General features: G+C 48.6%; 1 protein-coding gene and 2 long non-coding RNA genes across 9 annotated transcripts; 2 read left to right on the top strand and 1 right to left on the bottom strand.

Annotated features, from left to right (window-relative positions):
* The first annotated feature begins 19,358 nt into the window (after positions 1–19,358).
* LOC107138823 lies at positions 19,359–28,069 on the top strand. Its single transcript, XR_001503051.2, has 3 exons — positions 19,359–19,439; positions 20,341–20,596; positions 24,835–28,069. It is a non-coding gene; the product is annotated as an uncharacterized LOC107138823 (long non-coding RNA).
* An 845-nt stretch (positions 28,070–28,914) lies between these two features.
* Spp2 (secreted phosphoprotein 2) lies at positions 28,915–51,525 on the bottom strand. 2 transcript variants are annotated; one of them, XM_015481609.2, is made up of 8 exons: positions 51,363–51,525; positions 51,157–51,281; positions 44,438–44,560; positions 43,211–43,318; positions 37,739–37,793; positions 36,944–36,994; positions 35,012–35,104; positions 28,915–29,024 (listed from the first exon to the last, which is right to left on the bottom strand). In XM_015481609.2, exons 1-7 carry the CDS (start codon positions 51,424–51,426, stop codon positions 35,022–35,024), a joined length of 609 nt encoding a protein of 202 aa, XP_015337095.1. In that variant the 5' UTR covers positions 51,427–51,525; the 3' UTR covers positions 28,915–29,024; positions 35,012–35,021. The 2 variants fall into 2 exon arrangements, with proteins under 2 accessions (XP_015337095.1, XP_015337096.1); XM_015481610.2 differs by lacking the exon at positions 28,915–29,024 and adding an exon at positions 33,264–33,732.
* Positions 34,336–51,763, top strand: LOC107138824. 6 transcript variants are annotated; one of them, XR_007349560.1, is made up of 5 exons: positions 34,336–34,474; positions 40,990–42,022; positions 45,681–45,968; positions 48,327–48,424; positions 48,525–51,763. It is a non-coding gene; the product is annotated as an uncharacterized LOC107138824 (long non-coding RNA). The 6 variants fall into 6 exon arrangements; XR_007349562.1 differs by having other exon boundaries at positions 48,327–48,607; positions 48,834–51,763; XR_007349561.1 differs by having other exon boundaries at positions 48,327–48,935; positions 49,694–51,763.
* Positions 51,764–67,761: the final 15,998 nt, after the last annotated feature.

The following is a 67,761-nucleotide window of genomic DNA, read 5'->3' as shown; positions in this document are numbered from 1 at the left end:
TCTCCCTCTCTCCCCCCTCTCCCCTCTCCCCCCTCCTCCCTCCCTCTCTCTCTCCCCTCCCCTCTCTCTCCCCCTCCCCACCCTCCCTTTCCTTTTAAGACCAGGCCAGTGGGAGACCAAGGCTGGTAGAACAGCTCCGTGGCCCTCAGGGGGCAGACCCCTCCTCTCTTTCTACCCTTCCAACCCGTGCGTTACCGTCAGGATGGGCACTAGAACCCCATTAGCCTGAACTGCAGATGGAAAGAGAGGAGGAGAAGGGAGAGAAGCAGAAGAGGATGTGCCTCTGCTGGAGCCAGGTGACCTAAGGAGCTCGAAGGCCCCCACATAACATTTTGGCTTCGGCCGTTCCATCAGGACCTGATCCACCTGCACCTTTTAGGAGACTGGAAAGGCCCTCTGTGCTCAGAGAGGCTAACGTTACCGTTATTGCTCTGATTCTCTACAGAAAGACAAGAGAATCAACGTTGTAAAGGAAATGGTGATCTCGACCACGACTGTCAGTTTTTATTAGATATTTATCTCCCCATCCAAAGTTGGATAATTGAATAGCATTGACTAAGCAAAATAAAGCTACCTAACATTCCCAAACATGTTGGGTAGATTGTCATCACAGTAGGAACTGAGTCGATTTTTAAATATTTGAGTTATTGGAAGTTTATGAAATAAATTAATTAAACAATTCTTCAGTGATAAAATTGGCCTGTGAATCCAGTAGTTTATAGATACTGGTGAAAATTAAAGTTATCATGTCTTTACCAAAAGTTGGTTGTTAAAGACTTTTAAAAATAGACTTCAAAGTAAAATGGAGGATTTTTTTTTCAAAAGAAAAAAAATCATCATCTGTATGATTGAAAGAAATGGTGAATTTCCAAAGGAACTTGGAAGGAGTTAGTAAAGAAGGCCAGAATCCACATCTGAAGGTTTTAGAGGAAAAAGAGGCTTCCCTTCAGAAGAAATGAAATATCCAGGTCGGGGTGACAGAAGGTGGTTGTGGCAACATGGTTAACGCAGGACAAGCGCAGGATGAAATCGTACCACATCTGAACACTACAAAACAAAACTTCAACATTTTTAGGTAACACCAAAAAATGAAAAAAAAAATAAAATTGCATTTAAGTGAAAGGAGTCATTCTATGTAGAATTAAAAACATCAAATATGTGTGACAATTTACAGATTTGTTTCAAGACTCAGTCCCAGGAATTCAGTGTACTTGAAGGTCCCAAATCACTGTGTGTTGCCATCAGCTGGGTAACATTGGTTGTTACGTGGTCTTCAAAAGGAAGGCCCTGGGCTGCCAGAACTCTGGTGTTGGGGTTGACCTAGCCTAGCAATGCACTGAGGGCAGGTGGCTCATTTTCAATTCTGATTTGCCTAAAAGCATACTTCAGCAAGTCCAGGGGGCAGAGCGTTGCCAAGGCCCAGCGCCTGACTCAGCTCCAGTCAGGCAGAAATGGTAACCAAACTCACAGAGCCCACAGGACTCACCGCTGGTACACAAAGCTTGGCTGCTAACCCTGTGAACGGGTAATGGCTTATTAACTTAATTATCCTGCGAGGATTTTACACTTCAGTTACGTGTCAGTTAGAAATGTGAGACACAATCCCGAGGTTGTTCCTGGGGTAATAATTGTGTCTCTTTCCTTCTTTCCGTGACATTAAGTTTTCAATATTAAAAGATTATTTTATGACAATGTTCTATTCTTTCCAAATCAAATAATGGCACACTCCTGCTTCTGGCCACGATGGAGTAGCAGCAGCCCTCCTGCCTTAAACAATTAATCAGTGTTGAATGTGTGAGTTAATGTGTTCTAGAAAGTGGGCAACTCAAAGGACAAAATCCCTGAGATAAGAGAAATAAAGAGTCGCCTCCGCTTAATGGCTGAAAGCATTTTGTAAGCTACAGCATAGGAAGAAGAATCCAAAGAGCTCCGTGGTCTCCCTGAGCTGAGGAAAAAGAGGTTGAAATCTGGGAAGGTCAAGGTGGCAAGAACTTTCAAGGCAAAAATACTAGAGAGAAAATAACTACAAAGAGAGAATGAGGGTTCTAGAGATTTCCAGAGAGGAGATCTTTGGCTAAGAGTTGATCTGTGACTATATGAGAGGCAACTCTCTATGTCCAGGAAAAGAACTACCGGAAAGCAGAACACAGAGCAGTTCCCCGAGCTCACACAGAACTGGAAATAGTGTGTGGTCCCACCATCCAGAACAGAAAGACTTTGTGATACCTGGGGCCATCCTCAGAAGACACTTGCTTTGATGGGAGCTACCACTCCAAACATTGCCCTAGACTAAAACTCTAGCAAAGCTTAAAAGCAAGCCTCAAAAATATGTAACTGATTTCAAGAAATTTAAGTGATAGAAGAAAATTCAACATTAGTAAAGAATAGAAAAAAACCTAGCACTCAGCAAGAAGAAAAGCTTACACAGTACTGGATCCAACAAAAGTCACCTTGCAAAGAAACATGACAAAAACTACACAGTAGAAATATCTAAAAATGTGAGAGGTGATTAAATAGCTGAAGAGAATAAATGATTGCTATAAATAGCCCACATATGTTCAAGAAGGTGTAGGAAAACATGAACATGATGTGAGAAATGTAACAATTGCAAAGATTCAAACAGAACTTCTAGAGGTGGAAAGTAAAATATCTGAAATGAAAAATGTAGTGGGTAAATTAGACACTGTGGAAGAGAAGATCAGTGGACGTGAGCACAGTGCGATAGGACTTACTCAGAAAAAGTAGAAAAATTATAGGGGGGAGACCAGAGGGTGATGAGGAGTGCCATGTAGTCTCACCTATATATATTTTTTTCAATGCTGTGAATTGAACCCAGGGTCTCAGGCAAGCTGGTCAAGAGATGAACCAAGGAGCTACTTCCCTAGCTCATAGCAAAAATATTGAAAACTGGTCACAAAGAAAATAATTTTAAAACCTGTCCCAAAAGGACACATGTTAAGCAGGGAAACAAAGATAAGAATAACAGAGACTCCTCAGGAGTTATGACCACTGAGAGATAAAGAAGCAACATTATTTAAAGAGCTGGAAGAAAAAAGATCTTACTAACTGAAAATCCCTCATTCAGTAAAATATTTTAATTGGAAATCCTGAGGAACCACTAGAAGGGAAAAATGAAGAGGAGCAACCATCATAAAAACTACATCAATTCAAAAGAATTCAGAGAAAAATATTACCAAGAAAATAGGAAACAAATATGAAGATGACTTTAGCCTCAACTCTATCAATAATTACTCTACATGTAAAGGGTCCCTCATGATCAGCCTCCCTGTGATGGGCTTCTGGTGTGTCCACTTGTCTGGGCTACAGTTTCATATTTCAATCCAACACGAATCGATGCTGCTGATAAGTTATTTTGTAGCTGTGATTAAATTGGGCAGCTTCAAGCAAGTGAGATACCTGGGTGATCCGGTGGGCCTTATTCAGTGGGCTGAAAGGCCAGTGGTTATATTGATGTCAAAGTAATTTTAGATTAAGCAAATTAAAGGGATATAGCAGATGCATTTTTAAATGATAAATGAGACAATTCCTCAAGAAGATAAAGCAGTCCACATATGTATGTATCCAATAGTGGAATCAAAATACATAAAGTAAAATTTACAGAAATTAAAAGAAATTGGCAAATCCACAATTACACTCTGAGATTTCAATTCTATTTTTTTTCAATAAAATATAGAGCAAATAGACCCAAATAGTAAACAGGCCAAAATAGTGAAGACATAGAAAACTTGAACAAGGGACCATGAGAGACCTTTTAAAGTACCTTTTATGACCTAGCCTCAGGAGACATGCATATCACTACTGTCATATTCTAGGGCACACAGATTCAGGTTGAGAGTCCTAGTCAAGGGTGTTAATACCAGAAGATGAGAATCACAGGAGGACATCTCAGAGGCTGGATATTGCAGGATAACAGAAGCTGCAAGGTCGTGGGTGGGACATATTTTCTCTGTTTATATAGTACTGCATGGTAATCTACTTTTTAGTGCAATGAAGGTAAAAGTGCTAATCTAATAGCTGACATTTACCATATACATCTTAAACAATGTTTTTCTTGTCTTTATTTTTATTTCCTTCAGAAATAAATAGCTAGAATCAATGTGCATGGGTTGTAAAAATATTCCTACAACAAATACAAATTGTCTTTGACAAAATGGCAGCATTGCCTGTAAGTGCTGCTATGGACAGGAAGCGAGCCACGCGCCTGGGGTGGGAGCTGGAGAACTTGTGGAGAATATGCAAATCACTATGTATGTTTCATCACTATCGTTATTTTTCCATGCATATTATTTCAGGTTTTTGTGCTGAGAAGCCCAACAGGAGCTAGGGAGGCAACCCAGAGGTTAGCAGTAACTGGACATTGACGTTGTCCCTAGAGAGAGAGGCAATGCCTACCTGGAGGCAATTCACCTGCACACCCTAATTATACAACTGGCAATATCGCCCCTGGTTTTGAGCTTGTAGAAATTGAATTGCTTTTACCATACCAAAATTTCAAACCTTACTTACTCTTTCCCTTCCAAAACTAGAAAGGCTTTTTCTATGTTGGCTTTGCCAAAAAAAGCAAAAGGCACAATCCCAAACATTATCATCTAAGACTTTTAAAAGCTTTAATCAAAATGATTAAAGGTTACCAAGAACACTGGTCCTTTTGGGAGAGGTGGGTCCCACTTGCCTGGACTCTGAGGTAAGAAGATGATGAATAGAGAGGTATGTGGGGCCCAGCAATGTCTTCCACCATTCCCAACCACAGCCCCCTCTGAAGCACTGTCCAGATATGCAATTCAGGGTGGGTTCCCCCAGGACAGAGCACAGAGAAAGGTATGCTGGAATGGCCACAGTTCCTTTGCATAGGTCAGTTTTACCATCCAGGCACAACTAAAGATCATATCCAAAGTGGTCCCTGGCAATTTATCCATTGCTCAGGACAAGCAGGTGAAGAGATTCAAGTGGAAACACACAGGGTGGTCCATTAATAGCTAGCCTTCAGGGAGCAGGGATACCCACAATTGTGACTCCCATTTGCATTATTCATTGATGCTGGAAGTGGCCATGAGGAGACAGATTGTAAGACTTCTAGAGAATCATAGGTGTTTGCCAGGTACTGGGCACAAGCCTGTAATCCCAGCAACTCAGAAGGCTGAGGCAGGAGGATCATGAGTTCAAAGTCAGCCTCAGCAAATTAGCAAGACCCTCATCAACTTAGCAAGATCCTGTCTCAAAATAAGAAAATAAAAAAGGGTTGAAATGTGGCTCAGTGGGTAAGTGCCCCTGTCTTCAATCCCCAGAACCAAGAAATAATTGTAGATATTTAAGAATATACTAGAATGTAAACTCCACAAGGGCAGAAGCTGTTAAAGGCTTGCTCACCACTGACTCCTCAGCACCTAGGACAGCACCTGGTACTTAGTGAGTAATGAAGTTTTCACTGAGTGAATATATTATTTAATTTCACTTAAAAATCCTTTAGCTGAGACATTACTCCCTAGTTCTTTGGACTAGGAATCTGGAAGCTTTACTCATTACTAATACCCATTCTTCCCTTCCCTAAATTACTTAAATGGAAAAGTTAAAACATACAGAAAAGTTGAAAAACATAATAAAATAAACATTCACATACTCATTATTTAGGTTCAATAATTATCAAAACTTTGTTGTATCTATTTCTTTCAATATTACATATATGCTTAGGTAAATTTCCATTCACATGTGTGCATAAGCATCCATCTATATATCACATGTGTAGATGTAAGGTGCGTATGTAAATATGTGCATATCTATCTCCTGGGTAGGCAGGAGTGTCCTTATGGCTCAGTGATAGAAGCAGAACTTCTGCACATCTGTGTATCTCAGGGTCTGGTGCTGGAGCTCCAGACTTGTCCTGGAGTCCACAGGACAAGATCAGGAAGATATCCATGTAAAATGGAGGTGAATGGAGGCTGGAGCCCACTCGTGTGGACAGACTGAGGGCTGGTCTTCAGAGGGCAGGGGAAGCTCATGATTGGCAGCCTGCTGTCATTCTCGTCACCTCCAGCTGTGATGGAGTGCATGTCCTTAGGGCTATTTTCTATGGACACACTCCTGGACAGGAGCAGGGAGACCTGAGGGGGTGGCTGGGGAAGGTACCGTGGCTGCAGCCTGCCGGGGAAGCAGGTCGGCTCCTCTGTGATGATGGGCAAGAGCCACCAGATGGCTGCTTCACCTTCCACCCTCAGAATTGCCCATGCGTGTCTCTGTGCCTTCCCTGACCAGGAACTGAGCTGGGAGGCACAGCTCCACCATGTTGACCACAGGAAGATGTTTCAAAGTAAATTCCAGAAACAGCCACTGCCCTTCTAAACACTTCGACCTTCACTGCCAAGGTCCACTCTTCAAGGGCAGAAGAGAACAGTCAAGGGGACCTTGCGGTGGCAAACGCTCAGCTCCCATGGGCAGCGCAGGTGGGAATACGTGGGCAAAGACACGCACTGCTGGACTCTGATCTTTCTCTCACTTAATATAATACCTTTTCTTCTAAAGGGTTTTGCTAAACTCATCTGACCTGGTCTGGCTTGATTTTCATTTTCCTCCATCAACTGAAGAGTAAAGTCATCAAGATCATTTTGGCAGATATTAAACTCTTTCTTTTCTTTGGGAAAAAACCAGCGAGCATCAGGTCTGTGGCGGGGAGCCTGCTTCCCAGTGAACAGCTTGGGCTTTACAAGGGTCTTGTGACAATTTTTTCCTCTCTCGTTCTCAAGCTGTTACGATAATATTTCCATCATGGAAAAACAAAAACACCCCAGATCTTTCTTCTCGAAGGTTGCAGCAGAGCGTTTGTGAAGTGCTGCTGCCTCCGTCTTGTTGTCTTTTCCTGGCACTCCTTGAAGAGCTATCGCCAAAGGAAAGACGAAGACTATTTAAAAATTAATGTATTATCTTTCCTTAGAGTCAGAATCTCCCTGTAGCTGCTGAAACTTGAGCAGAATTAGGAACAACAGATGAGGAATTGGTAGCCAAGCTAGGCTCCATGGCAACAAGTCATTAAAGTTGATTATAATTGTACGACATTTACTCAGGATTTAAAAAAAAAATCCCTCAGAAAATCAACATGAAAGAACATGTCTCAGCGTTTCAAGGCACATAAACTGACAATAAGTAAGAATCACTCGGGTGAGATTCAGTCATTCAAAAAGTGGGAGCAGACTTTGAGAAAGACCTTGGCTTCCACAGGTCCGACAGGCAGCCCTCTCTAATTAAGCCCAGGTGGAATTCTGCGGGGATGCAGGCAGCAACCATGAGTGGACGCTCCCTCAAGGGCAACTTCATCCCTGGTGGTTGATTTCCAGGCTAGTCCTCAAAAACTTGTCTAATCCGCATGCACTCAAATGTCAGCTCTAATGATACTATTTCGGGGGCATCTAGCTGCACGGGTCTGCCATGCACATCATCCCTGAAGCCCGGAGCCAGAAGAGGTAACTGCAGTGGGATTTAATTTTACTTACCAAAGTGTCACTCTGGGTGAGCCTTCACCAAAGTATCCCTCAGGGAGCATCTCAAAAAGGTCTGGGGAGTCTCTGATCCCATTACCTCAGGATGCACAGCACACACTCTCTGCCTGAGGATTGTTCAGGTGACATGGGTCAGCTCCCCTCAAGTCCCACAGCAAAGGCAGCTGCTGGACTTTCTTTTAATCAACCCAGTGTTTCCCAAGGATATCTGACTATGGAACCTTTTATCTAAGTATCTGTTTTGATTTAGCACCTGGCCTCGGTCAGGTTGTAAGGGGCTGGTGTTCCGTGGACTGCCCCATGTGAAATGCTGCCCCATTACGGTCCCTGGCTGGAGTGCGTGACATCGTTGGTTCTCAGACCTCTCTGGACACTGTTTGAGATGCTTTAACACCCAGCTCCTGGCCCTCAGGTTGGTTTCCTGGGCGTGGCTGTCCTGGGCAGCAGGACTCTGACGCTGGGGGCTGCGGCCCTGGGCCGCCTGGGGACAGAGGTGAGGTGGGAGTGGCCCTATGTTCCTCTGGTCCAGGGAAGCTGACTCAGAGCCGGGCTGGCCCTAGGTCTGTCCTGCCAGCTGCAAGCTGAGCAGGGACAACACACTGCACATTATCATGTGCAAAATCAACTCTTTAATTATCAAAGAGAAAAAAATTCCAGAAAAGGGTCGCGGCTTTGTGTCCCATGGCGCCCTCACCGATCCACGGCCATTATGAGGTGAGCAGGACTGCATCGCGGCTTTCACAGGCTCTGGGTATCTTTTGCCTTTGTTGCGCCCACCTCCACAGAAAATAGGAAAAATTCTAGTTTACATGGGGATAAAGACAAAGATAACCCAGGCCAATTAAAAAGCGAAGCATTTTTCAACTATTAAAGTTCTTTTATTCTTATTTTTTTTAATTATTGTCCTGGTCCTCTCAAAGTGCCCTGTGCCCTGTACCTCCCATGCAATGGAGAGCCAGCTCAGGGTGTGACCTCACTGAAGGTTTAGGGACCAAACGCTCAGGAAAGCCAGTGCTAGTCGGCTGTGGCAGAGTGCTGACTCCTAGTACTCCTCATTGAGTTCGAGTCCACAGACTCAAAGCCACTTGCTATCTAAGTTGTTGTCTCATCGATTACCCCAAAGAGAGGCAGGTTCTCTGGAGCAGGAAGAATTGTTGTTTTAAATACTGAGGGGCAGGGGCCATAGTGTGTTCCGTTTAAACTCTTCATTCTTGCTCCCATCAATGACAGTGACATGGTATGGATTCCCTGCCACTCAAAGCCTGGATTAGGTTGGAGGAGCACCCGATGTCATCTTTCCAGAGCTGGCTAGATGGTCAGCATCTTGGGTCCGACCCCACATCCAATGAACTAGAATTTACATTTTAGTAAGAACCTTAGGTAATTCGTATGCACATTAAAATTCAAGATGCAGTCCCACGAGTCACTTATTTAAATGACCAGGCATAAGACTCAGGGATGCTTTGTTCCAGTGGAGGCCAGGGAAAGAGGGGAGAGGTTTCAGAGCTTGCAGGAAACCTGCCCCTCCTAGTCACAGGTTGCCAAGTAAACTTGGTTCCCAGCGGAGCTTCTGGTAGACGTGTCGGTCAGCTTTCCATCCCTGTAATGAAATGCAGGAGATAATCAGCTTATAAAAAGAAAAAGATTCATTTTGGCTCAAAAATGTGAGAGCCACATGGAGGTTTCTGTCCATGATGGATGGGCCCATTGCTGTGGGAAGCATCCTGTCATGGAGGGAGTTCATGGTGGAACAAGACCGCTCCCCAGGGAGCAAAATGGAGGAAGGAGAGGAGATCGAGGACCCTAATCCCCTTTCAAGGGCATGCCCCCAGTAACCTAAGTACACCCCACCTCTCAAAGGTCCTCCCACTTCCCAACACGGCTACTGTGGAGCAAGTAGCCTCGTCCCCCTTTGAGGGACATTCCAGATCCCAGCTACAGCAACGGTCTGCACAACTTGACCTTGGCCATCACTAAGAATCACCCAAGCCTGACAGGAGAAGTACTCTGAGATGTCCTGAACTAAGCTACAGAGCAAGGAGGGAGAAAAGAGAGAAGTTTAATTAGAAGTAAAATCAGCAAGATAAAGAAAAAACAGCTCCATGTTCCTTTCCCAAGTGCTGAAATTAGCCACTCAAGCCACATCCTGTCCTGCTTTTAGACCCAACCAACCAAGAAGCACCAGGAGCTTCTCTTCTGGATGGACCTCGGATTGCAAGACTCTGCCTGCTTCAGGTCCTGTTCACTGACCTACGCAGGTTTCACGTGGGCAATTTGCGTTTCACCCACGTTTTCTCCTGAGGTCGCCTGCACATTGCCCCAGCTGCTGGCTGGCCATGCTGCTGGCTCAGGGACTGTCTCAGGGCTGGCCTTTCATTTTTGGTTAGCATCTGCACTAGCTCAATGAGCCTTTCATTTCAGAGACCTCTTGGCATCGAGAGTCTGGGATAACAAACCTCCTGCCAAAATAGCATTTGACAATGCAAAGACGGTGAAGGGGTCCCACTGAAGAGGCTTTGACTCAGTGGAGGGAGAGGCCAGACTGGGTATTATAGGGTCTTGGCTGCCAGGTGGGACTCGAGGAACAGCTACCATCCTTTGAGGGAGGACTTGGAAGGAGCCAGGCAGGAAAACAAAGCAAGGCAGAAGCCCAGGCCAGGAAACTGAGGCCCGCAGAGACCCTGCGCTGTGACGTGGGAGACGGCCGGCTCTGAGGATGGAGAGGTCTCCGCCCTGGGCTGTCACTCCTCAGCTGCTGAGGCTGGTGCTGTCTGAACCACACTGGAACCACCCAGGAGAAGGGAGGGGAGTCGGCAGGGCTCTGGGATGGCAAGAGCCGCTGTCGATAGCCCCTGGAGGTACAGACCCGCCTCCAGCACCTCGCCCTCCCCCAGGCACAGCAAGGACAAGGCGTGCTGGTGCGAGGATCATCGGTGAGGTCATGCCCAAGGAAACGCCCAGGCGCTCAGCCAACCCAACACAGGATGCTGCCTTGCCTTCACTCTCTTCTCTCAAGCTTCTCTTTTGTTCTTTTTCCTTTGCTGATTCTATGAGTGAATACTTCTCTCTACCTCCACTGCGTGTGGTGGAGAGAATACAGAACTGTCCTTCATCTTCGGGTCTCTCATTAATACAATAGTAATGCTTAAAATGTCGGCCCCTGACTCTCATGTTATTTTAAAATGCAGTTTTGGGGGGAATAGATAATAAACGTATGTAGGACAAGATTCAGATAATGGCAAGTGCTGTATCGTGAAGCACACCTGCCGCTTTACTTGCTCCAGGGACACGGTTCCCTGGTCAGTCTTCTGGTCTTCGTTAGTGACAGACTTTCCACACTCCTATAACCAAGGTGCCTCAGTCCTAGCCCTATGCTGTAATGGATCCAGGGCTCACTGATGGGGTGTGTGTGTGTGTGTGTGTGTGTGTGTGCGCGCGCGCGTGCACGTGTGTTTCCATTAACCTTTCAATCGGCTGACTTTCATCTTCTGGAAGTTTCTTCAAAAGCTGCTCATGGAACCATGTTGCCTAAGCGCTCGCGAGTCCAAAGGTGCTTTTCTGCTTCCGTATTGGCCACACCTGGTCCAGAGGCTCCGACACACCTTCTCTATCTGGACTCGCTGCGGACCTCAGCTACTGACTTCAGGTTTACCGTGACTCTGGAGTCAGATCGGCAAGTCCCCTGGAGAGGTGATCCCATCTCTTGCCCTAGCTGTCCAAGGGATGCTTTCACTCCCTCTGCCGTTCAGTCTGTCAGATGAGTCCCCACACTGAGGGTTCTGTTTAAATATTTTCCTCTAGGGCATATGTTGTGATTTTTCACAATAAACAGTCAAGTCTTCTTTTTTATTTCTGGGAATTATAGTTAAATTACATGTTTATTTTCTATTTATTTTTAGTAGGAATTGTTCTTCTAGTTGGCAGGTAGGACTGTGTACATTTACTGTGCACCACCTATTATTTTAGGTGTACGCATCGTGGGAAGACGAACACCAGCTCTTCAGGCTGCAGGACCTCTCGTAGCTACTATTTTTATAGCAGGGGCGTTTTGCATTCACTCTTAGCATTTTCCACGAATATAATCTGTTGATAGCTACAGCTGCCCTGGGGCACAATAGATCTCTTGAACTCATTCTTCCAGGTATGAAATTTTGCGTCCTTGGCCACCATCCCCCCAACCTCTCCAGCCATCTCCAAATACTGTTTCTTCTACGGTTTTGCTACCTTCTTTGGAGGCTTCCGTTACACATGTGTTGGGTCTCCTTCGTCTCGCTTCCCACTCGAGGCTCCCGTGGACTGCACTCTTCCCTTCTGTCTCGGTCCTGCCACCCCTGACCTGGGGGACTTTCCACATCAGCCCCCCACCCTCTGCACGGCTTCTGGTTGGGTGTCTCTCCGGTGATTCTTTATTTCTTGCCCACTCCTCTCAAGAACTCCCTCAGACGGTGTTCTGCCTCCTTCCTTTATCTGACCATGTCATCCCTGGACTCTTATCGGGAGCTCTGGTTTATGAAGACTCAATTTTTAAATAAAGATCTCCATTCCTTCATTAAGATGTCTTTTTAATTCTTGGAGTAAGTTTGCTCATAACACTCCTGTGGCCTCCAGCAGATGCTAGTGTGAGGTCTGCTTCTCTGCTATATTCACTTCCCACTCTCTTACCGGTTTTATGTATAGCCTTTGTGGAGATTCTGTTTTGTTTGCTTCTTTTTAACACTTATCTGTCAACGAATGAAGCCCCCAGGAAAACTTATGGAAGAGGCTTGTGAGACCTGGGGACGGGGTGTTGTCCCTGGCTGGAGGAGTTTGTCTTGGTGACGGGGACAGTTACTCACGCCATGGCTTAGGTGTGTGCGTTCTGTTTTAGCTACAGGTTTCCGATCTCCACAGTCAGCAGAGACCAGCAGTCAGAGGTGGGCAGAAGTTTGGGATTTGAGCTCTTAAGTGGTTTCAGTAATGGGGACAGAGGGGGAAAGGGAGGCCGTCCTTAAAACCAGGGCTAAAGGCAGGAGCCACAGGTTTTCTCACGGATGGGTTGGTCAGTTCAGTTATTGTTCTTTTCCCTTGAACTATTAGAGCAGCTACCCTGGACTTCATTTCTCCCTCTCCGTCTCTCCCTGTCTTTATGTTTCTTCCCCCTCTCTCCACTGTGATTCCTCCTGGCCATTCAGAACGCTTCTCCAAACCCTACAGCCAATTCATTGGGAAAATACGGGGAAGAGGGAGGAAAGAGAAGAGTGGCCCTCTCTATACCGAGCCCCAGGAGGGAGCCAGCAATAAAGGGAGCCACGGTCCCAGCCCCAGGTGAGAGCCACTGGCGAGGCACTTGTGAAATATGTACCACTGCCCATGCCCCAAGAAAGGAATGGGAAGATCATTGTTTGGGTAGAGGAAGTCCCTCCACTCTCTCCCTGAGATGCCCAGGCCCTGATCACCTGTGCTGTGAACACATTCCCATAAGTGGCACAGGAGCTTTGCAGGTGTGGTCAACTCAAGGTAGGGAGAGGGTCCCTGGACGCCAGCGAGAGAGAGAGCTGGTGCCTGTATCGCTTATTACCAAAATAAAAAATGTCACCTTTTTGAGCACCTTTTCAGAAATTCTTCCCTGGGACCCTCTCAAAGACCCTGTGAAGAAACTAAGGTTTAGAAAAGTCAAATCATTTGCTCAGAAAAATTCAGCTGAAACGTATCTAAAGTAGATTGGAATTCAAGTGAACATCTGTCTGACTCCAGGTCTCTGCTTGTAACTCAGCCAGCCATTCCTGGTCAGCGGCCACTGACAGAAAGAAACCACCTGAAATGTCCTCTCCTTCGCACAGCAGCTCAGCCTGCACAAGGCTCACCGCCTTCCTCTCACTACCAAGGCCTGTTGCCTTGAGGACCTGAGGGTCATGAAGAACCACTGGGGGTATCTGGGCATTCCCGCCTGTGATCTTCCAGCTCCGGGTTGTCTGTGGACTCAGGGACACCCTGGCCCCCTCCCTTCCCACGCCACCCCTGAACAGTTGTGGAAGATTCCACAGTGCAAGGAAGCGAGACGAAGGAGACCCAACACATGTGTAACGGAAGCCTCCAAAGAAGGTAGCAAAACCGTAGAAGAAACAGTATTTGGAGATGGCTGGAGAGGTTGGGGGGATGGTGGCCAAGGACGCAAAATTTCATACCTGGAAGAATGAGTTCAAGAGATCTATTGTGCCCCAGGGCAGCTGNGGGGGGGGGGGGGGAGCCACATGGCTGCGTACCCTCTGCACACCACGTGCCACAGAGGGCTCATTCTCAGCCCTCCCAACCCTCTGCAGGGAGTACTAACGGCTCAACCTAAAGGCCAGCCAGCAGAGGGACAGTGGGGAAGAATAGCCTGCCTGCAGTCAGGGGCCCTTCAGTGGTTAAATCCCATTCAGCTCTGGGTCTCCCCGGGCGATATGTTTGCCTCTGAGAGGCTAAGAATCGTCCCGCAGTGACCAAGGGAAAGACCCACGCCTCAAAAATGCCTCCCATTTCTGATGAGGTTCTGACCAGAAGCCGAATCTAGGACAGGCACCTTGTGAGCTGTGTCCTCCTGCTCCTTGGAGAGCAAAAGGGAAGAGTCCCACCCCTTCCTGTGCCTGTCTCTGTGTCTGTCCATGTCTCCTTCTGTGTACCTCTCTGTGTCTCTGTCTTGTCATCCCTTATTACCCCCGCCCACCCCCAGACCACAGGGCTGACCCTTGCCGCCCAGGCAGAAACACTCTCCAGGTCCAGGGACTGCACTGTAATTTGGTGCACAAGTAGGAAAACAGTTCTGGACTCAGGATCAGACTACGGCTTCTAATCTATCAGCTGCAAAGCAGGAGATTCATTGGTAACTGATGCTCGGATTTCTAAGTCACGCCCTTCAGAGGTCTGAGGACAGTGGCTTTGATTATTTATCCCCTTTAAACCTCAACCAAATAACTTGTCTCGTTATCTACCATGCCTCCAAGCCAAGCACACCATCTGGCGTACAGTAGCCGTTCCGTGTAGTTAAATAGTGCCTGTGCGTCCTGATAGGCCTCCCTGCAGAGGAGCCGGGTCTGTACACACCAGAGCACCGCAGTGCTGCCCGTCACATGCCGGGGCCAGCTCTCAGCCACACTGCTCTTGTCCTGCTTTCCCCCTTCAGTCCCAACATCTGAGAGGACCCAAGTCTCATCTCAGATTTCCCTAAAATATCAGGAAAAGAGAATGATAATATAGCTTAACCCCACCTATCTATCCCTTTTAGATGTCACATCTCCCTAAATATAAAAACTCTGCCAGAGAAGCGGTAATAGGTGACGACTGACCTTTATTAAATACATGCTTGTTGTTTGTCTCTAAAGGAGTTAACTCTTCAGCCCAAGATGAGCTCTCCCCTTGCTGCCCAAGTGGACGAGCCTGCACTGCTACCTTGCCGCCTGCTGGGCTTCCACGGTCACCTGCAGGCCCCACTGCTGGGGCACAGCCGCATCCGTTCCCCTGGGTCCTTCCCAGTCAAGCCTTCAGGTGAGACAGCAGCCCTGGCCAACTGGACTGCGCCGGTGAGAGACCCAAAGCAGAAGCTCCAGCGAAACCTTGCTCAGGTTTCTGAGCCACAGGAATCGTGAAATAATCAAGATGTCGTTTTAAGCTGCCGAGTTTGCGGTAACCAAGTTGTGCACCAGGGGATAACTTCACCTTTGGAAAACCAGACTTTCACTGTGTTTGCTTCCGAGGGCTTCCATAACAAAGGACCCCAACTGGCTGTCCTAGAAATTTCTTGTCTCACAGACATGAAGGCCAAAAGCCCAAGATCTATGTGTGGACAGAGCCCCAGTCACTCTGAAAAGGTCACAGAGAGGTGGCTGGGGCTGCCGAGCATCGGGGGCGGGAATGGCGCTTGGTGGAATCACTGCCCCACAAGCAGATGAGCAAGGGCGTTCCCAGTTGCAAAGACAGGTCATCTGTCCAGTTGGTGCCTAGCCCACTTTCCCTTTCTCCTACGACCCAGAGAAATCATGAGAACAAAAGTGCATTTGTGAGGGAGGGGTCAGAGGAAGGGTAGTACAAGCCACCAAGTGGGGAACAGGACAGCAGATTCACACTATCTGACAAAGGCCAGGGCACAGGAGGGGTCCGCCCTTTCCTGGGAGGCTCAGGCCAGGGCAGGAGTGAGTGAGTGTGTCAAGTGGCTCAGGAACGTGAAGCCCCTGGTGAGCCCACAACAGCAACAGGCGGGTGGAAGACAGGAGCAGCAAGTACTCAAACCCTAAGGTGTTGTTGGCAGACACGCACCTGCGGCTTGAGGAAGCTCAAGAAGGACCTCGGCCCCTTGGGTTGTGAAGAGGCGGTCCCCAAACAAACACTGCTTCCTGATTTCATCTACTTTTCTGAGCACCGAAGACCCTCAGAGACTCTGGCAGCACATTTGGAGAGGCCTGGGAAGACCTGCCAGGCTCCTGAGGCTGTGAGGTGGACAGCGCTTTGGCCATCAGACACTGGGTCCTGTTTTTGACCTTGCACGAAGGAGCCCATGACCTGGGACAGCCCTTCAGCCCTGTGGGATGGACTCTGGTTTCTTGAGCAAGGCGAGACGTGTTGAAGGTGACAGTCCCACACTGACACCCCTGCACTACCCGGCAGCTCCACGGGACTTAAGCAATAAAGACTGCAGCAGCCCAGAAGTGCAGGCGAGGCCTGAGGCTAAGGGTGTCCAGTGCCTCTGGTTCCACGACTCTGGTCCTCCCAGCCCTGCCCTCTGCCATGGTCAACTTTATTTCCAGCCTTGTAGAGGAAGGAGAGGCCTAAGAGCAGGACGATTACGCAGCCGCCTCCGGCAGCTCTTCCTTGCTTGCCCTGGCCTGAAGGAGTCGGGCCATTTCTGAACCAGTCATGGTCTTCCCACCAATGCCCGAGAGCACGAGAAAGGAGTGTGGAGAGACATCGTCCTCGGCTGCAGAAAGCTCGAGAGGCTCATCCAACTGCGAGACTCCACAGGCTTTATGAAGTGAAAAACAAATTAAATCTTGGGCATATTAAGGAAACCAAGATTGAAGCACTTTTTAAAGACAAATAATTTCAGGTAATTAAGCTAATTGTTTCTGGATCTTCTAGATCCCAGGTAAAACTCCAAGACCAGTGTCTATTGCCTCTTCCCAAACTTCAAAGGAATGTTCTATGAGAACTCTCACCTTTCCCAGGGAATCTCCCTAGGACAGGCCTCCCCTCCACGTGGTACAGGGAGACCCCAGGATAGAGGTGCAAAGACAGGCAAGTGGAGAGCTGCTCTGCATCTGTCTTGTGTTCTTTAGTGTGTTGCACGGGTGCTTGTGTACATACATATGTGTGTGTGCATTTAACTCAGAATCCAAGATTACCAGTCAATAGTCCCTGGCCAAAGTAACAATGAATCTTTAACGACGGTGCTAATCAACTTCTTTCTAGATGAAACTCTGTAAGTCATTTCTAGACTGTGTCAGTATTGCACAGATTCTTAATTTAAGTTCATGACAGGCCGTGATCACATTTGTGCCTCAGCACAATGGCTGGTTAAGTCATAATTGTATGATTTCTTTCATTGTTTTTAATTATAACCTTGTGTATCAAAATAGAAGTTTGTATAATGATCAAGTGTTTTATGCAAATGGAAAAAGATGGGCAGGCCCCAGCCGTACTTGTATCTGCTGTATGTAATTATTATCTTCGTGGTGATTATTTTGGCAAGGTCGTCACTTAAGATACCATCTTGGAGCAAAGTACTTTGCAGGACTTGTCCAGATGATGTGGTTCAGTTGCACTTGCTTCAGTACTTAGACATGGGAGGGCAGATGGCCTCCAAATGGGCCATTTGAACAGTTACAGGAGGATAGGATCTCAGAAATGTTGGGCTTTATCCCACTATCCTTGTTGCCCAGAATATGTCATCAACTTTAAGTGACACTCAAACATTCCCAAGGAGCAAATAATTAGACGTTATGGAGCACGAGTTGAGGCCCAGACGCTCTAACTCTAAGGAACAGAGTTCACTGACCTTTCTCTGCTGCCTTCTCCAAGGTACTCAGACTTCCCGGGGCCCCAGGATGGCCAGCAGCCACAGCCTTGACTTACTAAGCATCAAAAAAGGAGCAAAGTGACCCAAACCACTTCTGGTCCAAGTGCTTCAGGATGATTTGCTCTATCTCAGAATTTACTTTCAAAGTTGAGACCAATAAAAGAAAAATCAGAGAGAAACACATTTGAATACATGGCTGGCACCCAAATTGAGGGATGTGACCTAGTTACCATTAAAATATATCCAAGTGTGACCCAGACGGCCTAAGTACCTGTTTGCACCTGGAACCAGGTAGAATACCTGTTCTCGGAACCAGGTAGAATACCTGTAATCACCGTTGTGTAAGTGAGTCACAGAGTTATTATGTCTTGTACCAGCTAGTATAAAATAATAGTTACAGAAATTACAGGTTTCGAGCGATACGTTTCCTGCACACGTACCTTTGTCATATCCTGCGCCAAAATGAAGGGTGTGTCCTTTGTCCCAGTCATTCTGCCTCTAGGAAACCTTCCCAAGCAAATTATTAGACAGACACTCAAGATGTATGTTCAAGTGCACTCGACTCCTTATTATTTATCATAGCTCAATTTGAAAACGTTTACAAGAGAGGAGTGTGAGGCTTCCTTCTAGGGCACGGGGTGTGCTGCCATGAGGAGAATGCCCTAATATCATTGAGGTATTAGTCTCCTAGTGCCTGGGGGACAGTCCTATCTCAATGGTGTCAAACAGAATGGGACTGCAGAACAAGATAGAGCGTGAAGACCCTGCTGCTGCCTTCTCTGCAGAATTCTCGGAGGAAACGAAGCAGAGCCTGTGGCCGAGGCACGGACTTCTTGGCATGACAGTGAACTTGCCAAGTGTCAGAGGGAGGAAGGCTTCGGGGAGGAGGGGGCGAAGAGAGCTCCTTGGAGGGAGGAGCCCACCCCTGGGAAAGGGCAGGAGGGGCTGGTGCCCGGTAGAAAGGTCCGGGGGACACCTGATACTGAGGACTCGTGTCTGCTCTGAGGAGGAAAAGCACAGAGCCCGGGGCCAACTGCCTCCAGGAGATGGAGAAGACAGAGCAGAGCTGTCCAAGGGCCTTGGGGCAGGGACAGGAGAGGGCTGCTCTGGGGGACGGGCCTGCTCAGAACTTCTGGGGACAAAAGACACATGGGTGTTTTCTGGGACTCCACAAGGTCGGCAGGGAGCAAGCCAGTGTATTCACCTGCTAGGGCCACCATGGGGAGGGACCACAAACAGGCCCTGATAGGACAGGTGGATTTTCTTTCACAGTTCTTGAGGCCAAAAGTGTGGAGTCAGGTGTGGACAGGGTTGCGTCCCTCCTGGTCCCTGGTGACTCCAGCAGCCCTGGGCCTTCCTTGACTTGGGGACCTGTAACTGTGACCTCTGCCTCCAGCATCACAGCCCTCTCCCCGCTGTGCACATGCAGAGCAGAAGCTCAGACCCTTGCCCCCTGCAGGCAGGCTCAACCCCCATGTGCCTGAGACAGGAGAGGAGAGGGCCGCGACCCAGGGCTTGGGGTGCCACCTGTGTGGGGGACTTGTGCTAGTATGCATATGTTGGTGTGCACTACACATGTGTCTAAGCACAGTATCATCCTAATTAAAGTCCTGAGTCTATGGGGTGACCCTGGCCAGAGAGCTTGTTATTATCTGAGAGTGACCATGGCCAGCCAACATTGTCACTCTGGGTCAGAGGAAGATTTCCACATGAGATTTTAAAGGAAACACAAGAGACAGATACATGTGGTGAGATCTCGGTTAATCTTGTTTACTTATTGGTTTTAATTTAACGCTTTCTCTAACAGTGTGTTTTCCTGAAACTCAGTCCCGCCCTCCTGGAAGCCACCGTCTACAGGGTTGAGAGTGGAAGGCTTCTGACAGACGCATGGGCGAGAATGTGAGGTATGACCTCCAGTGTCCTCTGAAGCCCAATGGTGTCGAACTGCAGGATGCCCCCAGGAAACGGGAGGAGGAATGGGGTGGCCAAGGAAAGAAAGGAGGGCAGCCAGAGCCGGCAGGGCGGGCAGGTGGTCTCTGCACCGCAGCCACCACGCAGAGCCCTGCTCCTGCCCACAGAACAGCACCCACTTTCCAGCTGAACCGTGACCTAGTTAGCGGGATCCGGCACAAATGCCCAGCCTGCTCTTCTCTCCACAAGCCCAGGCCCTGGTAGCAACCTGAGCTGTGCTTAGCGAACGCTGCCACCTAGCGACCCTGGCCCGGCCAGGGGCCTGCTGGCCACTCGGGAGCTACTCTTGCAAAGCAGCTCTGTTTTCCCTCCCTCCTCCCCAGGGCACCCACAAAGCCTCTCCTCTGCAGCACCTAAGGCTCAGATGTCCTGTTGTTCATGAGGTTTGTTTTTCCTTCTGAGGGAGGTTTTATTTGGCTTTTAGGGAGGCCAATTTTCTGTTGAATGGGAGCCAAGGGAGTGTCTATTTGGATATCAAATAAAGAATGCCAGGGCCATGGGCAAAGGAGAACTTAAAGTACCCCAGCACCAGTCTGTGCCAGAGCTGAAAACCCCAGATCCTTCCTCCATTTAGAGAAGTCAAAGCAGACGGGCAAGACTGGGTGTTGGACAGGGTCCATCCCCCTGCAGAGTCCCGTGTGCACTCAGAGACCCAGGTTGCTGGACTGGCTTAGGGAGCCACCTAAGGCATGTTCTGTGGGGCAGGAGGAGCGTGGCATGGGCTGGCAGCTGCTCTGTGAGAAGCAGACCCTGAGGACCCTCAGGCCCACAGTGCAGCTTCACCCCCTTGGCTTCCTCTCTGCGGCTCCATGGATTGTTTCTTTTCTTCTTTAGGGAGGACAGGATTGGAGAGCTGAGGGCGGGGAGCCCTGATTTATCTCTCACTAGTGATAAGACAAGGTTATCTGGGAGCCATGCTCATTGGTCAGCCACTACCCAACAAGTCAGATGGTATGATACAGGTAAAGTGCCCGCGTGGCCCACGGCATCAGTAACTGGCAGCTATTTGGATGACTTGACTGTGGTGGTTGGGGTAGGCTGAATAATGCTCTCCCAAGCCCCAGGATGTCCACCTCCCCACCTATGATGTGTGAGTATTTACTGTATTAGTTTCCTACAGCTGCTGTAACAAAATACCACAGACTGAGTGGCTTCACAACAGTTGTGGAGGCTGGGGTCCAAGATCAAGGTGTCAGCAGGTGAGGATTCTTCTGGGACCAACCTCCTCAGCTTATAGATGGTGTCTTCTCCCTGCATCTGCATGAGGGCTCTCCTCTGTGTTTCTGGGTCCTGATCTCCTTGTCTTTTTTTTTTTTTAATACTTTTTAGCTATAGATAGACACAATACCTTTATTTTATTTTTTTTTTATGTGGTGCTGAGAATTGAATCCATTGCCTTACACATGCTAGGCAAGTGCTCTACCACTTGCCTAGCAACAACCCCAGGCCCAACCTCCTCATCTTTTAAGCAGGATAGTTCACATTGGGGCTCACTCTTAATGTTGTATGCTATGGGTTTGGAAAAAAATATATGGCACTAAGTAACCACAATTGTAGTGTTATTCAGAAGAGCTTCCCTGCCTGTTCTCTCTGTATTAGTGTGGAGAGTTAGGGCGGATTGTGTTATTTAAGGAACTGACCCATAGATTTGTTCACAGTCTTCCTTTATTATCTCTCTAATGTCCAGGGTTCTGCAGTTATGGTCCCTTCTTCCATTTCTGATATTAGTAGTTTGGGTCATCTAACTGATGTTCTTCATTAGCCCATAAGATCATCAATTTTATTGATCTTTTCTAAGAATCACCTTTTGGTTTTATTGATTTTTCTCTGTTAATTTCCTGTCTTCAATTTTATTGATTTTAGCTCTAACCTTTATTATTTCTCTTCTGCTTACTTTGGATTTAGTTTCAAAAGAAAACAAGAAAAATGTATTAATTTCAGTCGAAGCAGATTTTGGAGCAAGGGAAGTTGTCAGGGATGAAGAGGGAAGTTACAAAATGATAAAGTGGTCAATTCTCCAGAGAAGAATTGAGCCACAACCCCAGGCCCAAACTCTTTCTAGTTTGGGAAGGTCTAAGCTTAGATTATTGATTCTAGGTCTTTCTTCTTCTCCTGTGTAAATATGTTCAATGCCATATTCATATAGTTCCCTATAAGCCCTCTTTCACTGTATCCCAAAACTGTGATAAGTTGTATTTTCATCTTTATTTAACTAAAAATATATTTTTTAAAAAATTACTCTTGAGATTTTTTTCTTTAGCCCAGGTGCTGTTTAGAAGTATGTTGTTTAAACTCCAAGTATTTGGGGGATTTTCCAGCCATCTTCCTTCTGTTATAATTTACAGTTTAATTCCTCTCTGTTCTGAGAGCGGTACTGTATGACTTCTACTCTTTTGAATTTGCTAAGGTGTGTGTTATAGCCCAGAATGTGGTCCATCTTGGCAAAATCTCCATGTGGACTGAGAAGAATGTGGACTGTGCTGTGTTGGATGGAGCTGGCTGTAGACGTCAATCACATCCTGTTGATTGAAGGTGCTGTTGAGTTTAACCATGCACTTAGACTGATCTTCTACCTGCCATGGGTTAAAGTTTCAAACTATAATAGTGGATCCATATAATTCTGGTTCTATCCCTTCTTCCTCTCATCGTCTTTTGCTTATTGTTCAGTGCATACCCACTAAAGGTTGTTGCGTCCTCTGGAGAATTGACCTCTTTACCATTTTGTAACTTCCTTCTTCATCCCTGACAGCTTCCCTTGCTCCAAAATCTGCTTCGACTGAAATTAAGACATTTCTCTTGTCTTCTTTTGATAGTGTTAGCATGGTGCATCTTTCTCCACATCTTTACTTTTAATCTCTATGCCTTTACATTTAAAGAGGCTTTTTTTTTTAGATAAGATAGAACTAGGTCTGGTTTTCCCATCACTCTGGTAATCTTGGTCTTTATTTGGTGTATCCAGACAGCTGATGTTTAAAGTGATCACTGATAAAGCTGGGCTAATATCTATCATATTTGCTATTGTTTTTATTTCTTATCCTTGTTCTTTGTCCCTATTTTGTCTTCACACTTTTTCTTCCCTTTGGGGATTTTGATTGGGCATTTTGTGTAATTCTATTTGCTACTTACCTTAAGGCCAGAAAGCAAAAGATAGGGAAGGGAAGGGCCTAAGGTTCCATTCTCCCCTTCAAGGACACACTCCCAGTGACCCAAGACCTCCCTGAAGGTCCACTCCTCAAGGTCCCACCACCTTGCAATAGCACTACCTGCTGGACACGGAGTCTGTGACACCTGGCTTTTGGTGGACGTTCCACGTTGAAACCAGAGCGACCTTTCGTTTTCTGAAGTGTGACTATGACATGCCTCGGTGGATTTGTTTGGGGTATTTCTCCCACATGGTGTTCTCTGAGCTTCCTGGAACTGTGATTTGGTGACATTAACTTTGGGATTCATTGTTGCTTCAAATATTGCTTTTGCTCCTGACTCTCTTTTCCCTCTAGAGTTCTCACTGCACATGTGACACCTTCATAGTTATCCTACAGCATGCTTCTCTTTGGTTCTCCATTTGGGAAATTTACATTAATATACCTTAAGTTCAGAGATTTTCCTCCGTAGTTTTCAGTCTATTAGTGCCCCCATCGAGGGCATTTTTCTTTCTTTTACAACATTTTTATCTCTAACACTTCTTTTTGATTTTTCCATCTTTCTGATTGCATTACCCATCTGTTCTTGCATTTTATTTTTTTCCAGTTAAGCCTTTAGCATATTAATAATAATCTTGAAATATTATTTGCTATCACTTGAAAGTCCCTCCAAAATTCATACTGAAATTTAATTGTCATTGTGATGAGGAGATGAGACCTCTAAACGGTTGTTAGGTCATGAAAATATCAACCTTATAAATAAGACAAAGCTGTTATCACAGAAGTTGAGTTAGTTATAAAAGAGGCATTTGGCCTGATCTCTTGCCATGTGTTGCCTTCTATCATGTTATGATACATCAGAAAGGTCCTCACCAGATGCCATCTCTCAATCTTGGACTTACTGGCTTCAGAACCATAAGCCAAAAATTTTTTTTTCTTATAATTTGTCCAGTCTGTGCATTCTGTTACAGTGGCAGAAAAAAAGACTAAACCACTAAAACTTAAATCTGATAATTCTAATATCCCTGCAATATCTGACTCTGATTCTGAAGTTTTTTTCACTCTATTCAAAGTGTGTGTGTGTGTGTGTGTGTGTGTGTGCCTCTTTTTCCGCTTGGTGTACTTTGACATTAAATGATAGACATGATGTTGTAGGGAGGGGTGTTCACTGTGCAGGCCTGGTAGAGGTTAGAGGTTTGGAGATAAAGCTCACAAGTAGTGTGGGGGTACACCTGTGCCTATGAGGGGTCCCTGGAGTTTTTGATCCTCAAACTTCACCATCCTAAGCCTCCAGCAATTTGTCAATTACAGTTCAGTTTTTCCTAAGCATGTGGATTCCTGCTATGTTGAGTCAGGACTCTTTGTACCCACTGGTCTCTCTCTCCTTTGAGGAACATAAGTCTGCCTGTGACCTAATTTTTCTAATAGATTTAAGAGTTGATTTTTAGTCGTTCCACTTTTTTTTTTTTTTTTTTTTTTTTTTTTTACTTTTTGCTGAGAAGAGTGGCAATTTCTAAGCTGCTTACATGTTGGACCAGAAAATCTGAGCTCTTATTTTAAAAAGGAATTCCTCCTGGTCAGCAGTCCAGGGTTCAGCCAGGGTGAGCCTATTGGCAAGTCAAGTATCGATTGAAAACCTGACCATTAACTCTATTAGCATAGCCACATTCAAACAGTACTTCAGAAGTGAGTAGAGAGCATTTGAAATAAACTAGACTTGCATAACAAACAGCACCAAAGGAGAGCAGAGGGAAGATTCAGCTCATTTTAATACTGGCAAAAGAGATAGTAAAAAATAAGTGTTGGATGTTTTGTGAATTTGGTTCACCGAAGGATAATAACTGAAGCAATCTGCTGCCAGGATGTAAAGGAAGGAAACCAAACACAAACATTAGCACCCAAACCACTTTCCAGATCGTGAGGTGCCAGGAGGCCCTGCAAAGTGGACCTGAAGGTGGAGTCAAATGAGGGGAAGGTGTGGGCTGGGGGTAAACATGCAAACCCAAGCATTTGAGAAGTTTGGGGGTCAAGGACCTGAGGCTTCTCCCATGACCTATCACTGTTCTGTACAAATCAATACGGTTGGCAAATCAGCCACAACAAGCAGGTTCCGGTGACTTCTCTCTTTTGGCCTGTTGACATCTCCCAAAAGACTGGACCTTACCCTGGGGAACCCATTCTTTTGCAGGGTGAGCTGAGGAGAGAAGTGAGGACGGCAGCCACTGGAGGACCCACGGTGGACAGGACACTCCTGCTCTTCTAGGGAGGAAACAGCACAGGACAGGGACTGTGGGGTGGAAGCTGTTTACAGTATGTCTGTGACCCTGTCTCATGGGGTTCCTGGGTGGAGGGTACAACTTCTCTGTCTCCAGTGTCTCATGAGCACCTGTTTTGAGCTTAATGTTTGTGTCACAAAATTCACATGTTGAAGTTCTAATTACTAATTTGCAGGTGGGACTTTGGGGAGGTAAATGGGCTCAGTAAAGTTATGAGGGTGGGGCCCCCATGATGGGATTAGTGGCTTTATAAGAAGAGGAACCAGGACTTGCTCTCTCCATTGTGTCTTCACACAGTAAAAAGGCAGCCACCTGCCACCAGGAAGAGAGCTCTCACCAGGGATCCTAGACTTCCCAGACTCCAGAACTGTGAGAAACACTTGTCTGTGGTTCAGGCTGCACATCTATGGTATTTTGTTACAGCAGCAGAAGCTGTAACAAGCGGACTAAACATCAGTTTTGTTCTGTCTTTGGGAGCCCCCTGGAGTTCATGTCAATATGAGTCTTCGACTCTGTGAGCTGCTTGGATGGGTGGCTGCAGCTGCTACCATAGCAACTGTGTCTGGGCCTCTGACCACGCAACGCCACCTACAGACTGTGTTTCGATTCAACCTCGGCCTCCTCCACCAGATGCCTAGGAGCACGGCTTCCTCACTCCGATTCTCCTTCTCTGCAAGCAGTCGGATATGGCAGGGTGTTGAGGAAATAGAGTAGGAAAGGAAGCAGAAGTCTGGAAAACTCAGAGTTGACCCATCTGTTCATTTGCAAATGAACAGATTTTGAATCTAGCTTGGTTTTAAAAGTCTAGAACTTGGCGACTCTGCAGAGGAAATATTCTATAGGGTCAGTCTAGCTTGCCTCGTCCACTTCCCTTACACACGTTCTGCACACCACTAACACCCCGTGGCTGCTAAGATATGAGAAAACACTCTCTGAAATCATTCTTGTGATCAAAATTAAACGTCTTGTTGCAATCTGGAGAGGAAAGTAACAGAGTGGAGTCAGCCCCTGTGAGAACTGACCGTCCAGCCCTTCCCACACACGGTGACCTGGGTCGGGGAGGAACAACGTGACATGTGACACGTTGGCAACAGACCTACTGAGACACTCCAGGGATGGAAACCAAAGAAGAACATTAAATATTTGAATTCTGGGCAATTTTTAATCCCCAGCTGTGAAGGGACAGGAGAGCAAACACTGTCTATAGAACCAAGGGCACATTCCTGGGGGCCCCAAGAATGCCACACGGTTCTTCTGGTTGCTGCTGATTCGCAGCGGAAGCCTCTCCCACAGGTGGCTCCAGTCACACCTGCCTCTGGAGAGGGGCCATAAAGAGGCCAACATTTTTCTGCTGTAAGCCTCGCAGTCACACAATGACACTTTTATGGAGATGTCTGTCACTGTGTTTATCTTATACTGTGACTTCTATCAAGATGAGAGCCAAAAGGGAATCCTAGCATTCCTCGAGCCCACAATTGAGAGCAGGTGTGTACCACTCCAAAAAAAAAAAAAAAGAAAGAAAGAAAGAAAGAAAAAAATAAATTCCACAAGTTCACTTTGTTTTACAAAAAAATTACTCACCTAAGTTCTGACCTGAAGGAGTTAGGTCATGTTTGTTCTTGGAGACAGCGTCAGTGGAGGGTACAGAGCACCTGGGTCCCATGGCCTCAATGCATCTTCATGAGGTCTCTGTTGCTGGCAACAGCTTCATGTGGCCATGTCCCCACCCAGTTCCATAAGGAGGCCGGGGGTGTCTGCTGTGCCCTGAGCTGTACTCAGTGGTGGTGTTGGCTCTCACAATCCCAACACACACATTTCAGAACACTTCCAACAATCCTGTCACCAGGCATTCCTGACACAGCCCAGCATTCTCTTAGGTCAACAATCACTGCTAAGCAAGAAGTGACTGTCTCATGCCTTGGGTGCATTTGCTACTATTGTTTTCAGAAGAAAATGCAGGAAATGTGCTAGCAAAATTGGGAAAGACTGGCAATTTAAAAGGTTAGAAAATTACAAAAATATGTAAATTAATATATATGAATTACTTTATATACAGTTAATAAAAGCAATCACACCTGCCTCCAAGGATATCTAAGGGTAAGGTCTTTCATTAGACGAGTGTTGGGGACCAGTGGGGCAGGAGAAGGTGTTGAAGAGAAACTGCACAGACAGGCAGAAGAGATTCTACAATACTGATACAAAATCCAGGCAAAGTAGCACAAAAAATAAATTACCCATTTATCTCATTAATGAAAGTTGATGCAAACATTCTGAATGAAACAATGGAACTTTTAAAGAACATCGAACCATAACTAGGTAGGGCTGTTGCAAGAATCCAAAGACGGTTCAATCCCAATGATTCTCTGCATAATTCATTCTATCTTGTTACCAAAGAAGAAATAATAAGAAATAATAATACATCTGACAAAGTTTAATCCATGTTTATATCATAAACACTTAACAGTAGAAGAATACAGTCTTCTGATTAGAAATATAGCTACTTGCACACTAAACCAGAAGGCAGCATTGTACTTAACAATGAAGCTCTCAAATGCTGCTTAGAATGCTGTTGAAGCAAGGGATGAGAGAAGGATGTTTTTCATCCCAGTATTAGTTGGGCCTGTTGGAATGTGTTCACCAAAAAATAATGGGAAAAAGAAAAAGGTGACATTTCAAAAATGGAAAGTCTGAACCAATATTATTTCAAAAGTTATGATGAAGTGAATGGATCATTCAAGAGTATTTTCTGAAAAACTAGTGGCAACATTATGAACTTTCAGCAGGAAACCAGGCCCAAAACCTAAAATGGGTTAGTCAGTCTCTATCATAAAGCATAATAATGAAAGATTCCATCAATAATAACAACCAAAACAATAATCCCAAGAAACAATTTTAAAAAGAAATATGCAGAACACATCTAAGAAAATTCTTAAACTTTATTAGGAGATGTAAGAGTCCAATAATTGGAAATGTTATGTCTTAGTCTTGCAGAACAAAACTCAAAAAACTAACAATATCAATGTCATAAAAATCAACTATAAATTTGATGTAATTAACTAGATTTAAAATGTCAAGATAACTTTTCATAAGTTGACAATCTGATCTTAAAGTTGAAATAAAATAAGTGCATGAGAATACTCAGGAAAACCCTGGGGTGGAAAATAGAAGAGTTGGAGGGACAAGCCTCGTCAGCCACTGTGAAGTGTGAAGCCCTTCCCACTGGGCAGCAATGAAGAGTGCCCTTTGTGTCCAGGCACAGGGTCCTGGTGGCGACATGGCTCGTCATGGTCCAGAAAGTGCCATCTTCAGTCCAAGCCCTGGGAACGGATGTGGTGTCAGTCCCAGTAGGGACCCCAATGAGCCTGGGATTCTCACACTCTCAGACTCTCGCATTACCCTTCGGCCCCTCACGAATGTTCCTACTTCGGGGTGCATTTCTAAACAGGTGACTTGCAGCACACAGACCTCATTCCCGTGGGACCCTCCTAGCAATACCTACATTGATGAAAAAATCACTTCCCTATTGATTTCCTAGACCAAGAAAATTGAAGGGAAGAGTAATGACAGTATTTCGTGGGGACAGTGATCGACTGTAACACTTCTTACTCCTTAGCCTCCCAATGAATTTTTTATTACTAAACTTTATTTTTAGAACAGTTTTAGTTTTACAAGAAAATTGAGCAGAAAGGATGCAGAGTTGGCATCTCCCCTCTCTCCCACCCCATGCCCTGCCCCACCTGAATTCCTCTATTACTAACATCTTGAATTATTGGGGTATGTGGATGATCTTTTCAACATTAAAGCTAGACATGGAGGGAGGCACCATCTCTTCTGACACAGAGCCGCCTGGGACTGCTTACACAGTCTCCTCGTGAGTCTTCAACTCCTCAAATCCTTAGCTAATAATAATATTCTCATGTATTTAGTTGTTCATCTAAAAGTCTAATAGTTTATAATATTATTTTTTATATCTAGCAATAAAAGAAAGAGTCTCATGGGGAAAGGAAAGCGTTTATTACAGACCACACTGATCAGGAGGAAAGTCATGCGATTTGTAGCGTCTTTCTTGTCTGCAACCTCTCTTCCCTCTGTGCATGTTTTGCTGTGAAGAGAGGAGGAAGGGAGCGTTAGACAGAAATGGTGAGCAGCCACATTCCTGTGCGGGGTGCCCAGGACCCAGGACTCCCAGGACCGCCCAGGAGCAGATCCGAGAGATGGGAGCAACTGTGCAAAGCAGCCAGCTCCTTGACCGACCACCAACAGGGAGCAAGAGACACTGTGGGAAGAAGAGGTAATGGAGTCAGGGGACAGAGACTTCCCTCCAGAAAGGAAGCTCTTCTCCTAAAGAGAGACACCTGGAGCGAGGTGCTGGCCCGTGTCTCAAGGAGGTGCTTGTGGCATGAGTCTGGGAAGGAAGGCCCTGGTCCAACCATAAAGGAGCGGCTGGCTGGCGCTGTGGGCATCTGCAGACCCAGGGCTGCAGAAGGGAATGCTGGTCCATCCTCTCACCCATTCTGTAAACGCCCAAGCACGAAGCGTTTATTGGGCATTACAAGGATCAAAAAGGCATAGCTACACCTAAAAAAACATCATGAGCTAGTGGAGAAGAAGACCCAGTCAGAGCACAGAGTGGTGGATGCAATTCCAGAGAGGCCCGCGTGCAGGTCATCCCAAGGACAGGGAAAGACAAGAAAGCTGCCCTTAGGGCGAGCTGGGGCGGGAGTACTGAGGGCCAGCAGCTGGGCCAGGAGCTGGACGAGACTCTTCATGCAAACCGGAGGCAGAGCCAGGGACCCAGACAGGGACCACACTGCTTCAGGGAGGTGCTCAGGCACCACAGCATCCAGGAGCTGAGACTTCATCCTGCAGGTGAGCAGGGCCCTCGAGCTGGCGAGGACTTGTGTCAGAACTCGTGACAGAGCCTTTGAGGGAACAAGATGACTCTGTGGGGAGACACCAAGCCCAGCAGGCTGAGCTGAGCAGACCACGCAGGGACAGGGCAGAGCCAGGAACGTGTCAGAGGAAGGACGAGCAGAACTGGGTCACGGGAGGAAGGGGAGGAGGTCTAGATGGATCTGCTTCAGGCCGGGTACCTGGAGGATGAGTGGACACAGGAGGGGTATGTTCCCAAGGGAAAACCCCGTTCTGAGCTTTATAAGGAACATTCTGGTGGGGGTGTCTAGCAAGCAGTGGTTCACTCTAGCCTGGGATTCCAGTGGAGCAACCAGGCCACCAGGTGAGGGGCGTCACCTGGGGGTGTCTGGGGCAGGATAAGAAGTCAATGAGCAGAAGAGCAAGGTCAGACCTTGGTGATTGTCACCACTGGGGGACAGTAGGAAGGTGAGGGACCTGAGAAGAGCAGGAAGAAGGCTTGGCCAGAGAGGAGAGCTAGTGGAGGGGACAAAATCCCAGAGGCCAGAGGATGTCAGGAAAGGAGTGGTCACCAGCATCCCACGGGGCCAGGAGGCTCAGCAGAGGAAGGGGGATGCAGGCTGGGGAGGCGTCCAGGAGGAGGTCACCACGCGGGGAGAGGTTGGTGTGTAGCAGAGGAGTGACGAGGGCCTGGTGCAGCAAATGGGGACAGCTTTTCTTAAAAGACAGGAAGAAGGGAACACAGAGACTAAGGGAACGCTAGGGACAAGCTCATGCAGGGGGGACATTGTCCAGGCAGTGCCCACAGTTCCCGGACTCTGTCCTTGGAATGCTCCTACTCACTGGCCTTCACTGTGTCTCCCGAAGCTGCTCATGCCGCTTTCCCTTCGTTCTTGGACACAGTGTGGTCCCACCCACCTGTTCCCAGCTAAGGTCACCCAAGGCAGCAGTGGGCTTTCTTGTTCCAGTCCTCATGCTATAAACAGAGCCCTCTTCCTGGTCTATTTAGTGCTGGTTTAGGCATGTCTGTGGCCTTGTGGATGCTGTTACTGTTTAAAATGGCCCAAGTGTAGTTCTGCCTAGTGCTGCCAGGCAGGGAAGTTGCCTTATGGAGAATGTGCCTTATGGAGAAACGCACGTGTTGATAACCTCCTTTCAGCCCATGAGTTCAATGTTAATGAGTCAAGAAAATATGCTACCTGAGGCATCTAGGCAGAAACACACATACAAGGTCACATACTCAACTGCTGAGGAACAGGTGACCAGAGGCTCAACAGCACCTAAACCCATATTGCCCATAGGAGCAATAACTCAGCGTTTGCTAATTCAGTGTTCACAACAGCTGTAGACAGTAACTCCAGTGGATGGTGAGAATCGCCTGCACCTGGTGAAGTAGTTGGTGGGAGTGTGCAGCCATCGACTGTCAGAGCAGAGCATAGGAGGAGTGGCCCATGGCCAGCTTCCGCCTCTGGATCCTGGGCTGGATCTTCCCCATCTTCTTGAGGCACCTGGCTCCCTTCAGTGGGTGGGCTCCCAGGTGAGATCATGGGAGGACGTGCTCACTGATGAGTCTGATCCCTGAATATTGAAATCACTCATCAAGCCACGGGTGGCCCAGCCTTTAGGGGCCAGCCCCCCTATGTGGCTGATGGTGGGCAGGCAAGTTGCCAACTCTGCCCGTCACAGCTCTGCCTTCTAGTTGGCAAAGACACATCTGGTTCCACCCAACACAAAACAGATGTACCTTAAACAAGCAGTCCTTGACGTTCTGCCCTTGTATGCCATTCTAAACATGGAGGCAGATAATTACAGGAAGGAAGAACGGATTTGGAGACCAGCCTGGGAAGCCGGATCCCCATCCCAGCACCTGAGCAGGGTGCCTAAGTGCTCTGCTTCCTCATCTGTAACGTGGGGTGGCAAAATAAGCCTCCTCTGCAGTGCTGCCCGGCGTGTACAGCAGGCAGCGTGTGAGGACCCCACACAGACCTGGTACACCCGAGGGCGCAGCACTGGGCGCAGGCGTGCATGTGATGAGCACTCACTGTGTAAATGGATGAACGGGGCTGATTCTGTGCCCCACGCACTCTGACCATGGCCTCACAGAGCTGCTGCTTTGCAGCACCTGGGCATTGTGCGGGTCCCCACCACAGCCGGGGGGAAGGTGTGCCAGCCACATGTCACCACCTGGTACTGAGGGTCTCTGGCCACAGCGTTACTGATAAATCAGAACAGTTCCAGCTACAGACCCCAAGAAAGTGCAGCACTCTCAAATAGATCCCTTCAACAGGAGAGCTGGGGCCTGGTTTTCCATATTTCCTACTGTTGAGTTCAAATTTTAAAATTTCTGAACTATTTTATTAAATACTGCATTTCACCATCTATTTATGTATTAAATCATTTTTAGCTACCTGAAAGAATACTAGAATAGTTTATTAAATTACAGAAACACTCAGCTCCTGTTTTAATCCAGGGACTGGGTCAGGCTCTGGGGATTTCATGATAAATGAGCCATTTCTCAGGCCCCAGAGAGTTCCCCAGAGGAAAAACTTTACTGGCAATTTGAAAATAGCAATCTTGTTTTCGGTCAGGTGTTCCTTCATTCCTTCCGCTCACCCTGACCAATTATGATACTCTGTTCTTAGCATCGTGACACTGACACAGCTACTGTCAATAATTTTATGTGGACAATGTAGTATTTCTACTTGCTCTTAAACTAAAATAACTAATGAAGGTAACAAGGTAATGCATCCTCAAGGGTTTCAAGGTCTAGTGGAAACAAAAATGAACAAAGCATGGTAACAAACATTTGAAGAAACCTGAGAGGTCACGGGTCAGCGGCTGGGTGGTGGCTGTGGGAGGAGAGACTCAGAACCAGGCCCAGGTTCCACCTGCCTCTGGATTGGCCTCGTCACTGGATCCCCTGTGCTGGCCTTACTAGCCTCATTTTAGGATTCTAGGGGACCCAGAGCAGTGTAGACACCTGCCCTGCAGAAAGTCATGACCTCCTGTACAGGGACATAACTGGGACTCCAGCCAAGGTCAAGGGCCAGGCCAGGACTGCCACATTTGGTCTTCAGTCTGTGTTACCTCTAAAGACATGTTTCTTTGCCAAAATCGGATGGTGCATTTATGTTGCTATACATGTATGTGTATATCCACCAGCATAATTATATCCTTCATTACTAACTCATAATCATGTTACTAATATACCACGTAGCCAGTCCATTGAAAATCCTACCCTCCCTTGCTCCACAAGGCAAAAAAAAACCCCAGCAATTTGCATCTATAAAAAAGAAATATGATGAAACTTTTTCTTCATAGTGAATAGTTTCTTGATCTCAGTATGAAGCTGGTTTTTATTTTTAGCATGTGCCATAGATGAAAAAGAAAATCTACCACTTGCATCCTTATCTAAGACGGCCTTGCTGGTGAGTATTCCTGCTATTTTTGTAAAATGTCATTTGACTTCTTTTAAATTCTGGTGGTTAAAAATTAATTATGCTGTGCTTGACTCAAAGACATAGACTTTTTTTTTTTCAAAAAACTCTCAAGAACCCGAAGTGAAGCTTGCCAACATCCACTTATAAAATATTTGCTGACGCTGATGTACTGAGTGTCCCAGGCTGGGTGCAGGGCCCTGAGGGATGAGGGCAGGGGAAGGTCCTGAGCCCTGCTCTCGGGGAGTCTGGTGGAGCCTGAAGGGCAGAGGAGACAAGCTACTGCAACGTCCTGCAATGAGGGCTATGGAAACCCCAGGAAGGACATCATCCTCTTGGCTTTGGTGGTTTGTGGCATCATGAAGTGGGAGCTGAGCCGAGGCCCGAACACAGGGGCAGAGCTGGTGATCTGGGGACTGCAGCAGCAGGAGGTGTGGGGATTCAGTAATGCTGGAGCTTACGGGCCACTGAGGGCCATGCCAGGGCATCTGGACCTCATGCCTGAAAGCACGCAGTGTTATATAAACTGTCCAGTATGTGTTCAGAGAGAGAGAGAGAGAGAGAGAGAGAGAGAGAGAGAGTGCTGGGAAGCATAACTACACACTGAATCAACATCTGTAATTGCATCTTGAGATTCCTTTCAAATGTGCCATTCGTGATGTCCCTTTAATACTTGGAAATCTTTAAAAAGCACCTAGCTCTGTTGGCTCTGATCCCTAGACACTGGGAACTTAGGTCCCGGTGAGACTCTGGTGTGACACAGCAGGGCCCTGTCTGCAGCTCCCCACAGCCCCGGGGGAATGTGGAGGCCGTCCTCTGCTGGGCTCCCGTCTGGCTTCCTCACACCTCCGCTTTCTTCCACAAGAGAAGCTAGCATCAGAGTGTAGGTGGAGAAGGGCCCGGGTCTCCTCTGTGTTCAAGACAGGGGCAGCACACAAGGCGTGGGATCAGGACCCCAGGCGAGAAGCAATCAGGGGTTCAGGGGTGGTGTGCAGAAGTGAGGGCCAGCAGCAGAGAAAACGCAGGGTGAGATGGACAGTGCTGGACCCTGTGGATGCTGGGAGGAGGAGACGCAGGATGAAGAAGCTCAGTGAGGCCCTCAGCCAATTTAGGTGGCTGCTGAGGCCATCAGTCAAGAAAGGAAGCTTGGCAGGAAGCTGAGTCTCAGGAGGCCACGGAGATTCCCTGCACCTGCACCTATCGGCCTCGGTGACATCGGGCCTGGGTTTCTGTACAGAGTGAGGTAAGAGACACACGTCTGAAAACACATCACTGTCGGTTAAAGTCAAGCAAGAGGAAGAGATGACAATCCAAAGAACAGGGAAGCACTGGGTAAGGAGCTCATTCAAATGTCGCCAGTATTGATTACAGATCGAGAAAGGGAAACCTGATCAGATTTCAGATTTGAAGGATTAAAATCTGGGTTGCAAAGAAGCAGAGAAGGGAGGAGACTGGGGCGGCGGCAGCCACAGGCCACATGGTGCTGAGGAGCGTGGGGCGGTCAGGGAGGAGGGCAGCAGGTGGGGGGTGAGACAGGTCAGAGGAGGGGGCTGTCTTCTCTGTTCCTTGTCTGTTTGCTCTTGGAGTGGGGGAGCTTGGAAGGCGAGGGAGGGTGCATGGGACTCAGGACACCATTGCTCTGCAGTAACCAGAGGAGGTAAAAGGAGGAGGAAGGGCAGGTGGCGAGCGCCGCACACCGCAGGGGCCGGGAGGCGGCCAGCTTCAGGCGTTCACTCCGAGTCCCCTCTGCTTCTACAGGCAAACTTCACTGTACCCTCACCTCAGGGCCGTTACTCAAAGCCAGTGTTTGCTCTTGGTCTGTGCTGGTAGCGTGGGCTCCTTCCATTTCCAGGAGGAAAGCTCCTTCTCAGGTCTAAAGATAGAAAAGAAAGCACAGGCCCATCAGTCACGTGATGATGACACAGAGTAGGTGACTGTAAATTAATGACAAGGATCGTGCCCAGCATCCCCACCTCACTGCCAAGAGGACCCGGAGGCCCCGTCACTTGTCTTCCTCATCAAGTTCCCCGGCTCCCTGTGGCCTTGGGCTAGAGCGGAGCCCAGAGTGATTCTCCTTGACCTGCATCACCTCCTGGGATCTGTCTCAGTCATCCCTGTGAGCACCCGAGGGCAGGGACTGTCACCTTTCTCTTTCAGTCCTCTGTGGGATCTGCCCTGTCCTGTCAGACACATGTGTTGAACTGAACTGAATTGAATTGTCCAGTTCACAGTTGCCTCTGAGATGGCTCAAAGTCTGCATCCGTGATGCTCCCAAGGCCCAAGAGTGGTTAGAATTTGGCGTAGAGGTCCCATCTGAGATATATAACAGGATTGGTCACATTAATCTAATCCATAAAATATTTTTCATCTTCAAATGGCATCTACAGGGGTCCTCCTCCAACACCTCCTGGTGTCTTGCTTCCTGTCAGCACCCTCCCCCAGGCCAGGGTTGTCTTCGTGAGTAGTGAAGATCTATCACTGGCCACTGGCAATTTCCCTGGGGAAATGCCGCCATCTTTGCAGGACATTCACACAGCCTCACTGAAATGCCCGTATGGTGAGAAACTGTAGCTCTCAGGCCAAAGCCCGTGGAGAACTGAGACCTTCCTACAAGCTCGAGCATGACTGGCAGGTGGATCTCCCACCCCCAGTCAAGCTTCGGCTGAGATCACAGTCCCCGTTGATAGCGTGTCTCAACCTTGTTGTAACCCCCAAGCCATAACCCCCCAGCTAGGTTGCCCCTGGGCTCTTGATCCCCAGGAACTGGGAGATTGAGTTTGTTATTTTAAGCTGCTAAATTTGGGGAAATTTTGACACACAGCAATAGACAGTCTGAAGATAATTCCCGAATGACTGCTAAAAGAACATTTTCAGCAGTGGTCACAGTTAAAGTAACTTCATATTTTCCCAAAGTGACAGGCATTTTTCAAAAATAAGCTTCAGGTTTAAGTCCTAGCACTCAAATAAATCATCATAAGCCTAATCTTCAGACACTGAGCTCATCAGAATATTAGCATGTGTTAAGCACTTTAGTGGGAGACTCTGAACTTAGGAGACTCTGAACTTCATCAGGCTTCTGGAAAATAAATAGGACACAGGTTTAGACAGACCTGTTCAAAGCCTTGTTTGCCATGAGCAGCCTGGATGGAAGTCCTACTCTGGCGGTGTGTCCTTGAGCAAGTTAGGATGCACCGCCTTAGTCTGTTCACCTACAAAAAGTGTTAACAGAGCTGCTGCGCGTGGGGTGGGGAACGGGGTGAGCCATTTGTAGGGTAAGCTTCTGCATTTGCCAGTCCGTGCCCTGAGTTACCTCTCATGCCCTTGCCTGTGCAAACAGGGGGCATAGCTGGTTTGCAGAGCTATTGCAAAGATTCAGTGGGAAAGCAGGTGCTATGGGAAGGGACCAGTTAGCTTCACCACTTTTGAGGAGGTGGGTTGTGTCTGGCGAACAGATTATCAGTGTGGACTGCTCAGAGACTGCTCTGGGGTGGCACAGGAACATTTCAATTCTTGATAACTTTCAAATGAGCTGGTGCCTCGATGTTACCTTTCCACTGATTTGCCAGGCAGCCTCCTGCGTCACTACTCTTTTCATTTTCAGTTAAAATATTTTGTATGTTGGTGTCTGACGCCTATGGAATGGCTTTAGCACAGGCTGGGTTGATCAGAAAAGAGTCTGATGGTGTCGAACAGAAGGAAATAAACCACTCACCAAGCGACGGATCATAATATTGCTCATTTCTGGGTTCCTCAGGAATGAGACCTGTAACACAGTAAGAGCCATAAGATGAGGCTCCTCTGCCCACTTCCAGAATGTTCTAGTATTGTGTAAATGATATCACAAAAATGCCTCTTAAACAAAGAAGCTTCAGTCACCAAAGAATTTTGCACCATTAGCACCAACAGGAAAAAGCATCAGAGACATAAAGATGGCTCCTAAGTCACAGAACACTAGCCAACCCCATTTCAAATTAGAGGCCAGAAGAGAAGACCCTTCTTCCCCCAACCAGGAGACTCAGAGATGTCAGCTCAAGTTGCAAAGTGGGGACTACAGAGGTCAACCCCCATCTGTCAGATGTGGGTGAGTCCTGATCCCCCCAGCTACACATCAGTGCCCACCCGGGCCCTGCAACCCAGAGAGTGCACCAGGGGGAACAAGGGTGTTCAAATGACGGCACCCTCACGAGGGGCGATCAGCTTTGGCCTCATCTGTTTGCAGAGATGTGGGGTCACCACATGGACTTGGATATGGAAAAGCTATGAAAAAATATAGAGAAATACCTACAGGAATAATTGTATTATTATTATTATTATTATTATTATTATTATTACTACTACTACTACTACTTAGTGACAAGAAAGGAGCAAAGTGAAAAGAAATGCTTATTTTCTGCAGCTAGTGCAATTGATCAAAGGCTGTACCTAGGTGTTTCTACTTTCAAATGACTCACAAAGAAAGGTGATATGCGATTGTTTCAGGGGGAAAAAAGAACAGTTCTCAACTTACCAAGTAGATCATTGTTTCTCCACCTATAGGACCTCATCATGTCCCCAAAAATCATCTGAAGAAATGTAAGCAATATCAGTAGGTGTCGGCACATGAAAAAGAAAATATATGGTTAAAAAAATCCTAAATATTATCCAGAGGACTCTGAGCTATAATGTTTTTTAATGCAATGAGAATGCATATTGTATGAAGTGATTCCATGCAACACCCAACCCCTGTTCCAGAAAGCACGCAAGGAAGAGCAACGGGGTGAAGTCTACACTGACTCTAAAGCCGTCAGTGACTTGGAACATACTTCCAAACGTTGCAGACTAAAAATGGAATTTCGTTTTATCAACTTGCAAACAGACTAAATATGAGTCAGATTCTGGAGTTTTCTCTCTGTGACAGTCCCACAATTTCTTCAGTAGAACAAGGTGTTAACATCTACAAGTAGCTCTCATGAAACCACTGAAAGTCCACACAGGTGTCAAGAAGCCACCTTCCTGCCCGCCTGCTGCCTGCTCCTTCCTGCATAGCATGGGGAGTGCCCTGGCCCCACATGGTGGGTGGCCCTGGGCAGGGGCACATGCCAGGACAATTCGGTGGAGGAAGAATGGTCTTTTCAACATTAATGCTGGTACAACTGGAAACAACGAGAAAAAGTCAACGTCATTGGACCCCTCTCCTCACATGACATACAAAAACCAGGTCAAAATAGATCAGACTTAAATGTAAGACTCACACAGACAACAAAAGAGAAACAATGGACTTAACAAACAGTATCATCAAGAAGGTGAAAAGACACACAAAGTAAGATAAAATATTTGTGAATAACTTAACAATAAAATGATAAACAGCCCAATTAAAACATGGGGAGAAGATTTGAATAGACATTTCTCCAAAGAAGATATACAAATGGCTGATCATTAGTCACTAGGAAAATGAAAATTAAACCATATTGAGATTCTACTTAACACCCACCAGAATGGCTAAAGTAAGAGACAGTCCATAACAAGTGTTGGCAAGAATATGTAGAAATTAGAACCCTCATGGACCACTTTTAGGGATGTAAAACGGTGCAGTTGCTACCAGAAATAGTTTGGCAGTTCCTCAAAAGTTAATTAAAGAGCTACTATGTGATCCAGCAGTTCAATTCTCAGTAGAGCTAAAGTCACATACCCTCATAAAGATGTGACTTGACTATTCAGAACATTATACACAATAATTAAAAAGTAGAAACAACCCACATGTTGATCAATTAATGAACAAATAAATCAAGTGTAGCACATCCATACAATGGGAAATTATTCAACAATAAAAAGAAATAAAGTACCTTTTATCCCTTTGTAAAGGTTACATATGAACATGTTCATACATTCTACAACATGTATAAACCCTCAAAACATGGTAAGTTAAACCAGTCAGTCACAAAGGGTCATGTATGTTTCCACCTACAGAAAACAGCCAGAATGGAAAGATTCACCCACAAAAATCAGATCAGTGACTGATGATAGGGCTGGGGAATAGTGAGGAATAGAGAATGACTCAGTCCAGAAGTCTCTTTTCAGAGAAATGGAAGTGTTCTGAATTTAGACCGTGCTGGCAGTGCGACAGCCTGTGAATCTCCTGAAAACCACCAAACTATGCACATGAAAGACATGAATAGTGTGGCATGGGAATCACCTCTTGAGAAAGGTGTTATTTGAGGGCTACATTAGGGTCTGGAGATGTGGCTCAGGCGTGGAGCACCTGCCCGGGTTGTGCAAGGCCCTGGGTTCAATTCTCACCTTCCAAAAAAGAACCATCACGTTGCACATCAGAAATAAACTCAATCAATAAATAAACAGTAAATTTATGTGTACAAAGTAGGGGACACGTGACCCACGCCAGGCCAGTGTGAGGGAGGCCAGGAGAGTCCTCCAACCTGAGATAACAGATGCTCAGGTGGGGAACCTGGAGGCACCATGTGCTTGCCTCCAGACTCAAGGAGAAAGCTCTTCTGTGAGGAGGAGGAGGAGGGATGGGGAAGGAAAGGGGAAGGAGGGCCGGCACCTAGGTGAGTCAGTTGTGAGGCCAACTCCTCCCTCCCTTTCTGGGAATGGGATCCAGGGAATCATCCCTTCCTGGCTTAGCCTATTTCTGTCTTCTTGGATTTGCACTAGTGTTTGAATTTCTATCTTTTGAAATGGAAAGCAGCAAATCAATCACTCCTTCCCTGAGCCAAGGGCTGCTGCTGTGACTCTGCCTCGGGGCCCCTCTCTTCTGGATGGTTGGGGGTCTCTTGGCTGAAGCTCTGCCAAACTCACCCGCCCCCCTTCCAAGTCAGAGGCGTGTCTATGGTCAGGCTGGCTTCCAGGAGGCCAGAGAGGAGAAGGAGCGCCCACCTGGCAGGGCCCGCAGCGCAGGCCAGATGGCTGCCACCAGGGTGTGGCTGAGTGGGTGCTCCTCTCCCACCTGCGCTACAGACTCCACTAAAAAAAAAAAAAAAAAAAAGACAGAAACTACCCTCAATTCACAGCCTGTTTGTTAAGGAGAGGAGGAGAGTGTCTACAAATTTAGAAGCTTCTTTTCTCAATTCCTTTCCGGTTACCGTTCTTTTTAAAACCAGGGGAAAGGTCAGACTTTTCATTTTCAGGACCGTTTCTCTTATTGTATTCTCACCAGACAGTTTCCCCTTGGTTTCAGTCTTTATCAGTCATCATTTGGGGCTTGGGGACTCTTTTTCATGGCTTTCCTTTTTCCTGATGTTATAGTCCTCACTCTGGAAATTCTTCTGTATTCTACGCATGTTTGTCAAATGATCTTTATTTTCCGTATTCTGGGGCTTCTTATTGAGTTTTATTTCTTCCATTTTTTACCTTTAACAGTGATTTTGCTGTTCTGTGACTGAATTCATCCTGGTGGGTGGTCTTTCATGTTTGTAATATCACCAGGTACTTTCACTGAAAGTGGCTGACGGCTATTTCCTAACTTTTTTCTCTATTTTGTGTAAGAAATCTTTCTTTAATACATACATAGATCAAAACATCACATTGCACCCCATAAATATGTGCAATTATTATTTGTCAATTAAAATAAAAATTTTAAAAGAACTCCATTTCAGGGTTTTCAGGTATTATTTTAAATCTCAATTTTCTTCTTTTCCCTTTATACTACTTCCTTGAATGTGTGGAAATTCTTTTCTTTTTAATTTGCTTATAATTCTTTATGATCCTCTAATATTAAGAGCAAGAAACCGAGAGTTTATTTTCAAATTTATCTTGTTTCAGAGGCTGACATAGTTTAACATCAGAATTTAAAGCCTGGAATTGGAAGAGAAGAGAATGATCTCACCACACGGCTAGAAAGTTGGAATGGAGTGGAGAATTGCACAATCAGAATGGACTTTCCCAACCAAAGATGGAAGAGGGGTTAAGCTAGGTGGACACTTATTAAAGGAACTTCACTTGTGTTAAAGGCCATGGAATGAACTAGAATCCATTTCTCCCTGCATTGACTGCTGAGCCCAACCTCTGCCAGCATTCCCTCTCCCCTCTGTGCCCACCCCCAGGACTCCATAGTTACTCTCACCTGGTGCCAATCCATTCTTGATCTGATCCTTTGGCATCCCCTGTTCATTAGGAGGAGGCCAGGAATGGTGGACAGGACCACTAGCCCCTCCTCCACCTGGCTGGACCCTGAGGTCCCCTCCACTGGCGGCTGTTCCTCTTCATCCCCACCTGTGCCCATCCCCCTACATTTTGCTAATTCCATTCCTCATGGATTTCTGTCCATTTTAACTCATCAGCTTCCCGGGCACTTTGGGGTACCCCCAATGATTTCTTGTGCCGGGAAGCCCCCCGCTCACCCTGCCCCTTTGTTCTGGCTTCCACCCACAGACTAGCTCCTGGTTTGGACATGGTTCCTCTGGTAGCCCTGTCTGCCCACCATGCATGGTCTTCCTTCCTGTCACCACATGGTCCCAGACGCTTGCCTGTAGTCAGTAATCCCCATATGGTGGACGCCTTCCCCAGGTCACTGTAAAACCTCCACCAGGACCAGCACCTGCCTGCTTCACTCCCCGCCTCCTCCCCCACGTAAGCTACTGTGGGAGACATGCTTGGTCCTAGTTGCTTCTGGGTGAGCACAGCCATGTGTGTGACACTGTGAAGACTGACAGGAGTTTAACAGTGTACACCAGGAGCCACTTGGCACTTGTCCCCACACCAAGAAAAGATCCTTAAGGGACAGGACAAGCCAGCTCAGAAATGACCTGGGAATTGGCCCTTGGAGGCTGCCAGCATGCAGGAGTCAGCCCATAAGGTGATGCTCAATTTTATGAATTGAATTTTATTTCCCCTTTGCACCAAGAAGAGCTTCCCATGCAATATGAGGTTCATTGCTTCCTAATTCTAAAATGGACTTCCAGGCAAAATAGTTACAGTATGGCTAGGTTAATAACATGAGGACATAAACTTTTATGTGTAGTTCCTGAACTTGAGAGATTTTACAGTCTTCTAATGTAATTTGCACTGCAGAATTAAATTTTCAAAAGTTGAATAAAAATAGCAAGTGCTGAGAAATATGTTAGCTGGATACAGTTGTATAATAGTGGGAGAATTTTTGAATACCTATCAAGAATATTACCCTATTTTGAATGAACACATAATGTAACCGTGATGTTACATTATTCATATATTATAAAGACATGATGTCTTTACCCTGGTTTGGAGTCAAGTGGCCTCCTCTTCATACTGGATTCTGGACCACTTCCTCCCCAGTTGCATTAACTCAACAAATATTTACTGAGCACCTACTGGGTATCAGACAGTGTCCTAGGCTGATAAAAACGAACATTCCCTGCCCACAGGAGAGGTACAGTCTAGTATTTATTTATTGACAAATAAATAGATAAATAAACATGTAATATAATTTCAAGACAGAATTTTATGTTATTAATTTTATAGTGTTATTTTAACTCACTTCCAATGCCACTCCCTGACCATCTACCCTACTCCAGACCCTGAGCTGAGATTGTGTGGCATCAGCTCATCGGTGCCTCTTAGCAGCCCACAGGGTGGACTTGATCACTGGGATTCACCAGGTCAAGAAGCTGCAGGTGACCAGGGTGATGTGAAGGTCAGGAGTCCCGACCTGGACCGCGGAGCTAGCTGTGAACACTGGGCAGGAAATGGCCCTCTACAGCCCACCCAACTACATTCCCAGGTCTAAAACTGAAGAGCTGCCGATCTTTACTTTAAAACCAGGCCCCACATGTCAGGGTAGAGGAGTCCCCGGAGGAGGGGGGAAAGCAAGAGGGAGGGACAGTGAGAGAGAATAAAGACAGAGTCTGGGAGACGCAGGAGACACGGAAACAATCTAGCTGCACAGGTGAGCTCCTCCCTCCCAGGCCTGGTGACACCGCAGCCACCCTGTCAAGCCACTCTGCCTGTCACAGGCCACACAGACCCTCGGAGGCCTGTCTGGAAGGAGATCAGGGGAGGGGCCTACCTCTTCACTGCTGTCAGACTCGGACGTGGAGGGCCAGCGGCAGTGAGCCCACACCTCCTGCGCCTGCAGGCCCGACATCCGCACTGTGCTCCTGCAGGCAGCCACCGGCTGGAAGAGACGGACAAGGAGTCACACCAGCGGCTCCTGCCAGGGCTGGCCTCGGTGCTGCCCGCCCAGCACACCTGGGGCCTTCCCAAAGGGAGCAGGAAGGAGAGGTACTGAGGCATTTCAATTCTCCAGAACGAAAATTCCTCAAGGCCCAAGAGAAACAATGAAAGACTGCACTGACTCGGCGTTTGACATGTGGCACATTTCAGGAAACTCAGGCCTTCTGGGCTCTAGCGCTGCGCGGCTACCTGGCATCGTCCCCATTTGAACAATCATACACGCACACACATTCACCTGCACACACACACAAACACCATACACTCCCACACACATTCACACACACTCACATACACTCACTCTCTCACACCCACACACACATACACATACACACACACTCACACACACACGTGGTGAAGACAGATTTTGTTAGAAAGGAATACTTGGGAGACTTTGCTTGGGTCCTTTCTAACACACAGTCACAGTGAAAGTTTCATGAAATAAACCATAAAACAGTCAGTCCCCTGTGAGTACCACAACCTGGAGGAGTCGGGCGTCTAAACCCAAACTGTGAAGGAAGCAGCCTCTAAATTGACGTGTCGCTGTTTGGAGGGGATTCCTGCCACGGGGTGGACTGTCGTACCTGCTCTGATCACAGGGGACACATGCCGTGTCCCTGGATTCACAAGCTTGACCTTGTAGGGAGATGCTGTGCACCAGGGTTAACACGAGGTGACATAATACGTGCCAGGAGCACACGCCACAGTTTGCATGTTTTGTAGCAGAATTTGAAACACGTCTTGAGTCATACTTCGGGGATGGCCTCTTTGTGTTCACTTTACATGATAAAAACTCATCCCCGTTTTAAAGAGAAGGAAACGAAGGCACCAAGGCCCAAAGAATTTTCCAAAATCACTCAGGACCACTAACTCCCCAGCTCAGGGGCTCACGTCCTCAAACACTGAACACACCGCTTGTTCCAGGCAACTCTGTGACCACACAGCAGGACAGCCAGGTGCCAGGCAGGGGTGGCCAGGCTCATTCTGTGACTACAAATCAGCCCCAGATCATGGAAGGAGGAGGCTCTTTTTTACACTGGTTTCTGGGCCGGGTGGCACTTACCATGTAGTGGCCCCTCTGGAAGGCACAGCTAGAAGGATCTGCTCCGGAATCTCTCAGGCACGTAGTTTCTCGAATGTTGAACTCTAAATCCATGATCACGTTGTCCTCATCCAGAACATTGACCTTCATGAAAACAAGGTGTCAGTTTGCAACAGATGTGTTTGTGAAGACCACAGGTCTAGACACGATGCTCTCTGCCCAGTGAGAAAACATTTATAGTCACCCACCATGAAAGTTATGAACGATCTTAGCATCGGCTAGGCCCCGCCCACATCCTGAAGACCAGAGAGAAAAAGTGATTCACCAAAGTCATAGGATACTCCCGACAAACACGAAACCAATAAAATGTTATTGCCACTAAGAAAACAAAAAACGGTGTGTCCTCTCCAAGACAGTGTGGCTTCTGAAAATTTGCACTGATAGATGATCCCCAATATTCCTGGACCACACTGCTGGGATTCACCCACCAGCTGCACTTTATTTATAACTCCAAAATTCACTCTTGCTGTGCTTTTGCAGTCTTCCTGGACCCATGCAGAGCAGCAAAAACCAAGGGTCCCAGTGTGCATGTTCCCAGACCGGGATGCTCTGCTCTCTTCTCCCAGTGCTAATACCGCAAGCAAACGCGCTTTGTGTGGTCTCTTCAGTGTCACAGGTTTTTCATTTTGTTGTTGCATTGTTTGTGATTTTTGTGGATCATGTTAGACCCTCAAACCTAGTTCTGAAAGCCGTTCAGGATTCCTAAGGGTAAGAGACAGGGATGTGCCCCGTGGGGAAGATACATGCATTTGATGAGCTCCGCACCGGTGGGCATCCTGGCTCTCTTGGCAGTGGGTTCAATGTCAGTGCTTCTGCAGTGGATGTTAAACTAGCCGCTCTGAACAGGAGTTCACAAAATCAAGGTAACCTGTTAATGGGTGGATTAAAATGCTACCTGAGTCTTGCAGGAACTCACCCCTGTGCTCCCCCAGGGGCAACAATTCAGGATCTGCAAATTCAGTGTTTATGGCGATCTGTGGAGCTATCAAAAATACCACAAATGATGTGAATCAACCGTATGGATTTCTAAGTGTCATTTTCCTAAGAGACACTCCATTATTTCTTAATAATTACTAAAATAAGTAATTAAGCAACAAGTGCATCTCTGCTGTATACAATGTGGTCCAACCCTGGCTCCTGCTTGAGAGGTCCCAATTATGAAAAAACACACACATGATTTTCTACTTCTTTCTACCATTGACAGGATCCTGAGGCAATCTTCCAGGCTTCCTGGTAAATCTGAGAAGTTCTCATGACACAGAAGCACTGCGGCTTGGAATGTGCCCGGGTGCTCAGCACCAGAGGCAGCCCAGCAAGGATGCCCTGCAGCTTAGCTTACAGAGTGAGCACCACCCAGTGAATGCCTGGGACGAAACCAGCAGGTCATTCCAGAGAGGTGCAGCGCTCTGAGATCAGCCGCACAGCAACGGAGCTGGGGGAGGAAGAGCGACGTGAGAGAGAAAGTGCAAGAAAAGTCCAGAATAAGGAAAAGGTAAGCCGGGACTTGAGGGATGGGAAGGAGCCCATCATGGGAGGAAAAGCCAGTTCCCTGGGGCAGGGCAGGGCCAACCCCGAGGCTGGAGCAGCTCGAACGTGGGGGATCCCTCGGCTTAGGTCCTGCAGCCCCTGGGAAGGTGCTCAGGTAGAAGAGCCGACGCAGGCTGCTTGCTGCCACATTGGTCTCTTCATCCAACGGTTACTTGGCCACCCCTTGGGATTCTCTCCTGAGCCGCCTCTTTATTCTTTCCAGGACAGGGCTGGGGGATTTCCCCATCTCTCTGTTCAGCTTCCAGCTAGATTTCCATCTCTAAGTCACCTCTGTCTTTTCTTCCTACCGCAAGTGGACAAAAGAAGCCGTGCGGGTTTTTGGATGCCTTGCTGCTGAGACATTTCTTCTTAGATTCCCACTCATCACTCTTACGTTCTGTGTCCCTCTCAGTCCTAGGAAAGGGCCATGATTCAGCCCAGCACTTCGCAGCTAAATCACCAGCTTGGCCTCCCTCTGACTTCCAGTACCTTCAGTATCGTCATTTGTCTGAGGCTTCGTGAGAATGGCCTTCTCTGTCCATCTGTCTACCAACATTCTGGTTACAACCCCTGGGGTGACCTGAGATCCAGGCTCTCCATGCAGGACAGCCACCCATGAATTGCCCCGAATCCTCCACTCATGGAGACCTCGGCCTTTTCTAACTGCATCTCCAAATTCTCCGCCCGTTCCCCACCTCCAAAGCAGCTTCCAAAATGTCAGGCATTTAATACAGCAACAGCCCCCATCTCAGCACCAGTTCATTTCATACCATTATCACAGAATCTCCAAAATTGAGTCATTTACAAACAATAGAGGTTTCTTTCTCATAGTTTTGGAGGCTTCCAAGTCTGAGATCAAGGGTGTCCCTTGGTGAGGACCTTCTTGCTGCATCATAATGTCGCCAGAGGCATCGCAGCAAAAGAGCACCCACAGGAGAGGTGGAAGGGACAAAGTCATCCTTTCATCAGGAGCCCAGTCCTGCATCAGCTAGCCAGTCCCATAATGACGGCATCCATCCCTCCGTGAGGACAGAGCCCTCCACCCTATCATCTTATGAAGGTCCCTGTCCCAACAGCTGCACTAAGGTATCTTTTTTTTTAATCCACCCTTTTAATTATTTATTTATTTTAGTTGTAGACAGTCACAATACTTTTATTTTATTTTATTTTTAATGTGGTGCTGAGGATCAAACCCAGTGCCTCACACACACAAGGCAAACGCTCTGCCACTGAGCTACACCCTCAGCCCCCTGAGGACGTTTTTGTAACACATGAATTTTGGGGACCACGTTTAAACCCTAGCAAGAGCATTGAACCTTCCTGGTTCTGTTTCTCTGGAGAATCCTGAATTAAGTGAATCCCTTATTAATGGACAAAGAGTAATGAACAGAAATAAGTGGCTGAGAATAATTTAGAAAACAAAAAATGCAAATAAAAGGCAAAAATGGACCAAAATGAGCCTAGACACTTTAAGGGTCACGGGCTTCCTGTGGCTTTGTGTCTAAGTGTATCCCGGATGCTCCCACCTGTCCCCTCCTCCATGCCATCCCCGGATGAGCTGCCATCGCCGCTGCTGTTGCCTGAGTGTGACCTCCAAATGTGACTCCAAATGCATTTCTTCTCTTGTAAATTGCCCAGTCTCAGGGATTCTGCTGCAGTCAAACAGGAAGCTGATCGCTATAATTTGAATGTGTCCTCCAAAATTCATGGTTTGGAAACTTGGTGCCCCATATAGCAGTGTTGGCAGCAGGGACCTTTGGGGAGATGACTGGGTGCTCAGCGGTCTACCCTCTTGCGTGGATTCGTCCCTTCGAATTGACGTAGTGTTTTGGGAGTGGCTTTGTTTTAAACGTGCCATCTCCGTGTTTGCTCTCTGGCCATGTGATGCCTCCAATGTGACATTGGGTGAGGGGCATGACTTTAGCAGTGACGTCTTCCTCGCTCCAACTCTGACATCAGATTCACCCAGACTGTTCCCTAAGTGGACACAAGTGCAGAAGGGAAAGGTGGACACAGGCCCTGGGTTGGGGACATGGAATGAAGAGGACAGATTCTCCTGGGGAGGGAGGAGAGGCAGGTCCAGGGGCAGGGAGGGGCTGCAGGAAGGCCCTTACCAAACACTGGGGAGATTTTCGGACTTCTCAGCCTCCAGAATTTTGAGCTGAATACACCCATTTTCTTTACAAATTACTAAGACTCAGACATTTTGCTATAATAACAGAAAATGAACTGAGACACAGACTAAGGCACCCGTCTACCTGGGTTCCACCCTAACGTCTCCCCAATCTTCACTTCTTCCCCTGCACCCCACCCCATATGGCAGCCAGCGAGACGGCAGTAGACCCAATGTTTCACTCCCACCCAATTTATATGTGGAGACCCTGGCCCCTTGTGATGGCCTTTGGAGGGGGAGCGTTTGAGGTAAGAAGGTCTTGGGGGGGAGCCCTCAGGAACGGCGAGTGTTCTACGAGAAGAGGCCAGAGAGGCAGCTTGGCTCTCTTTCTGCATGTGAAAATACCAGGAGAAGCCGGCCTTCTGCAACCTGCAAGATGGACCTCCCAGAACCGGCACTGCTCTGATCTAGCACTTCCGGGCTCCAGGACCGTGAGAGGCCAATTTCTTTTGTTCATATTTCCCCCCGTCCGTGGTACTTTGGTATAGTAGCCCCTGCTGCCTAAGAGTGAGATCTACAAATGCAAATGTCTTCTCCACTTAAAAGCTCCCTGTGGCCACCTGTGGCCCTAACGCCTCAAAACCCAGACCTCATTTCCCAACTCATGTTCACTCTCTGACCTCGCTTCCTTCTCATCTTTCCCTCCCTGGCTCACAGGGCTCCGGTCTCTCCAGGGCCTTTTGTCCCCCTGGCTCTGCCCAGCACCCTCCAAACCTCCCCCTAAAGGTCTTCCTGTGGCCTCAACTTCTCATCACTCAGGTGAGTCTCAGGCATGACCGTCTCCATGGAGACCCTCGCCGCTGACTGCTGCCCAGCCTGGCCACACCCATCAGTCCGGCTGCTGTGTACAGCGGGCTGCAGGGAAGAAGTCAAGACTGGAGAGGTGCTGGGGTGGGCCCGGGTAGGCGGTGGTCTCAGTCTGTGCTCAGTCCATTGCCTGTTGCTATAACAAAACGCCCCGTGCACTCGTGAGGGCGCTGCCTGTTGGACTTCTCCACAGCACCCGCCCTTCCCTGCCCCTGGACCTGCCTCTCCTCCCTCCCCAGGAGAATCTGTCCTCTTCATTCCATGTCCCCAACCCAGGGCCTGTGTCCACCTTTCCCTTCTGCACTTGTGTCCACTTAGGGAACAGTCTGGGTGAATCTGATGTCAGAGTTGGAGCGAGGAAGACGTCACTGCTAAAGTCATGCCCCTCACCCAATGGGGACAGAGAATTGGTCTATTTGGGGTCATCTATAGGGTGTTTGTGAAAGACATGGTTGACACAGACAACATAGAGCAAAACGAGAGGCACTTCCAAGAGGAGACAAGTCTCACCAGGAGAGATCAAAGAAGAGGGTTCTTTCTTAAAATGGGAGAGAAAAAATAAGTTTTCCAAGATAGAACGTGGTGTATGTAGCTTGACCCATGACTATGAGTGATCCTTAAAGACTGAGAGCAGGCAAGAACAGGCAGACTTCCCAGGGGAAGAGCAGCGTACTGTGGCAGACAGGTGTCTCTTACTTATGTACCTGCAGGGACCACACACGTCATCTAACAATGCATCTCCAGGTGCACGTATCTGGGCTCAGGTCTGTGTAGCCACATCAAGACGGCGCATGTGTTGGAATGTGCCTGGGTGACTGCACTTCACACCAGCTCATCTCCGCAGGCCAGATCTCCAAGATATTCCTCATCAGTCCCCCTGGTATATGTCCTCGTGCTCGGACTCATTTAATTAACCACTAACTTTGTCCCGTAGAGAGCAATAGTTAAATCACAAGTAAATGTAAATGTTGATCTTCAAGCTTGGAAGGGGACATGGATTCCACAACACTACACAAGGATTCCATGTGGCATTTGGGGCCAACGTAGCAGCAGTGGACTAGGAAGAGGCTGGGTCTGACCCAGCTCTCCTCCTGCAGCTGGGCCTTAGTCTCAGAGGCTGACCACGCCTACCTTGCAGGGCCTCCTCAGCACAGCCTCCAGGTGTACATAGCCCGCCTGACCATGAACGCCAGGCCTGGGATAGGCACCCACCTAAAGCGTAGCCCTACTCTTCATGACCTACGACCCAGTTAGAAAAGCCAACTGGGAAGATCGATTAATTTGGAAAAAAAGAAACTGAGGCAGTTTCCAAGGAGGAGGTCCAGATGGCTGTTATATTTGAAGACTGGGGCCAGGAATCCACGAACCGCCTGCCCTGTGGAGTGGGGGGAACGGCCTCCTGTGAGCTGAGGAGGGCCCCAGAATGGAGAGCAGGGGACCGAGAGGCAGCGGGAGAGCAAGGGCTTCAGGCCTCAGCTGAGGCCTGGAGGCCGCCCGTCTCCCTTCTTGCTGCTGCGAGTCTGGCTGCGCAGACGTCACCTGTGACAGGAAACCTTAAAGAACCCCCTAAATTAGCTTGAGGGCCTTTCTGTCCCTGCCTCCCCAGAGCCCCATTAAGATGACAGCCAGACAGGGAAGCTGCCCGGGGACAGGAAGGAGGGAGGCCCCCGAGGCCTGGCTTCTCGTCTCCTCTGAAGGAGCATCTAGGGTTTTTTCCTTGCCTTTCCAGACTCAGTCACTGGAAACCCGTAAGAACTCCTCTCTCACTAAAGTTCTCGGGCTGTTAGAAACAGGACATTGTCAATTGACAAAGGAAGGTGGATTTCTTCAGCTCCAAAGCTGGGTTTTTTTTCCTGCAAGCATTCAGAGCAGAACTGCTGAAGGGGAAAGGAGGCTCACTGCTAATAAGTGAGCAGGGCTGGGGACCCAGGAGCAGCGAGGACCGCGGGCAGCAGGCAGAGAACCGGGCAGGGTCGGAGGGAAGGACGCAGCAGGGTCTGCCCCCAGAGCCACTCCAGGGCCTTGTGACAAATTGTAATGAGATCCTTTCTCTGTCCCAAGTAATCAGTGTGAAGGGGGTGACCTTCCTAAACCAGGAAAACAAACCAGAGTCCAACCAGCCAACTGGCCAAAGGCAGGACGGACAGCGAGGAGGCGGGCGAGGGGCACTTACTCTTTTTACGGAGCTTCGGAAGGCGCGGAACAGGTACGGGCTCAGGGACTGAGCGTTCACTTTGGCCACCGCGGCGCTGAGGGCTTCCCGCAGGGAGGAGGGATCATAGTCGTACACGGGGAAACCTGGACGCACGAGCACACGGGCCACCGTGAGAGGGGAAGGCTGCGTGTCCCCAAGAGCAGGTGGCCTGTCGAGCTCCCTACCTGAGCAAGGCCCGAGGTCCATCCCCAGAGCCAGCATCACCAGCACCTTCATGGCCAGCGCCATCGTGAGCAGAAGGTTTTAATTCAGAGGCCGGAGACTCTCCCTCTGCAGCTCCAGGGTGACAACCCCTTCCTGAGACCTGTTGTCTTTGTCACATGTGACCCGACTGCTCCCTCCCACAGGACCGTCTGGAACTTAAACAGAAACAATTGATCCCGGGGTCAATGTTTACTGCTGACTTTTCCTATGGAAAGGATCCAGTTTGGGGTCACTTTTGAAGTTGAGACCTCACCAGGGGACTTTAGCCCACAGTCAAAGACGTGGAGCAGCTCAGGACTCGATGTGTGCATTAAAAGTCAATCAATCAATTAATTAAAATCATTAATAAAATTTCATTCTCTGGGGGAAGGAGATATCACTGCCTCTTCAACAAATGGGTTAATTTGGGGGGGGTGTATTAGGGATTGGACCCAGGGGCACTATGTTGCTGAGCTGGCTTTGAACCTGCAATCCTCCTGTCTCAGCCTCCGGTGCCACCAGGATTATAGGAGTGCACCACCGCACCCAGCAAAACAGGTTAATTTTAAAGTGTGACCATCTAATTTTAAAGTGTCATTTTAAAGTGTTAAAGTGTTATTCCCTCTCATGGTGCTTGAGATGTGTATGAAATGATATGGGTACTCTGAGTATTTTTTTTTTAATTATGAATATAAGGAGCATCTTATAGGGTCCTAAATATGCTAAGCAACGTGAAGGGAAGCCTCTACACACCGTGCTGTTGGGCAACCTTCTCTGCTGTCGGGCATTTTTGCCTGTTGCCTGGTTGATAAGGTATTAACACTGACGATTCTCATGCGCCATGAGATGCCACGGTGGTTTGTGAATCACTAAAAAGGGAAAGTACTTCATGGGAAACGCAGTGTGTTACAGGTAGGCTGCTGCATTCTCATTCATAAATGAACACACAAGAAGCTGTGCTGTGTGGTGGCCCAGAAAGACCTGCCCCGGCATCCTGGCTCCCTGCTCACTGCTCTGTGCCCCTGGGCATGGTATTGAACACCTCTGAACCTCAGTCTCCTCCTCTGTCAGATGGGCATAAATGGGTAGATGTCAGGTGTGTATTAGTCAGGGTTCTCCAGAGAAAGAGAAACACGAAGATGGAGGGAGGAAGTGAGAGAGGGGATGCAGTTTAAGGAACCAGCTGGGCAGGCTGGCCAGTCCACAATCTGCAGGCAGCAGGCGGGGAACCAGGAAGTGAAGCAGTTTGGAGCCACAGGCCATCTGCTGTCATAGCCCCTCCTGTTTGGGGAGAACAGGGGGTCATTCTCTTTCCCTTCAGACCTTGGGCTGATTGGCTGAGGTTCACACACAGAGTGGACAGTCCTTCCTTTGCTTTACCCAAAAATCTCATCTCATTTTAAAAACACCTTCACAAAAAGGTGGAAAAGAGTTCACCTAATCCCCCCCACACAGCCCTCCAACCACATTATGAGTCAGCCCCCTTAAATCAGAGAAAACACTCAGCATTTGGTTTGGGGGGATTGGCTAACTTCATTTGCATGATATTCTCCAACTCTATCCACTTACCTGCAAACGCCATGGTTTTATTCTCTTTAATACTGAATAATATTCCTCTGTGTATAGATGCCACATTTTCTTTACCCACTCATCCACTGAAGGGCGTCTAGGTTGGTCCCACAGTTTAGCTACTGTGAATTGTGCTGCTATAAACATTGAAGCTAGATAGGGCACAGGGGAGGGAGGGGAAGGGAGGGGACGACGTGGGAGTAGGAAAGATGCGATGGTCATCATTACCCTAGGTACATGTAGGAAGACACGAATGGTGTGACTCTACCTTGTGTACAACCAGAGAAGTGAAAAATTGTGCTCTGTATGTGTAATATGAATTGTAATGCATTCTGTGGTCATGTACAACAAATTAGAATAAAAATAAATTTAAAAAAATAGCAACTTATGAAAAGAAAGTTTAAAACAGGTGGAAAAGTGTTGGATGAGAACGATGTGTACGTCCAGCCAAGTGGTCACCCGCTATTAGCCATCACCAAAGGGTTCAGGATAGAGCCCTGAGAGTATTACTTGGCAAGTTCATTGCTCAGGACGGACTGCTGGTAGGAGTTCAGGAGATATTTTTTGGCGTCTGTTCTGTCGCGGTAACAGGTGGAGAGATTTTCTCCGGCGACTTCAGAGCTGGCTCACCTGCACTCGAGGCACTGCCCCAGCCACAGAGGTGCAAACCCGGGCACGCAGAGGGCCAGGAACGAGCTCTCCGAGCCAGGGCCACGGGCCGCTGCCCTTCTCCTGTTGAGCTCGGTGCCCGGGCATCTTTCCTTATGTACCCCTCGCACTGGCTCAAAGGAGCATTCCAAATCCCTGGATGACCTTGGTGTCCAGTGCCATGCGTCCCTCTCAACCTCCACGGTGGCCCCGAAGTTTCTGACCACCCTCTAGCCTCACCTTGGGCCACCCCTCCTCCCTCACCAGGTTCCGGATGCCCAGGTGTCCTCAGGACACTGCTAGACTTGGATCTGGAGAGTCCCCAAAGGCCCATGTGGTAAAGGCCGCGTCCGCAGCCTGCAGCATCATCGGAAGGGTGGCAGCCTTGCCGAGGTGGGAGGTACTAGTTCACTGAGTGTGTCCTTGAGGCGGACGGGAGGATCCCAGCCTCTTGCCCTCCCTCTCTCACTTCCTCTCCCTGTGAACGGGCACCCGCCGTGGGAAGCTGTGCTGCCACTGGCCCAAGCAACAAGCCTGAAACCTCCATGACCATGAACCCAAATTAACTTTTCGTCTTTATAATTTGGTTTCCTCGGGTGTCTTGTGACAGGACAGGAGAGCTGGCTAACGCAGACACCGAGGACTTCACCCCAAAGCCTCTGCATGTGCCATCCCTTCTGACACTCCGCAATTCCCAGGGTCAGCTGCCCCCATCAGTCAGGTGGCACTTTAAACAGCACCTCCTCAGAGAGGGTCCTTGATCTGCCACCTGCCTACACCCCGCTGCCCTCTACCCACGCCAGCCCCTCCTCCCTCCCTTGCCTGCTTGTTTGCCCTCATCTTTCTCCCCTAATGGACTCCAGGTCCAGGGGCCCGGGACCAGACTGTCTCCCTGTACTGTACTGAAGCACCCAGATAGGAATGTAGTGATCTGCTTAGTCTCTCTGAGCCTTTCCCCAAATCTGTCCATTGAGGCTGGCCCCCTTTCTGGGTTGTAATGGGTACACGGGCCAGCATGCCATGAGGGGTGGACACTAAATGTGTGACTCTATGACTTTCAACCATCAGCGTCTTCCAGATTTAACTTATGGCACTGGCTGGCACAGAACTCCACAGTCTCACCAAGTGAATAGAAGTAATAAAACTAATTGCAAAGGAGTGGGGGGCGGTGAAGAAGACACAGCAGGACCCCTCAGCAGCACAGGGCTATGGGTTTGCTGGTCCAGCACGGAGGGTTGTGTTTCTCAGATTCTCTGGGCACCAGGACAGGCACCTATGATTACAAAGGCCTGTGCACGGTTCTGTCACAGCCAGCAAACCCAGAAGACTAAGCGCGAGCCCTCCACTGACATTCAGGCCGCGATGATTTCTTCTATTATTCTTTCTCCAATTTGCACAAATGTGTGCAGTGCTAATTCCAGCCACTTTCTGCTGTGCTGACACAAATTATTAAGTAATTATTAAGTAAGGGATTAGAAATTATGCATGATTCGGTGAAGAGTGTTGTCTGGCTTTTGGTTATGCAGTCCCTGGAAATTTATATAAATTCTTCACGGGAAGCCACTAGCCAGAGCGACCAGGGACGTGGAGACGAGGCTGGGTGGTGAGCAGCTGGGGCACAGACTGAGGTTCTTCGTGATCATCTCCATCCATCACTTCTCCAGAGGCTGTTTCTTTTCATCTTGGTTGTCTGCACGCTGATTTTATTTGAGAAAAATCACTAAATTTAGAGCAAATGAAAACCAAATCTTGATCCGACGCATAACATCACAAATTCCGTAGCTGCCTTCCGATTTCCTAGAATGGCAGACTCTAAATTCCCAAAGGGCCACCATCAAGACGCACGCTGACGACCTGGAGCCACCCTCTCTGTGCCCTGCCAGTGTCAACTCCGCCGCTGCATTTATTCCGGAGACGATGAGGTGTTCATCTGCGGGGCAGAGCAGGAGTTCTGCAAATGCCACCCTGACCAGCTGCTCCAGTGCCACCTGGGACTCACTGAGAAGGCACGTCCTCGACCCCCACCCAGCACCCCCAGACCAAAGTGCCAGAGGAGCCTGGTGCTGGGAGTCGGCTCCAGCTGAAGCTCGAGAAGCATCCCCGGGGCATCGGCAGTGTCTGGAGACGCCTTGAGTGGTCACTCCTGCAGGATAGGGTGCAAGTGGCATGCAGCAGGTAGAGCTGGAGGTGCTGCTGGACGGCCTCCCCTGCACAGACGGCCCCCACAGCAGGGGTCTCTGGTCCAAATGCCACTGAGAATGAAATCCCAGAGGCTGGCCCAGGTCCTGGGGAGCTGTTAGGTGGAAGGTGACGTGGTGCACACAGACACAACCTGGGTCCCGCAGCCCAGCGAGCTCAGGAATCCTGGGAGCGGAGGGAGGGGAGGGGAGCAGTTTCTCCCCTAGGACCCCTGGGCGACTCGCATGCAGGGTCTGCAGTGAATCCTAACGGTGGGCATCCCCAGAATTCCCTGGAGGCTTGCTTGCCGAGGAGCTGCAAGGAGGGACCAGAAATCCCTTGGCCAGCCCTGAGGTCCCCACTCTGCCGAGTTCTAGAAGAGCCAGGAGTGGGCGAGATGCTGCTTTTCCAGCCACCAACGGCAGCCCAGCATTCTTTGCAACCGACTGCAAACAGCCCAAACGCCCAATCAGCCCAGTGGGCACGCCGTTCAGGGCTGGCTTTGTGTGCGTTGCTCTTTATCACTTATCATTAACGCTTTTTCCAGAGTGTTGTCCACTATGGTCCTTAGCACTGAATTGCCCGTGGCTTCACATGTCCTACTCTGCTTCTAAAAGCTAATTGCAGGGGGCTGGGGCTCAGTGGTGGAGTGCTTGCCTAGCAAGTGTGAGGCTCTGGGTTCAATCTAAGCACCACGTTATAAAATACAAAAAGGTATTGTGTCCATCTATAATTAAAAATATTTTTTAATAAAGGTAATGGGAGGAGTATTTTCTATATGAATGATACCTGCCTCTTTGTCAATTGTGTGCTAAGTACTGCCCCCCAAATTTTTTTGTTTATTTTTTAAATTTTTCTTTTTTGTTTATTTTTATTTTCAGTGTTTTATGTCCTAAAAAAAGATTTGATCTTGTTTTAACCCACTGAACTTGATTTTGGGTTCTGCCAGTGACATCAGTAGAAGGTCCTCCTCCAGCTAGAATCATACAAATGTGAACTTCCATGTTATGCCTTCTCCCCCTACAATCAATATTTAATCCATTTGAAACCATGTTGATATAAGTTGTGAAATAATGGTCTAGCAATTCACGTACCATGTTGACCTTCCTACTTGGAATACATAGAATCACACTTCTGTTTCCTGAACAAGCCATGACTGGTAAGAACTTGTGCTTCACCAAGACGAGGGAATTGGGGAAGTAAAAGCAAAAATTAGCTTGAATCAGCTCCACCCTAATGTGACCAAAAATTAAATAACATTTAAAAATGGTGAAAATTTATTTCTCTCATTTCCATAAAGAAAGTGTGAAGATAAGTGCCGGGTTCCACGTGACACTCAGGGTCACTCCAGGGGAACTGGGCTAACTAGGCTGCATGACATAACCACACAAGAGACAGATACCTTTTTTTTGGGGGGGTGCTGTGACGGCTCCTCTGACCTTAAGGGTCTGCAGAGAGAGACAGAGAGAGAGAGAGAGAGGAGAGAGAGAGAGAGCCCCCATGCGCTCACCCCTTTTATTGAGGAGAAGCTATTTAAATGAGGCAAGAGATCAGGGCTCAGGGGGCTGAGTCTAGCTTTGTGATGTCTGCATCAGCAGGTTGACTGACATCTAATAGGCCACACCCAAGGGCACACCAAGAGAAGAGGACACACAGAGGGTGTTTCCATGGAACATTCTATCCCAAACAGGGCAAAGGGGTAATATCACAAAGGAACAGATGAGCGTAGCTCCACCCATGGGGATGTAGGAAGGCATGCCCATGCACAAAGACACAGTGGCTCGCACCCTAAAAATTGGGGCTATTGTCTGGGTTACCTAGGCAACCAGATCACAGAGTGACCAACGACGATGCCACACCAATCCGAAGGCATCCCTCTGCTTATTGGATCACCCTGTCATTATCAGGAGCCTAGTATGATTCTTGTTGTTTTGGTCCAGAACGGGCACTGGAGCTCCAGCCATCACATTCCATTCCATACAGCTTGATAAACAAAAGACAAAGAAGGGTGAACCTCCTCCCTTTAAGGACATTTCCTAAAGGTCTTTTATCTCATTGGTCAAAATTTAGTTTCAGAGCTAATGTGTTGTGGGGAGGCTGGGAAAGGAAGCGGCTTCATGAGAGGAGAGATGGTGGATAGTAAGCAATCACTTTTGGCGTCCCCACAGAAGAATAGCAAGAGAGGCTTCTATTCCTGGTGGAGAGTCTGAATCTCTGATAGAGAATATAAAGCACATTTTTAAGATGAAACGTGGTTATTTCCAGGAAAAACAGACATCTGTTTGGGAAATGATGATCAGTTGGGAAAGACTTGGTCACAGTGCGGCGGCAGGCAGCCACCAAACCGCAGCAGCTGCAGTTGACTTCCAGGATCCTTCGCCTACGTCATGCCCCACAGCTGGAGAGGAGGCTCTGCTGGTCATGATCACAATAGGCCCCAGGGCCGTGCAGGGCCACCGTTAGTTAGTTATTACTGTGGTAAGTAACAGGTAGTGCGACAGCTGCCCTCACAACCACTTCAGGAAAGCAGCGCCCCCTGCGAAGTGTAGCAACCACAGTGCACAGCAGGGCTGGGAGCTTGCCTCCTGCAGGAAGGGACTCTGAGTCTCTTTTCCTCTCCCCACACCCTGGCCTTTGCAATCCCCATTCTGCTTTCTGCCTCTAGGGTGGAGCTGCCTCCCATAAATGGAATGGGGCTAGTCTCTCCTTCTGTGACTGGTTTCTTTAACTCAGCATTACGTCCCTAAGGTTTACAACCCATGGCAGGATTTTCTTCTTTTTTAGGTCTGAGTAATATTCCACTGTAGGGATGTACCACGTTTTCTTGGTCCATTCATTTGTGGGGGAAGCTCACTGTTCACTCTCAGCTGCTGTGAACATGGCATGCAAAAATCTCTCCAAGGACCTGGTTTCAAATCTTTAATACCCAGGAGATGGCCGGACCATGAGGTAGCTCTTCTGTTAAGCTCTGGGGACCCTTCCCACCCTTCCTCCTTATCAGCAGCACTCAAGGGGCCCAAAGTCAGCAACTCCTCGCCGTCTGTTTTCCATTTCCCCAGTGACATCTCGTGTGGCTTTGACTTGCGTTTCCCTGGTGGTTGGTTGATGCCGAGTGTCTTTTCGTACACCTGTTGGCCATTTGCACGTCTTCTTTGGAGAAATATCTACTGGAGTCCTTTGCCCAATTTTAAATTGGGTGGTTTGGGATTTTCTGCCTTTGAGTTGCAGGCATCCCTTACACATTTTAGACATTGACCAATCCAACGTATGGTTTGCAGATACTTCCCCTCATTTGGTGTGTTTCCTATTCTTTCTGTTAATCATCTCCTTTACCCTGTTCGCAGGTTCTTTTAAAATTCCATGGAGTTTCACTTTGATTTCTCGTCTTCTTTTCTTTCGGCCTCGTATTCAAGAGAGCATTGCAAAAACCAGTGTCAAAGTCTTTCCCTGTGTTTATTCCAGGAGTTTTATAGTGGGGTTTTGTGTCTAAGTCTTCACTACATTTTGAGTTGATTCCTGAGTGTGCTCTAGAACTCGGGTGCAGTGTGATTCTTGGCACGTGGATATCCACTTTTCCTAACACCACTGGTAAAGACACCGCTCTTTCCCTGCAGCACCCCCGGCACCCTCGTCAGAGATCAGCTGACCGAGCTTGCAAGGATCTGTCTGTCTGCACCCTCTGTCCCGTCAATCCACTGAGCCACACGTCTCTCTTTGTGCCAGAGCCACTGTTTTGATCACGGATCCTTCACAGTGTCTTCAGATCAAGGAGGACAAAGGATCCAGCTTTGTCTGTCCTTCTTCCTCAAGATGACTTTGGCCATTCATGGTCTTTGGCAATTCCTTATAAATTGTAGAATTGTCTTTTCTATTTCTGTAGGAATGTCACTGGAAGTTTTATAGAGATTGCATCGACTCTGCAGATCAAAATGTAGTATGAATTCTTCCAGTCCATGAGCCCACGCATCTTTCCATTTATCTGTGTCTTCTTTCATGTCCACCATGTTCTGCAGTTTTCAGTAAGTGAGTCTTTGGCCCCTGAGTTAAGTTTATTCCCAAGTTTTATGTTTCCTGACGCTATCCTGAACGGGATTGACTTCTTAATCTCCTTTCCGAGTGCACGTTGTAAGTGCATGGAAACACAACTGATTTTTGCACGTGGCTTTTGTGTTGTGAAACTTTGCAGAGTTCCTCCATTAATTCTGATGTTTCTCTCATGAAATCTTCAGGACTTGCTAGAACTTGCTGGAACTTCAGGACTTGCTTCGGTTATCTGTGGATGGAGACCGTTTAGCTTCTTCCCCTCCAGTTTGGAATCTTTATTTCTTTTTCTTTCCTGTTACTCTGGCTCAGACATGGAGTACCATGTTGGGTAAAGATTGTGGAAGTGGACACCTTGGCCTAATTTTTGATTGCAGAGGGAAAACCTTAAGCATCCAGCATAATGTCAGTGGTGGGATCTCCATACGCCCCCTTCATTATGGTGAGGCAGTTTCCTTCCTGTCTAGCTGATTGTTTTCAGGACAGCTAGTTTTATTATCTCATTCCTTTGCTAACTTGGGACTTGGTTGCCTTTGTCCTAGTCCCCTGGAATGTAAACATAAGTTTGTCACTTGGGACTGCTCTCCTTCCACATTGTGGCCAGTCATCACCATAACGTCCTCCCTGCCCGGCTATCACTGCAGCATGCACCCTCTGCTGTGTCACGTTTTCCTTTTCATCAGTATCAATATTTCCTACTCTCCCCCCATCTCACCTTTGGCCCCTGGCCATCCTCATCAGGGATGCTGGCCTGAGCGTGCTGTCTAAGTTCTGACATTTGTGGATTTTCTACTTCTCCTTCTGCTGTTGACCTCTGGTTTTGTTCCGTTATGTCTGAAAAGATGCCTGGTTGGATCCCAGTCCTCCTCCTGTGGAGACTGGCTCTCTGACCTTACAGGGCCTCTGTCCTGGAGAATGCTCCAGGTATGTCCGCTTCTGTTGTGTGGAACGTTCTGTATGTGCCTGCTCAGCTCATTCCTTCTGCAGTGTCCAGTCCTCTGCTCCTTTATTAATCACCTGCCTGGACTTTCCGCCTGCCACTGGACGCAGGGTACTGTCTTGACAATCAGCCTGAGAATCTGGGGCCTCTTCACCCTCATCCGTGGATGTGTGTTCTCGTGAGCTTCCACCTTCCTGAGCTCATCTCCTGCTGGCTCCAGCGGCTATCCAGGTACTGCAGGTCCCCTGGAGCCACATCAGGTCCTCTGGAGCCAGAGCAGGTGCCCTGCAGCCACAGCAGGTCCTCTGGAGCCACAAGAGGTCCCCTGGAGCCACATCAGGTCCTCTGGAGCCACAGCAGGTCCCCTGGAGTCACAGCAGGTCCCCTGGATCCACAACAGGTCCCCTGTAGCCACAGCAGGTCTCCTGGAGTCACAGTAGGTCCCCTGGAGCCACAGCAGGTCCCCTGGATCCACAGCAGGTCCCCTGCAGCCACAGCAGGTCCTCTGGAGCCACAGCAGGTCTCCTGGAGTCACAGTAGGTTCCCTGGAGCCACAGCAGTTCCCCTGGAGTCACAGCAGGTCCCCTGCAGCCACAGTGTCTTCAGATCAAGGAGGACAAAGGCAGGTCCCCTGGAGGCACAGTAGGGCACCCAGCTCTGTGTGTTCTCAGCCCTTCCCAGGCATCTGAAATAGGCCAGCTCCCATGGGCACCTGAGCCAGTGACCCAGAAACAGCCCCAGGGCAGCCCCACCCCCAACCCACCAGACCATTAGCTGCACAGTCCAGACTTTTCCTCCCCAGGAGAAGCTGGGAGCCGGTTTGCCCACTCGTCCTGGGCACGCCTGCGGAAGGGAGAGGGTGCCATCCCTGACTTCTAGGCAGCTGGCCTTGCCCTCGGCTGGGGTGCAGGACCCCAGGCCTGGCTCCTGGTGCTCTTGCCAAGGGAACCACCCAGGGTTGTGGAATCACTGTGTGCACGTGGGAGGGAGGGACAAGGGAGGGTCCACGTTGGCAAGAGAATGCACTGGCCAGCAGTGTCCCCGGCTAGTCCAGTCACATGACCCCAGCTGACCTCAAAGGGAGCAGGGCAAGAATTCCTGCCGACTTAAACCCAGAGAATCAAACATTTGCCACACAGCCCAGTGACACCTGCAAAAGGAAATGTGGGGGGGCTGGGGCTGGGCTCAGTGGTAGAGCACTTGCCTGGCGTGTGGGAGGCACTGGGGTCCATCCCCAGGACCACATTAAAAAAAAAAACTAAATAAATAAAGCAAAGTTGTGTCCATCTGCAACTAAAAATACTGACTCTCAGGGACACAGAGGTGGGGACGGGGTCAGGGCACAAAGAGCCAGTCTTCCTCTTCCACAACAGGCATTCACAAGAACAGAAGAACCAAGAAATGGCAGGATACACCTATTACATAGAAACATGAAAATAAAACACATTCAGTTTTTAGTTTAGTCTTTTCTTCAAAAGACTCTTGCTGGGTCTGAGTGGGGGGCGAGGGTCTCTGTTTTTCACGGTGGTGCCCTTAGACTTTCCAATGACAGACGTTATTCTGAACAGGAATTAAAGTTTTCAAGACTGGGAGGAAGCACCTCCGATATTGAACAGAGACTCTCCTTTTTCCACGCACAGAGATGCCTCACATCATCCTCTGAAGCAAAAGCAAGATCGCAGCGAGGAGCCCCGTGGACTTCTGGCCTCCACTCCAGATGCTCAGGCCTGAGGCAAATGCTGTGCCTGTTCCATTTCCCAACCTGCAAGCCAGCTCATGCTCTCCCCAGGCCAGAGGGTGCGTGGATGATTGAGAACACGCCCCCACCTCAACGTGACCACACAGCTGGGTTCCACGTGCCCAGGACCGTGCCTAACGCCCCATGGTTAGCCCATGTGGAGAGCCCCTTTGGAGAGGAGGCTGGGTCTGGGTAGAGGCTGGGCTCCTTGGGGTGCTGCCCTCCTCTAGGTGCTAGCCGTGGTCCTAGGGTGAGACTCTCCCTAGGGACACCACTATAGGTTTGGGATCTTGGGGGCAGAGGCAGAGGCTGTTCAGTGGGGACAGCAGAGCAGAAATGACAGGGACATTCTCCTTCCTTTGACAAAACTCCCCACCTGCCTTCTTCACACCAGTCACCCTGCTTGTCTGACTCAGCCCGGGCTCCAGGTCTTGAACCAGCTCATCCTGCTCCTCTCCTGTTCCTATGCCCTCCCCCAGGCCCTGCTGTGCCCTCAAGGACTTCCTCCATGCAAGTCTTGCTCACTTGTGAGGGTCCTGAGTTTGTCTCCCTCATTAGGCTGAGCCCTTCAGAAGCAGCATGTCGTCAGGTATTGCAGATAACTCAGTAAGTGACCTTGAGGGAACGAGCGAGTGAATGAGCCCAGGTAAAGACGCTGGAGTTTCTTGGCTGCACCATTTCACCTACTTAGCTGCACCTGAACGTATATAAAAGCTCTGTCTTCCAACTTCTGACCCAGGGCTGCTTCTACTGTATTTTTCTAAACTGTGGGTGTATTTCCATTTCCAAGAGCCCCATATAAAATACAGCTGTAACCATTTGAAAGGGAACAGAATAGAGATTAAAGACAGGAGGAAAACAGCACAGTAAAAGAGAGGAAATGAAAAACTTTTGCTTACTATAGATTCCCACACTGTGGCAATCCTGCAAACAGGCCTTATTATTCCAGTAAAGGAAAAATAGGGACTTGTACCTGAGACGTAAGCATTTCATCTCTGTGCACCTGGATACCAAAGTCTAAGAAATACACAGAATGAATAAAAGATTATCACTCTAATTAATATCAAGAATTGTGAAGGGTTGGAGATTTGTCCCCACACACAGCTGGAATGAATGCTAGAAGACACAGCCCCCCTGTCAGAGAGGAGGGAGAGTTTGTCACTCACAGCAGGAGCCAGAGCTCCAGCACCTTATGCGGTGGTCACCAAGCCACAGGTCCCACAGAGCAACAGGGAAAGAGCCAATCACATTGCAGCAGAAGATCACTGACGTTAGGAACCCAATCATTAGTGAGCATGACTTCCCTTTCGTCCAAGGAAGATGTCATCTTCATTATGTGGCAAAGCGAGCATGTTTGTCCTTTGTTCTTCAGGGACCCATCTCTCTCTTCCAAGCCTGTTATTTATACAAAAATCCTCGGCTGGAGGGAATCAGAAACGAAGCCAATCAGTGTCTGCTCACAAGCTGTGCAGAAGTGTGAGGAGCCAACGCAGACTCCTCTCCCACCGGGACCTGACTTCTTCCTGACCCACCTGTTAAACTCCCCAGGAATCCTCTGCCAGGCTCTGACCTGCATGCTGGAGACAGCCTGGTGAGCAGCCCTCCATGATTCCAGGGGAACATCAATGATCTTCAAGAGTCTCCCAAACATGCCAAATGACAACAGAGACGAAGAACCTCGAAGGAAGCACCCATGGCCTTCTAGAGGGTATGTGGAAGGTGCTGCCGGGGCCTCGGGAGAGCTTGAGGTCGGGAGCCAGGAAAGGTGCTCCCCGAGAAGAGTCTTGAGATGAGAGCTAAATGTCGAGTCAGAATTAATGGCACGAAGAAGAGAGGCCAGAGGGTCCCTGGTGGCTGGAATGGAATGGCCAAAGCCCCGCAGCAGGAAGAAGTGTCACTGTGAGTGACAGGTCCATAAAGTAGTTCTATTTCATGCCTCTGTTAATGCTAACCATTAATGGCATCCTCCCTGTCCCTCCCCAATGGTGTCCTGTGAGGAAATGGGAGGTGGGGGGGGGGGGGGTAATCTCAGAGGCCAGGAAGGGAAGCAGAGCCCACCCCATGCTGCTGTAGAGCTCCGATGACAACCTTGGTCATTGGTCCAAGAGCATCAGGGAGCGGTGAAAGAGTTTTAAACAAGAGTAGCAGGCGACTAGATTTTCATTTTGAAGGTGTCGCTTCTGGCCTGGGTTTGGAGAAGAGGTCAGAGGGGAAGGTGCAGGTGAACAGGGAAGTGCCAGAGTCTATCACCATGGTCAAGGCCAAGATAGCAGTCCATGCTAGACAAGAGTGACAGCCGCAGGGGGGAAGAGACGTGTGGGTTTCAGAAGAACTCAGAGGATTATGCCAACCGCACGGGAAGGGAGAGAAAGGAGAGCACACCAAAGATGAGGCTGAGGAGACGGTCAGGCCTACGTGGCCACGCCGAGGGGCGCAGGCACAGCCCCGCGTGGGGTATGGTAAGAATCCGAGCTGGAGTTGTACACCTGGGGATGCCCAGCATCTGAATGGCAAGTGAAGCCATGGGAGGGAGTGAGATGACAGGGGTGACAGAGAGCCGGGAGGAAAGCCACGCTTCAGGGAGAGAGCAGAACAAATCGCAAAGGGCGCTGGGAAGTTGTCGTGAAAGGTAGGAAGAAAGTCTGTAGATGCTGGGTTCCTGAAAGCCAGAAGAGGGGCTCGGGAGAAGGAGATCATCGACCTGGGACTGGGGAATGTCATTGGCATAAGGGCATGAGATCACTGGGCACCCTGGGGAGAGAGCTCTGAGGGGACTGAAGGCTGAATCACGTCAGAGAGAGAAGGAAACGGAGACCGGGGTCCGGGACAACTCCAGACTACGACAGAGGAGACAGAAAGGCCGGTGGAGGGTGCAGGGCCCAGGTTTGTATTTTGAAGATGCAAGAGGTTTGGACAAGGTGGAATCGTTCCCGTGGGAAGGACTCGGTGGAGATGAGGAAAAGAGACGAGAGGAAAGCGCGAGGAGGGGTCAAGAGCACGCAGGTCCTGGAGCCCATCCCCGGAACAGCATCCGCAGCACAGGAGGGCTTGACCTCAGTGAAGACCAGGGCCAGCGCCTCCGTCCAGGGGCGAGACCCGAGAGCTGGGCTGCGGGGGGAAGAGGCTGGGCGGTTCCCACGCGGACGGAGGTAGAGAGAAGGCTGTCTGCCAGGGTATCTGCCGGGGTGTGGGAGGAGACCCTGGGACCGGGCAGAGGAGGTCCACAGGACAGTGGAGAACGGGGGTGAAAAGCGCAGGAGTTTCAGGTGCTTTGGGCCACACGCGCACTCACACGTGGCACACACGTGGCCCCGACACGCACGCGGGCAGGCGGGGCCCACGCCACTCCTCCCCACACTCCCTCAGGGTGCTCTCAGGCCCACTGCAGCCTCCTCCCCCTCCACGCCTGACCGTCCCTCATCTTCCCTCCACCAGGTCCAGTCTGGGGACAAAGGTGCCTGATGAACTGTGCAGGGACCTCAGCCTCCAGGGATCTTTGGAAGAGGGCACAGGAGGACAGAGCTCCTTCTTCTGCATCCGGCCTTTCCTCTCAGCCCCATTGGCAGACATAGACGGAAGGGAGCCCCAATAACCAGGCAGAGCAGACGCAGGGGCTCCTGACTCCCCCTTCAGAGAGTGAGCAAATGAGGGCACCCAAGAGGGCACAGCCTCAGTGGCTCACACACAGTCCAACTCCTCCTCCTTTCCCTCATGAGGAAGCTAACGCCCGGGGAGGGCTCCTGATGGGTCTCGGGTGGGGATGGTGCCTTCTCTTGGGGACAGCTCATGGGCACACCAGCTGCAGAGACCAGCTGCAGAGACCAGCAGGGCGTCCCCAAGGGCAGGAGCTCATCCTCCCTCCCCCCACTGAGAAGCGCTGCCATTCAAGTCGGCCGCACCCCTGGCCTGAAAATGAAAGCCCGTTTTTAATAGGGCGAGAAACTGTGCCACCTAATTACAAAAGGGAGAGAAGAGGAAACCGCACAGAACAGAGCCCTGAATCCGGGCTCTGGAGCTGGAGTGCAGAGAGCTCCTGGGGTGGAAGGAAACTTGCCTTCTGACCTGGACATGCCCTCACTTGGGAGAGACTTTTGCAGCTTCCCAAGATTCCAAAGGACAGAGGGGGCAATGCCCCAGAGTCCTGCTGGGCTCTGAAGGGTCTGCTGGGTAGGACGGGACCTCTGCAGTAAACAGGCTGGTTGCTGGTGCCCTGGGTGCTCCCCAGAGGGTGGGCTGTGCAGAGACCCGCAGGGGCACTCAGCCCTCCCCCTCACCGGGCCAGGAACTCCTGCATCTCCGCAGTTCCAGGTCACTGAAGGTGCACCACTCAGGGTAAGCATCCTGCATCATGTTATGCATCTGAAAGAAACTGACAGCTAGCAGAGCTGGCCAGGAGATCCAGGCAGGGCGGCAGAGCCAGCTGTGGCCCAGCAGGCTCAAGGCAAAGCAGGGAGAGCCCGGGGGAGTTTTCATCTTGCAGTAGTTTTGCCTCCACGGGGAGATTCATCCAGAGGACAGGAGAGGTGAAAGGAAGGCAAGAGCCGTCTCCATCCACCTGGAAGAGTGGCTTCTTGTATTCTTCACTCATCTCAGGAAAAAAGAAAAAGAAAAACGGAGCAACATCGTGAGTGTCCCAGGACTAAAATGAAGCCGGAGGCAGTGAGGGCAGAGGGCGGGAGAGAGCCCCCAGTGGGGCAGGCCCTGAACCACCTCCCTGGCTCTGTGTGGGAGTGACCTGAGTCACCATAGACCTAACAGGGAGCAGCACTTGGTGGCAGGGGTTTGGTCTTAGGTGCTTACTGAAGAGCAAAACGGCCAACTGAGCTCAGCGAGGCTATTGCAAACATCATTCTCCTGCCTCAAACCTGAAAATAAGGCCGAATGCTTTCTCTGACAAGCAGATGCTAACTCACCATCTACTGGATACAGGTGCAGACCTTAGCATCATCTCTCGTCAAGAATGGCCAAAACATTGGCCATTACAACAAGCCACTCAAACGCTTCGAGGCCTAGGAGTGGCGACTAATCCCCATAGAAGTGCAATGGTATTAGATTGGAAGGATCCTGAAGGATGTGAAGGAACTATACAGCCATATGTATTGGATCATCTTCCCGTAAATTTATGGTTTGACAATTAGGTTTGACATTAACAAATAACATCAACCAAAATGCACCCACTAAATGCACCCACTATTATGACTAGACAAGGTTTTAGGAAAGGAAAAAGATTAGAAAAACAAGAACAAGGTATAGCAGCACCAATACA

This window comes from Marmota marmota, unplaced genomic scaffold, assembly GCF_001458135.2.
Source record: "Marmota marmota marmota unplaced genomic scaffold, marMar, whole genome shotgun sequence".
Lineage (NCBI taxonomy): Eukaryota > Metazoa > Chordata > Mammalia > Rodentia > Sciuridae > Marmota > Marmota marmota.
Note: the sequence above shows the minus strand (reverse complement) of the source record. Positions and strands in the feature narration are given on the sequence as shown.

Coding starts and splice junctions, on each gene's coding strand:
- Spp2 (XM_015481609.2), bottom strand. CDS start 51,426: ATGGCGCTGGCCATGAAGGTGCTGGTGATGCTGGCTCTGGGGATGGAC. Junction 37,794..43,210: donor AGTCTGACAGCAGTGAAGAG/GTAGGCCCCTCC, acceptor ACATTTCTTCAG/ATGATTTTTGGGGACATGAT. Junction 36,995..37,738: donor GAGAAACAATGATCTACTTG/GTAAGTTGAGAA, acceptor ACTGTGTTACAG/GTCTCATTCCTGAGGAACCC.